Source organism: Manis javanica, chromosome 3, assembly GCF_040802235.1.
Source record: "Manis javanica isolate MJ-LG chromosome 3, MJ_LKY, whole genome shotgun sequence".
NCBI classification, from domain to species: domain Eukaryota; kingdom Metazoa; phylum Chordata; class Mammalia; order Pholidota; family Manidae; genus Manis; species Manis javanica.
Genome location: NC_133158.1, coordinates 70,997,833 through 71,069,921, shown reverse-complemented (window position 1 = coordinate 71,069,921; position 72,089 = coordinate 70,997,833). Strand labels below are relative to the sequence as shown.

The 72,089-nt window shown below is 36.4% G+C and overlaps 1 protein-coding gene across 1 annotated transcript; it reads left to right on the top strand.

The window, feature by feature from the left end:
- Window positions 1–30,635: 30,635 nt before the first annotated feature.
- TRAT1 (T cell receptor associated transmembrane adaptor 1) lies at window positions 30,636–63,808 on the top strand. The gene is made up of 6 exons (XM_017640793.3): window positions 30,636–31,004; window positions 41,928–42,038; window positions 48,455–48,491; window positions 54,781–54,842; window positions 57,366–57,454; window positions 61,894–63,808. The coding sequence occupies exons 1-6, from the start codon at window positions 30,998–31,000 to the stop codon at window positions 62,173–62,175; spliced, it is 588 nt and encodes a 195-aa protein (XP_017496282.3). The 5' UTR covers window positions 30,636–30,997; the 3' UTR covers window positions 62,176–63,808.
- Window positions 63,809–72,089: the final 8,281 nt, after the last annotated feature.

Below are 72,089 nucleotides of genomic sequence, written 5' to 3'. Positions count from 1 at the left end.
TTCAAGTCTTAGAAGATAAAATGATAAACTGTTTATATTGAATGAGTATTGTCCTCTAAATTTCAATGAGGGCAGGACTTGTGTGATGATACAGGTACTGACAAGGGGATGGGAGTTGAGAAGCCCAGTTCTGCAACCAATATTCTCAGAAACTGAAAAGAATTCCGTCTTTATTTCAAATGATCACATCCTTTCACCTGTGGGAGAGTCTTTTCTGACTACTTAAAAGGAATCAACATTATCAAAACATCTGAATCTCAAGTTCAATGTCTGCCTCCTCTCCTAGAAGAATATTTTTGTATCTCTTTCTCTGAGACATCACCATTTTAGGCCAGCCCTGTCTGATTTAAAGTTATTCACAAGTAGAGATTTTAGAAGGCCAGCTAGAGCTCTCTGAGCAGTCAGTCATATTTATCACTGTGTTTGTACTACAATTCAACTTGTTCTAGATCTTAGTTGGGTCACATCACCCTTTACAAACCTAAAAAAACCTAATAATCACCCTAAAGGTGATTCACTGTTACTGATGGCAACCAGATAGGATCTGCATATTGTGCCACTGTGTTAAAGTAAGTCACATCAAGATGGGTGTGACTCAAAAGAGAATTGTCACATATTTAAACAAACAGAACATGCAATTCTTGCACTGTTCCAAACTATGATGCTTACTGTTTAATGTTGCATCTAGTGTAGCACTGTCCAATAGAACTTTCTGTGATGATGGAAATGTTCTATAACATTTGTGATGTCCAAATTCAGAGAGAAGTAAGCCAGCCTTCAGTGTCTCATTCATTCTTTCATTCATTCATTTATTCAGTATTTGCTGAGAGTCTAGTTTGTCCCAGGTAATGTGGTTAGGCACTGGTTATAAGATGGCAAACAAGACACAGCTCCCACCCTCAAGGAACATGTTCGCTAATAACTCAACAGCCAAATGGAACACTTGACAACAAGTTGGCTACTGGGTGCTCATGAAGGGCATAGAGAGACACCTGACCCCATGGGGTCAGAAGGGATAGGGATGCACAACTTGGAGCATGCTATGTATATCAATTAATTTTTCAGAGTAGATGAGGCCTCATCTGAATTTAAAAATGAGGAAACAGTCTCAAAGGGCTCTTTGATTTACACAAAGTCCCCACAAAATCTACCCAACCAAATAGTTTAGTTGTTAAATTCATATGCTCTCTGTGGCTGCTCAAAATTGATGAACATTTCTCCAAAGAAGTTTTCCAGATCTGTTTGTTGCTATAAAAATAAAGATGAGATCTTCAGGTAAGGTAAGAACAGTCAGGCCATTACTACAGTATTCTGTATTAAATTAAACACTCCAAATAATTAGTTAATGGAATACTCAGAGGCATATTATTTATAGTTGGCTAGATTTTATGTTTGTGGTTAGTCTATCAAAAAATAGTGAGAATTATGAATTTGGTTAGGAAGTAGTACTTCAACTTGAATAACTTGTACTTTCAGAACACTTCCTGGAAAGTTGGAGATACCAACTTTCTATATATGTCCTCATGAGAGCACTTACTTCAGTGCCAAGTTTTTCTATACTTCCTCATGAGACCATTTACTCTGCTATTACATCTTAGTCCCTGTTGACTAAGTCTCTAAATCAATTTTTCAAAATACTTTTCCATTGTCTAAACCCCATCCTACATTTAGGTAAACTATATACAAACTGTCCATCATGTAACTCACTAAATGAGACTGAACACTTTGTCAAGGTGCTTTTTTAATAAGTGAGGGAAATGTTCAATTTATCAATATATTTCAGTTTTAAAGTATCATTTCCCATCAAATTGAGCATGTGTAGTATTCATTATATAATGTCATCAAAAACTGTGTGAATGGACTGAATCCTTGTCAAACATCCATGATTAATTGATTGTGGGTTGAACAGAAGCCTAATGTGGAATAGAAAATAGCTTTTATAAATATTTACCAAATGAGAACTTTTAATCTCCATCCCACTTTTCTGCTTTTTTTTTTTCTGGTAAAAGTTATGCTGATATCCAATCCATATTGCTTATATATATAAAAGAATTTGAATCTTTTCTCTATTGTAGTGCTTGTGTAAGTTCTTGATATTCAGGACACAAAATGTAAAGACAAATTCACTTGGATTCCATCCACTGTTCTCCCTTCATATTGTATTACTGAGAAGTAAGTGAGTTTGGGGGCTCAATTCTTGAATTTTGCAAAGCCGTATGATGAAAAAATTAATAAAAAAGACATCTTTCCTCAGTGAGTTCTTACAAACAGGGAAACTAAGCAAGAATCTACAGGTAAACAGAAACCGCAGATAGTGAAAACAATCTTTGAGTGGCAGAAATCAAGTTTCTATGAAAGGAAGGTGAGAGGAAAAGGGATGGAAAAAGAACAAACTTATTTCTGGCAGATTAAGTTTGTGACAGTTTCATCATCTGTGGGGTCACAAACTCTGTATTATGTCTATGGCCTAAGAATACCAGCTACTTTTATTACTATTTCTCATGGTTCACTATGCTGTGTGGGTTCAACTAGATGGCTCTCATTTGCGGTTGTTGAGCAGCTGCAGCCAGATATTGGCATCTGAAGGCTCAACTGGGTTGAATGCTCAAGAGAGCTCAGTTGCATTGCTGGCCATTGGCTAGCATCTTAGATGAGGCTGCTAATTGCAACACTACATATCCTTCATAAGCCTGGGCTTCCCTTAGCATGGTGGCTGTATTTGCAAAAGGGGTTTCACAAGAGCAAGTTTCTAAGAGACTCAGAAGGAAACTGCAGGACTTTGATTAGCCTTAAAAATGCTTTGTATCACTTCCACCACCTTCTATTAGTCAAGTAAGTCATTAAGGTCAAACCAGATTCAAGAGTGGGAAACTGACAGAGAGCGACAAGGACACATTGCAAAACAGTATGCTGGCTGTATAGAGCAAGCAAGAGGGGGCTAGTAAGAGGGCAGATCTATTACATCCATCTTTCGAAAATTCAATTCATCACAGTCTCCTATCTGGACACAAGAGTTCACACCCCTCTCGCATGCAAAATGCAAACACTCTTAGTCTTATCAGCTCCAAATCCAGATCTTACCACTGACATCAAGTCCAGGGGAGGGTAAGGCTGCTCAGCTCTTGGTGCAGTTCTTCAGGTAGAATTTAACAACAGTTCTTTTCCAGCCTCTGTATCTTCCGCTGTCCTGCCGCATTCCTCCAGCTGCTGTTCACCTAAGCCTGCTACAGTGAGAGTGCAGGCAGGGAGAAAGAAAAAGGGGGCAGAATGTTTATGTCTAGTACTGTCCTAAGCTCGTTTTGTCCTCTGGGGCTGGTGGATGTTTAATGCTGCCCCTTCCTCTGGGTGCACTGTGTGGAGTGCTCGTCTCCTACGCTGGGCCCCTTACGGCACCTCTTGTATCTTGGCTGCCCACCGTCCCAGATGTACTCTGTGGGAATCTTACTGCCCTCCTAGCCAGCTATCTCAGGCAGGAGTAAAAATGAGTGTCTTCTGGCCTACTTAAATCAACTAACACTTCTTCTTAGCCTACAAGATTCAACCAAAACGATAAAGAAGCTTATTTATTTATGAACAAAGATAAAGTACACCCAGCTCGCTTTCCTCTCGTTTTCCCATCTGTGGTTCCATGATAGGATGGTTTCATTGAAGGAACATTCTTTACCTTGGGAGAACACGTAGCTTACTGGACATCCAGGAAGTGTTAATAGTTTATCCTGGACAGCAGTTCAACACTCCAGGAGCAAGATTAGCTTTCCAAGGAGCATATAAAAGAAATGAATGTGCATTAATTGTATTGGCTCTGGTGTGTGTCCAAGACAGAAATTTTACAGATCTTTCCCTCTTCTATTTCCTGGTTCCTACACACCAAAACTGTGTCTTCACTGATCACTACTCTCCAGGCTGAAATATCAGAGACTGGGCTCATCTCTCATTGTCTTATTCCTTCTGAAGGCTCAGGCAAAAGAATGGGGTCCAATTATTGTTGAAAGTAATTTAATAAATTAGACAAAGTGGAATTTTAAGCCAAAAATGCTCAAAGATGACTAATTTCATTTATATTCATAAAAATGTAATCCATCAAGAAAGATAAAATAGTGATGAAAGCTTACTGAATAACATAGCATAAAAATACATAAAATTTAAAAATTAATAGAAAGAGAAGGAAAAATGGGAAAAGAACACCATACTTCAAGGAGACACTTCTTTGTCAGAGGTTGATATTTCAAATGATGAAATAATAATAATAATGATAATAAGGATATAAAAGATTTGAAAAACAGTTAACCCAATTGTTTAAGCAGCCATATATAGAGAATTTAGATGCCTTGCTCTTAATGCCTCTTGGCTTTAACTTACACTCTTCAATTAGTTCAGAAAGTCTTTTCCTGCCTTCTCCATCTACTCATTTTTAAGTCCTTTCTCAAATGCTAATTTCTCAGTGATGTCTCCTGGTCACCAGGTTTAAGCATTGCATCTTATCTATGTCTTTGTCCTGGTTAAATAAGTTTATTTCATAGTATAACTTATTTTCCTGTCTGATTGCTGATAGATTATGAAGGCAGTAGTAATCTTCTCATATTTGTATCCTCAGTGTTTCACATAATACACAGTGGCTATGGGTACTCAGAGAATAAATGTTGAAAGAAAGGGTAGCATGACAATGAAGTTACAGCCTGTTTTATCAGTGGAAAGTGGGTGCAGCATTAAAAACTTTCTCTCTCACCCGTTATGGCTCATTAACAGAGGCAAGGAATATCCAGGGAGAAGTCACAGTCTGCTCACTGGCTTGCTCTTTGCTTCTCTAGTGGGCCTGTTATACCGAGATATTTAATTCCTTCTCCAAATAGCACATATACCTCAAGTGTTCTATCATTCCCATCTGTGAAGGAAATAGCATCAGAGATCAAAGTTAAGAGCAACTGAGTGGAGAATGTAGTGAGGTCAAGATATTTCAAGATTGAGGGTGACAAGGTGCTAGGAAAGGGTATATACAGGCTCAACCACAGAGCCCAGTGTTATGCCTCTCCTGACTAAAGCGCAGTATCCAGACAAACCGCTCGGGCTCTTGAGCACACACAGCCTCTCCCCCACACACCACTATGGTCTGAGGTGCTTCTGCCCACACCCACTTCTGAAGAGCTGCTCCACGCAGCTGAGAGCCAGCTGGCCCAACACCACTGCTGCCCTTTAGGAAACGGAGCAGAGGGTGTCCTGTCTATGCACGCACGTGGCTTGAATCCTGCCCTTCCAGCACAGCACAGTGAAGCTGTGGGGCTGGAGAAATGTCCCCTGAAGCCTTGCTGGCTGCAGTTAGCACCCTAATTTTGGAAGGGCTTCTGAGATGCAACTTGTCACTGTGAAAGGAAGAGAGCCACTTCTCTGCTTACGCTGCTCCATGTTTAATTCATCTCCCAGGTATGGGCACCATAATTACCTCCTGATCTCCCTATTTTATCAAGGTGGTAACAGACAGGAATTTTTATGAAGAATCTTACTAAGAAACTGATATAAAACAGAAGGAAAATGAATAGGGTAAACATGATAACAAAAGGCAGATGCATATAAATTTAAATTAATTGATCCATTGAAGAGGGAGGGCCTACTTGTCATGAACTCTTCCTGAGTTTCTCTGGGAAGGTTTTTTCAGGAAAAGCTTCATGGAACCGTCTAATGGAATAGTAAGGAGTGCGGTGGTTTGGTACAGCCAAAGGGAAACAAGCTGGTGAAGAATCAGGCCACAGCCAAATCATATCCGTGGGAAGAGTTTGTTTTTCATCATTTTCTATTCTTCTTTGTTGTGATTCTTGTGTGGATATAAGCAATAAATGCCTCAAGAAATCCCTTCTGAGGTGACATTTAAAAATCAATCTGGTATAAATCAATCCAAACCCAGAGCCCATGTTGTCTGGTTTTGACAGCTAAAAGGTAATTTAAAAGATTTAATAATTTAATCAGTCTCTCCGTGGACCATGTAAGAGGAAATTCTATTTTAAAGCAAAGCAAGCATCTTTACAAATCTTTCACCATCACTCTCTCCTTTGGATCTTCTACTCAAAAAGTATCTGCTCCCTTTACTGTTCTCTTTCTCATGCTCAACTCTCCCAGTTCCTCCCTCCCCAACTCCCATAGCTTCCTCCAAATGCACAAAACCTAGTTTCACTTTAGTTCCCTATAAGACATGCTAATGGTCAGTTCTTGGGCTTCCTCAGTATTCTCTCCCCATCACCAATTTCTTTAGAACCAAGGAGTGCACAAGAAGTACAAAAATCTTTGGACTCCTTGAGAATGGGTAGAAATTGTGAATGCACATGAATTAACTATTTGTTCATTAATAATATGGATAGCTGTAGAAGATGGACCTCACACAAGAGAAGAAATTTTGATAAGCACTAAGTTGTAGATAAGGCTGGACTTGAAGCAGTAGCTGAAAGACAAAGGTTAACCTGACCTCTTTACTATGCCACTGGTTGAAAATATAGATATTAATGATTTGTCACTTTGTCATTTTTGTTCACTATATATTTACAAGAGTAACATCTGAAGTCAGGTTAATTTCTAATGTTCTTGTTAGGAAATCATGGATAAAATTTTCAGCAAGAGTTGCATTGAGCATATTATCGAATGGAACATATATATGGTTGTAGGGAAAGTTAGCCCCAAATCTGCAAGGAACAAAATTCCCAAAGTGGATGTTCACATGGCAACTAAGACTCCTGAACATAGCAGCAAGATAATTTACTTCGAAGTATGCCTTTGTTATGTTCAACAGAGGGGGAAAATATCAATTTTAAAAACTTATATATAACTTTAAAAAAAGTATTTTGGCCAAAGATATACATTTTTTTTTACCTGGGAAAGTTGTTGGTCTGAGTTTTTAAACTGAGGATAAATAGTAATTTTTTTTCATTAATAAAAGGAAAAGCCACTAAGGCAAAGAGTAAAACTGGGAAAAGTACATGAATTTATTTCTCATTTTAAGGATAAATAGTCATTCATAAATTTAGCCTACTTAGCAGGTAATTTCTCAAGGCTGAACCTTCAATATGTAACTTGAGGAGTGCACTGTAAATATGTAGTGGTACAAGACAAAAATACAAACAGGAAAACATTTAAGGGTTGGTGAGAGTTTTGATAGTAGAGAAAATGGATTATTCAGTACTCTTATTTCATTTACAGGGTTGAATTAAAAAAATGGATACTACCATTAGTCATCTTTCTTAGTTGAAAAAAAATCTGTTGAAAAATACTTCTTTGAAAAATTAAAATAGAGTGATCAATGGATCAAAAATGAGCATCTCTGTTAACACATCATATGACAAAGGCAAACTGACTTCTTGGTACAAATGTACAACCCAAATTTCTGTTACCAATTGCCTCAGATCTTTGTTCTTTAGAATCCTGGACATCACACCATCATGATTTTCCTGACCTTGTTTATAAGCACTGGACAATGCTGTTGTGTATTGTATTAGTCTGCGGGGACTGTCATAAAGTGTCACAGATTGGTGGCTTAAGCAACAGGAATTTATTTCCTCACATTTTAGAGAGTAGAAGTGAAGGTGTTGGCACTTGGTTTCTTCTGAGGCCTTGCTCCTCAGTTTATAGGTGGCTCTCCTTGTGTCTTCAGATGGTCCTCCATCTGCACAGGTCTGTGTCCTAATCTCTTCTTATAAGGACACTGGTCACACTGGATTAGGACCCACTCAAGACCTCATTTTGCCTTTATTACCTCTTTAAATGATATAATTAGTTGAATTCATAAAATTCGACTAATAAAAAAAAGACATCATGATCAAGTATGATTTTTCCTCAGAATATAAGGATCATTCAATATTAGGACATTTGTTAATTTAATTCATCATATTAATAGATCAAAGGGAGTGTAATTCACCATGTTAATAGGTTTAAAATCATTTGGATGTCTCTATACATATTGAAAGATTTTGGGGAAAAGAAAAAGGACAACTATTTCTTATAAAAGCACTCAATAAAACAGTAATTGAGATGCTTCCTTAAGATGATAAAAAGCATATACCCTAGTATTTAATCACTTTATTTAATGGAGAAACTCTAGAGGTTTTCCAGTAAGGTTAGGGACAAGGCAAGGATGCCTACCTTTTCTGTTATTTTTTGGTATTATATTGGAAGTTTCTAGCTGGCAACACTATGTTACTTAATGTGGGTGGCTACAGGGGTAATGATTTTATAATCATTCTCTAAATTGTAGATATGTATTTTGTACACTCTTTTGAATGTGCATTTCACAATAGAGAGGTAAAAAATGTAACATAAGGGAACCACACTGACATACATTTAAAAAGGCTGTTTGATGTAATTTATGTTCATTTGTAGATTTGAGATTTGTGGCTGAAGGCTATAAATATAAAGCCAGGCATTCTCAGCAAAATGAAAGGAAGCACTGTACACGCAAAACATGCAGCATAAGATATAAAATGGTTCGGTGGCCTTTTCATTGCTGGTGATAAAATCTAAATCAATGGTAGTTGATGTAATGTCAAGAAGAAAAGCACAAACATTTTAAAGATTTAAGTATGAAACTTTCATCTGCAAAAGGCAGCCAATGAAAGTGAAATGCAGGTTTCAGCTCCAACATTTATAGGGCTTAGAAGTCATCATTCCAAGCTTACAAGAAAAAGTTGTACAAATTAAAAATCAACACCTGTTCTTGGACCCATCAGAGAACTGAGTTGTAGTACAAAACATTACCCTAAAATCTGGTGAGACAGCAAAATCCAATGTCCCAGGGAGATCTGCTTACCTAGAACAGAGGCCACTGAAGGCATAAACTAATAGCAATACTTCTACGGTAGTTTTGATGAATTGCTAAAGGTTGCCTATGGACTGGTGTGAGAATGAGTAACTCCTGGGAGTCTATGTTTTAGGAGGCACCTCACTTTTATGGACTTTTACCTTCAGGTAACCCAAGTTCTCATTGTGAAAGACCTGAGAAACATAGCCCTTTGGGCTCTGGTAGGAGAAGGGAAAGACCAATTATTGTGAAAGACACCTACCTAGAGCCCTCTTCTTAACAAAGGCCTACTTTTCACCTAGAAAAACTTTATCAGAGTCTCATTTCAAGCTATGGAAGAAAGGCATTCCCCTCACTCCAGCCCCATCTCGCTCTTCTGCCTCACTAACCAAGGGAGTGGTTGGGAGGAAGCTCCAGAAGAAGAACCACTTGTGAATGTCTCACTCCAAAGACACAGGCCCCATAAAAGGCTAAGATTTAATTGGAGGATTACATGAGCACTCCCCCACACACATCATACCAGCACACAACACAGTTCCAGTATAAAAGAAGTGGATTAGATACCCTGAAAACTACAAGACACTCTTAAGAGAAATTAAAGATGTCACTAACAAATGGAAATTCATCCCATGCTCCTGGCTACGAAGAATTAATATCATCAAAATGGCCATCCTGCCCAAAGCAATATACAGATTCCATATAATCCCTATCAAATTACCAACAGCATTCTTCAATGAACTGGAACAAATAGTTCAAAAATTCATACGGAAACACCAAAGACCCCGAATAGTTAAAGCAATCCTGAGAAGGAACAATAAAGTGGGAGGGGATCTCACTCCCCAACTTCAAGCTCTACTACAAAGCCACAGTAATCAAGACAATATGGTACTGGCACAAGAACAGAGCCACAGACCAATGGAACAGAATAGAGACTCCTGACATTAACCCAAACATATATGGTCAACTAATATTCGATAAAGGGGCCATGGACATACAATGGGGAAAAGACAGTCTCTTCAACAGATGGTGCTGGCAAAACTGGACAGCTACATGCAAGAGAATGAAACTGGATCACTGTCTAACCCCATACACAAAAGTAAATTCAAAATGGATCAAAGACTTGAATGTAAGTCATGAAACCATAAAACTCTTAGAAAAAAACATAGGCAAAAATCTCTTAGACATAAACATGAGTGACCTCTTCTTGAACATATCTCCCCGGGCAAGGGAAACAGAAGCAAAAATGAACAAATGGGACTATATCAAGCTGAAAAGCTTCTGTACAGCAAAGGACACATCAATAGAACAAAAAGGTATCCTACAGTATGGGAGAATATATTCATAAATGACAGATCTGATAAAGGGTTGACATCCAAAATATATAAAGAGCTCACACACCTCAACAAACAAAAAGCAAATAATCCAATTAAAAAATGGGCAGAGGAGCTGAACAGACAGTTTTCTAAAGAAGAAATTCAGAAGGCCAACAGACACATGAAAAGATGCTCCACATCGCTTGTCATCAGAGAAATGCAAATTAAAACTACAATGAGGTATCACCTCACACCAGTAAGGATAGCTACCATCCAAAAGACAAACAACAACAAATGTTGGCGAGGTTGTGGAGAAAGGGGAACCCTCCTACACTGCTGGTGGGAATGTAAATTAGTTCAACCATTGTGGACAGCAGTATGGAGGTTCCCCAGAATGCTAAAAACAGAAATACCATTTGACCCAGGAATTCCACTTCTAGGAATTTACCCTAAGAATGTAGCACTCCAGTTTGAAAAAGACAGATGCACCCCTATGTTTATTGCTGCACTGTTCACAATAGCCAAGATATGGAAGCAACCTAAGTGTTCATCAGTAGATGAATGGATAAAGAAGATGTGGTACATATACACAATGGAATATTACTCAGCCATAAGAAAAAAAACAGATTCTACCATTTGCAACAACATGGATGGAGCTAGAGGGTATTATGCTCAGTGAAATAAGCCAGGTGGAGAAGTACAAGTACCAAGTGATTTCACTCATATGTGGAGTATAAGAACAAAGGAAAACTGAAGGAACAAAACAGCAGCAGAATCACAGAACCCAAGAATGGACTAATAGTTACCAAAGGGAAAGGGACTGCGGACGATGGGTGGGAAGGGAGGGATAAAGGTGGGGAAAAAGAAACAGGGCATTACGATTTGTATAGTACGGGGGGGGGCACGGGGAGGGCTGTGCAACACAGAGAAGACAAGTAGTGATTTTACAGCATCTTACTACGCAAATGGACAGTGACTGTGAAGGGGTATGTGGGGGGTACTTGGTGAAGGGGGGAACCTAGTAAACATAATGTTCTTTCTGTAATTGTAGATTAATGATACCAAAAAAAAAAGTAGTGGATTAGAGCTGAAAGACCCACAAGATACAGATTCTGTCTGAAGAGGAGGACTCAGGAAACCCAGCATCAAGATGAGAGGCAAAAAATGTGGACATTAGAGAATTTGAAGCCTCTGCCACCTATAGTTACAGAAAACACTAAACAAAGTCCAACTCCCAGCCAGATTAATATAAATCCGCACATGGGGGACCTATTCAGCTGAGTTCCTATTTCCCAATAAACACATCTGACTTTCAGCAAGGCAGGACAAAAGGCAGGAAAAAACAATAGGAAAAAACATTTGTCTAGAAAGACAAATCATCAGAACCAGACTCTAATATGACACAGATGTTGGAATTATCAGACAGAAAATCATAAAGTAACTATGGTGAATATGTTAAGGCATCTAATGGAAAATGTGAACAACATGCAAGAATAGATGGAACATAAAGCAGAGAGATGGAAATTCTAAGAATCAGCAGAAAATACTAGAATGGCCTGACATGGCTGAAGAAAGAATCAGTGTGCCTGAAGACAGGTTAAGAGAAAAATCCCCAAACGTAAGTGCAAAAAGAATATAGAATGAAGAAAATGGAATAGAACACTAAAGAACTGTAAGACAGATTCAGAGGATATAACATATATGTAATTGGAACCCCAGAGGGAAAAGAGAGAAAGGAATAGAATAAATAGCTGAAATAGCATCACTGAAAACTTTCTAAAATTAATGGCAGATACCAAGCCATAAATCCAGGAAGCCCAGAGGCACAAAATATAAGAAATACCAAAAAATACACCTGGCTAAATCATAGTATTAAAGCTGCAAACCAAAGACAATAAGAAAAATCTTGATAGAAGCCAGCAGGAAGAAAACAAAAACATCTTACCTGGAGAAGAACAAGGATGTGTATAACAGCACATTTGTCAGAAAAGAGGCAAGCCTGAAGAAAGTGTGATGAAATATTCAAAGTGTTGAAGGAAAAAAAATCCACCAACCTAGAATTCTATATGTGGTGAAATTATCCTTCAAAAGTGAAGGAGAAATGAAAACTTCTTCAGACAAATAAAAATGGAGTGAATTCATCACCACCTAATGTGCAAGAAATGTTCAAAGACTTTTTCCAGGCAGAAGGAAAATGATGTAGGTCAGAAATTTGGATTTACATATAGAAAGTAAAAGTTTTAGAGAAGGAATAAATATAGGTAAATTAAAATATTTTCTTATTCTTGACTGATCTAAAAATAGCTATTTAGATCATTAACAGTAATAATGTATTAGGTGATTATAACATTATAGATAAATGAATGAATGACAGCAATGTCACATGGGAAGAACTGGGAATACTCTAAGGCTAGATGGATGCAAGAATAGATGGAACATAAAGCAGAGAGATGGAAATTCTAAGAATCAGCAGAAAATGCTAGAATGGCCTGACATGGCTGAAGAAAGAATCAGTGTGCCTGAAGACAGGTTAAGAGAAAAACTACACATGAAATGGAATAGTTTTTTGAAGGTGGATTTACTTAAAGTAGAGATACTGCAAACTCTAGGACAAAGAGTAAATTTTGTTTATACAAAATATTATTGACATACTAATAAAGGAGAGAAAAATGCAATCTTTTAAAATGCTCAGTTTGAAGCAGAGAAGGCAGAAACAGAAGCCTCTGATAATTAGTTGAAAACAGTTCCAAAATTGGTTGATATTAATCCAAATGTATCAATAATTGCTTTAAGTATGAATGGTTTAAATGCACTAATTAAAAAACAGAGATTGTCTGGGTAGATTAAAAAATAATACCAAACAACATGTGGTCTACAAGAAAACATTTTAAATGTAAAGATATTGAAAGGTTAAAAGGAATATAGAAATATATATGAAACTAGTGATTATTGTGATAAATGTACCAATGTAACATAGGACATTCGTGTAGGGGAAACTGGGTGTGGGGCATATGGGAACTCTCTGTGATACATTCCTCATAATCCTGTAAGTCTAAAAGTGTCCTAAAATTAAAAGTTTAAACAAATAGGTGGTTAATAAATAACTGAATTAAAAAGAAAAGTTGCCTTGAAATGTGCATCTCAAAGATCACAGCATCTCTCTAGCATGGCATGCTGCTCTAATGATGAATGGTGACCGTATATTAGGCTGATAGAATAAATATTTCAAAAACCAGTCTCCTATGAAAATCTGTTTTTTGTTCACTAAGAACTGATAGGAATTTATCCATTTATGTACATTTGAATTTCAGGAGAAATAAAGACTTTAAATATGTGACAAAATAAACTCCTTTACCATATTTAAATAGAGAATAAGGATAAGTTGCTGTATAATTTAGGACTGTCTAGTTTACCAGTTTGCTTTAGCACTAAACCCATTTTGTTAGCAAATAAACATTGGGCATCTCCCATGTTTGTGGAACTATTATAGGCATTGTGGAGAATCACAAAAATGCATAAGAAATAGTCTCTGCCCTCAAAAATCTCAATCATAATATAAGTTGTTCACAGGGATGGAAGCAGCATGGAAAATATAGCCAACGGCTCTGTAAAATCTTCCTATGTTGACAGTATTTGCACTAGTGGAATTATCAGACAGAAATTTGATAATATGGGTAACTGTTGAACCATTGTATACTAGAAACCAATACGATACTGTATATCAACTATACTTCAATAAAAAAAACACACATTTTAAAAAAAGTCTCTGCCTTAAGATCAGATTACATAAAACACTTTAAAGGCCTTTAAACACTTATGTACAACTTCTATAACATTTACCCTTTCCTACAAACCCAGATTTTTTATATATACCAATAGAGTCAGTCAGTAAGTTGGACCTTTGCCTCACAAGGTTTTGCTGGACAGTGAGTTTGTGTTTTACCTGTTATGGAGAAACAGTATTGATTTCTTCCCAACCTCACCATAGTTCAGTGGGCATTGAGCTAACAAGACTATTTTTTAATTTTTAAAAAGTTTTCTACATTTTCTCACCTGACTAAAACTATTTTCTTATTTTTCTTTGGGACATTATTAATTCAGTGTTAAATATATGGAACTTCCCGAAAGAACAGTGAAACTCCAATATTTCTCCTTATCCATGATTCTCAAAATGATTTATTAGACTTTTGTTTTATCTGGATGGTCTTAAGTGCTTCAATCTGGCAGCTTTTTGGTATCAAATAACAGGTCAATACTGAGCTTTTTTGGATAATCACAGATCGCTAGCTATTTGTTTTGATATTTCTAGTACAAAACCTTCACTAACATAAGACGGAAAGTGTGAAGAGGAGCAATATGTATGAATATTTACTAGGATAATTTAGCAAAAGGAGCTCTCAAGTATGAAAAAGAAAACCGGCCATAGAGCCTTTTTAGAAATACAATGCTCTCCATAGTGAGAACAGGTTAAGTTGAACGGGTTTATGCAATGTATGCAAAGCACTTTAGTAAGACTAAATATACAGAAACTGTTACCTAACACTTATAGGCTCATGCCTTCATCTCCCTTTTTTGTCTAGAAAAGTAGAAGCTTAAAAATAATCACTTATTTATTATTATTATTATTATTATTATTATTATTATTATTTGCTAAGTCTGCAGAACTTCCTTGAAAATGATGCCAGTTAAGACTCAGTGGTGGAAAGAGGAGGGTTTAAAGAAGACTGGTGGTTTCCCACAGGAAATTCATCTTGCATCTTGTGGTAACACTGGCTTCAAGGGCAGGTTAATGAGACTACAGCTTACTTACTAATCACTCTGAAAGCCACCATTTGCCATTTCCAAACAGGATGGCAAGTATCAGGCAGCTTTGCCTTGTAACCCCAAAAGCCCTTAGGTCTATTTTTACTATTGCAAATTTATCCATACAGTTTACAAAGAGTTTCAGAAACTGATTGTACTAGACAGCTGTGAAACACCTGTCTTATTCTAGTAAAAATCATGCAAGTGCTTTTGGTGCTCTTATTATGGATGAATCATAGCGAAAACCTTTCTTTCAAAGTAAACTTGCTATTCAATTTAGCAAATATTTAAGAGATGGCTATGTGAAAGTCTCTGAGTTAAGCACTTTGAGAGCTATAAAGATACAGGTAAGTAAGGCCAGACCCTGCAGGTAGGCATGACCAAAGAGAAGTGATTAAATGATTTGTAGTGGTAGATGGAGCATTTGTTACATATGCAAGGTAGTAAAATTATTCTTTTCACTCGTTTCTCCACCGCATCCTTAGCTGTCAGATGACATTTTGTCTACCTCCATAAATACACAGGAACAGCATTGTCGAAAGCCCTCTGCTGCAGAGCCATATCCACGCCCAATATTACTGAGCCCCAAAACAGTCCTCCATCCCAAACTGCTACTCCCTTTCCATGACCAACCAGACTCACAATCGCTAGAAGAAACACCAGTTACTTTATCCCTGCTTATAGAATGCTTCATCCACATCTATCTACCCATGCTGAGTTCTACAGAGCAGTTTCCACTGGGACTTGGAAGACCAATATTGGCTCTTCTCATCCTGGGGTTAACAGCGGAATTTTTGCTGAGTCTTTGGGCAGTGGTTCTGGATGAGTAGGGTGGTGGGTTAGGAAAATCTCAGAGGAGTGTCCCTTTAACTTTCAAAATCTTTTAGTCACATTAAGACAATGATAGCCACACTTCTGCCCAATGGACAAGCCTATTAAAACATGTCTTGGTCTACACTCTCACAGATGGTGATCAATAAATATTTGAATGAAAAATCCAAAGAGCATCTCTACTACCACTGGATGCTGCATCACAAAGTTGTTATCCTCTCATGCATTCTGTTTGGAAGGGAGAGGAAAAGCACTGTTTCCTATGGGAAATTTGCATTGGGTGTGAAACAAGTGATTCAATGCCATTCAGGAAAGTTGACTATAGCAATTACTTTAAAAAACAACAAATATTTGCAGACCACTTACTACATGAAGTCATTTTCTAGATATTGAGAAAGCAGTACTGAAGAAAACAGACAAGGGGCCTGACTGCCTGGAGCTTAGTTTCTTGTGGAGCAAAGTAGACCATAACCAAAAGCATAAGCAAAATAATTCTATTTTAATGTAGTACAGGAGACAGGATATGAGAGTGTGGCATGTATGATAGAGATGGGTGCCTTTCTTCAGTTAGTGCTAGATGTGAAGGCTGTTCTGAATATTTAAGTTGGGGCTAAATCATTGAGGAGAAGATGGAGGAAGCTTTGTAAAGCAACATTTTACCCCCTCCAAGCAGAAGAAGGGAAAATGCAAAGGTTGGAAGTAATAGTTTATATTGATCGAGGGGTGAAAGGAGGCTAGTGAAGCTCTAGAGGAGGAGGTGGTACATTCTTCTTCTAAAGGGTCTGACAGTAAATTTTTTGTCTTTTGGGGCCATATATTCCCTGTCAAAATTACTCAACTCTGCTTTGCTGCACAAAAGCAGCCATAGGTATAAGTAAACAAATGAGTGTGGCTGTGTCGGTCCCCTCCCTGCCTCTGTCCCGCAGATAAGGGAGGAGACACAATGAGACATCGAAGACCTGAAAGGGCCAGTCAGGGGACTCAAGGCATAACAGCACAAGAGTAATGCCGAAAAGGCACTCCTCATATTTATTGAGCAAATGAACCCAAACATCCAAAGAATTTTGAGTAGGGGGTTCAACACATGATCAACACACAATCATTATCTGACTTTGAGTCCAGCCTTAGGGTGTGATCCTCCTCAAGGACACCGAAACCATGTGAGGACAACCACGAGTTGTAGGAACTGTGTTGCCTTTACTCATTTTGTTATTGATCATGCATCAGGAGTTGTAGGAGAAACAATCAGGTCATAAGCATTTGTGTATTTTATTTCTATATTACTTGATTTATGTATTAATTCCATTAATCCCACAGGCTGAGTTCCAATAAGACTTTATTTGAGAAAACAGGTGATGGGTGGATTTGGCCAATGGGCTGTAGTTTGCCCTGCTCTAGACTATAAAGCAAAAGGAAAAGTGTTAACATGGTGAAATTGGAAAACTGTGAAGGGTCCAGACCATATGGGGTCTGAGGGCACAGCAAGGGATTGAATTTTAGTCTCGGTGCAGTGTAAAGCATTTTATGGTTCCCACCACGCAAGAGAGTAACTTGGTCTAATTTAGTTTTAAAAATACTATTCTGGATGCTTTGTAGGAAATAGATCATAAAAGCCATCAGTACAGAGAAGCAGGGAGGCTCTGTGCAATAGTTTAAACAAGCGGTCATGATGCTTGGCATACAGGGGGCAGCAGAGAGATGTGAATCAATCTTTTTGTCAGGACATGAAAACGGACGGGATGTGAGGGTCAGAAACACAGAAAGACAGGAAGGGTAATGAGTTCCAGGTTTCTGGTTGGAACTGGGTTTCTAATTAGAATAGTGCCATTATCAAAATGTGGAAGATGGAGAAGGAATCAGAAATTCAGTGTCAGAAAGTTTTAGTCTGACATGTTTGTGAGATATTCTGAGTCATCTTTCAGAAAAAGAATGCCTGAAAAAGTTGCAAGGAAAACTGAACCATTTTTGAAACAGGTCAGAGAAAGAAGCAAGGCCAGTACCTAGTCATTCACACTAGAATGCCTTTGGAAGGTGTGCACCATCACTGCTGGCATAGATGCCAGGATCTGAGGCTACCTGACCACATGCAATTTAGGACTTTAGTTAAAGGGGCCACAACCATTATTTCCTGTGTCAAAATAGAGGACGATCTCCTTCTTCAGCATAGGAAGCCATGTGTGTCTGTTTCTACACTGTCAATAAGCAAGGCCTCCCAGCAGTGAAAGGGAGCAGATTGCAGGCAGATAAAAATAACTGGTGTAGAGAGGCACAGGATGTTAATTGTGACCGGCAAACGAAGTTTGCAGGTTAGTTATGACCTGCAAATGTGCTGTTACACACATTTCTCTGTTAGGCTTTGACCACATCCTTAAACACAATTCAATATGTCAACATTTCAGAGCCAGTTTGCTTGCTTGAATAATCTCACATAGGCATAGGGAAAAAAAAAGTAACTATGTTTTACTGCTTTTGCTTAATTCAACTTAAGGTGGATGCTCCTAGAAATACTGCTGCAGAAAATAATCATAGCTATAGGGAGGGAATAAGCTAATGGACCATGGCTTAGAACACACGCTAAATGTCTTCCAGTTCATTCCATATTAGTAGATGAAGTTTTAATAGGTATTTTTCATCCGATATGCCTAAGAAATATAAACTTCACAGAAATAGGTTTATTTATGGCAGAACATATTAATGTTCATAATTAATATCATTCATGCTAATATGCAGTATGAAACCCTAGAAGGAAGATAACCAGTGTTTTTTTATTTGGTGTTTTCAAACTTACTGAAAATACACCATAATTTGGAACACACACACATACATAACATTACATGTATCAGTTATACATATTCAACAGAGTCATCATCCAACTTAAAAGTTTCATCTCAGTTTGGATTGAGACCTTGCTGCCAGTGACAGTGTGGGGATAATAGAAGTATGGCCAGGATCCTCACCTGACCCTGAACTACTTGATGATATGATTGGCCTACTGCTAGGCTACTGCTTCTATACCCTTAGACAATAAGCTATTATTGACTGAGTCACTATATAAAAAGCTCTGCCCAGTGCTCTGGACGGAGTCAGAGATGGAGGTGGATTACAGGCCTGCAGACTGCTGGATGCAGACATGATTCTATCTCTGGGAGAACAAGATGGGTATAAACCCTTTTACACCAAGAATGTTCCATTGTAATTTCTCTGTCTCACTGAATCCATAGTGAACCTGCCTGGGGCTGAAACCCTCAGCAAGGTGACAGAATATCCAATTTTAGCTACTTAAACCATTAGGGTTATTGTCCTTAAAGAGCCAGAAACTCAGAGGAAGGTTTGTGGCTTTATTCAGTGGTTCACGAATATCAGAACCAACTCATAAAAATTCTTTTGACCTTTTCCTCTCAAATGCAAGATACCTTTTGCAGCTACAAGTACCACAGCTGTGTACAAGAAAAGGAAGAGGGGACTAGAGGTGAGGGGATTTCAGCTTCATTTGTTCCTTTTACAAAGGGCAACAAAATATTTTTCAGGATTCCTGTAGCAGACATTTCCTTGGGTCCATTTATCATATCATCATCAGGCTACATGACCACAGCTAACTCCTGCCAAGGATGGGAAGCAGGGGGAGACTTTAGGAAAGCAAAGAAGAGGGTTCTCATAACTGGTTTAGACACTGTCTTCCAATGGGTTTCAGGCCTAGGCAAGTTCACTATGGATTCAGTGGGACCGAGGAATGACAATGGAACCTTCCTGGAGTAAAAGGGTTTATTATCCAGCTTGTTCTCCTGGAGAGAGGTCGAGCACTAGAATTACGTCTGCATCCAGCAGTCCGCATTTCTAGAATCCTCCTTCGTCTCTGCCTCGGCTCAGAGCACTGGGCAGAGCTCTGTACATAGTGACTCAGTTAATAATAGCTTATGGCCTACAGATGTGGCAGCATTAGCCCAGCAGGAGGCCAGTTACATCATCAAGTAGTTTAGGTTCAAGTGAGGATCCTGGGCATAGGAACTTCAATTTACCCCCAACACCCAAGGTGTTTATCCACCCTAGCACATCACTGCTTCAAACAAATTAGACCATAAGGAGAAATCGGATCTTGGCTAGACTACTAATAGTTTCTGCTATACAAACTATATTACAAGACAATAGTGTAATTCATTCAATATTTTCGAGTTGTGATGAACACTCTAATGAACTGTCTCAGCTACCCTTCAGGAATAAAGGACTTCTGGGAGGGTTGGTCCCTTCAGCTATCCCAGAACTGGAGAGCCTTGTGACTAAGGACACACCCATCCCATTCTCCAAAATGGCTTCACAAACAAGGGCAGGCAAAGCCCAATATCCTCCTGTGCTCCATCACTCCCTTCCCCACTTCTTTTGTTATGCTCCGTCTTTCCCCAACACCCAGAACAGCTCTGAAAAGTCTTATCTTCGAAGCTGAGGGTTGGCTGACACTTCTTAAGATTGCATTGCAGCCTAACTTTTCCCTCTGCTCAATTCTGCTTTCTTCCTTGTCTTCCACAAATGTATTTGATCCCAGGTGCACTCTTAGTAAACCTCCTGCAAGCTAATGTCCATCTCACAGCCTCCTTCCTAGAGAATTCAACCTGCTACAAAAATAGAACTGGAAATTGTACTCAAAACATGCTCTTTTTTCCTACTGCAGTTTTAAAGTCAATTTGGAATTGTTAAAAGTAATTTTTAAAAAACTAGAGTTATTAAAGTTAAAATGTAATTTTTAAGACTGCCACATGCCAGTGAAATTGTTTGTCATTTCAACATTGGCAACTGTGAAAATATTTGTCATCTACACCAACTGTTCATTTCCTCAATTGAGCAAACACTTGATTTTGTTTATCATACTATAGTTTCTCAAAATTGTTTTATTTTTCTGAATATAAGATTAATTACTGCTCATTGTAAAATTACAAAAACAATGAGCATTTAAATAAGAAAGAAAAAAATCATCTGTAGTCTTAACATATATCTGTTATTAATCTTTGAGTGATATTTGGCCAGACTATCAAAAGAAGTTAACAGCTGTCTGACTTTCCCTTTAGTCTCAAGGAAGTCTGAGGATCTGGCCTATGTTCAATCCTCCTTTAATATTAACTAAAAGAATTTTTAGGAATTCAATTAGAGCAGATCCATATTAAAGGAGAATCTGGCCATGGACTAGACACAAAACCAAATCATATTTCATTATTGAGATGGAGTAATAAATAATTGGTATTTGTGAGATACAGCTGCTCCAGGGAATGGGGCTATTCATATACATCTGAGAGACGGGTGTGACTAACTAGGAATATGAGCTTAAGGGACCACGGAGCTGATGGTTCCCTGAGCCACAGTATCTACACATTTTCAGCTTCATTCTTCATGACCATGCATGCTCTCCAAGCAGCATGGCAGGAACATTGCAAGCCGTGTGTGGGTGGCACATGACCACAGGTATGTTGTTGAGTGTACCAGGTTATTTCCTGTTTGCTTCCTCAAAACTAAATAAACTCGGTGCTGAGTGAAGCCTACTGTCATATGAGTTTAATTGTTAGGCTGAACTCTTAAAAACTACAGCTGGCAGAAACAGACATTTTTTGTATTATCACACAAGTAATTCAGGACTACATTTTCACTGTAAAAGATTCCAATACCATAGGATTTTATAAAGTAACTTCTGATTCCCTGCAATCTCCCTTTCCTTTAGTTTTAATTACTAATTTAATTTCATTATTTTGCAGAGGTCTTTTCAGGTTTCCTATTACTTATCAGATCAGTTTTGGTAATTTGTGTCTGTCTAGGATTTTCTATTTCATGTAAGCATTAAATTTGTAGACCTATAAAGTTGTTCATATTCCCTCATAATTTTTTAAATTCCTATAGGGTCTGTATTTAGGCTCATCAATTTTGTGAATTTTGGGAAAGAACCAGCTTTGAGTCCCATTTGATATTTTCTTATGTTTTTATGATTCTACTCCATTGATTTCTGGTATGATCTTTATTATTTCCTTTATTCTACCTGAAGTTTGCTGTCTTTTTCTTGCTTGTTAAGGTAGAAGATAAGATTATTTACACTTTTCTTCTTTAATTATGTAAGCATTTTATGACCTATATTTCCTGCTAAGCATTGCGTTAGCCAAATCCCATACATTCTGATATGTTGTGTTTTTAATTTTCATTCAGTTTGAAGTATTTTGCAATTTCCCTTTGTTCTTTTCTAACCATCAGTTATTTAGAAGTCTGTCTTTTATTTTCAAAATATTGGGGATTTCCAAATTTTACTATTTTTGATTTCTAATTTCATTGTTATGATGAAAAATACTTTGTATTATTTAAATCCTTTTAATTTTTTTTGAGCCTTGCTTTATGGGATAGCAAGATAGTCTATCCTGAAGATTGTTCCATATGTGCTTGAAAAGTATTTTGCTGTTGTGATGTGATACTCTTTAAATATCAATTGGATCCTTTTGGTTAATGGTACTGTTGAAGGTTCCTACATCCTTACTCATTTTTCTCTCTACTTATATCAATTACTGAGATAGGAGTAGCTAAATTTCCCAACCATGGCTGATGGATGTTCTATTGCTACTTAAAATCTGTCAGTTTTTACCTCATTTGTTTTGGATATCTGTTTTTATGAGCACATATTTATAATTATTTTATCTTTCTGATATATTGACCCTTTATCATTATGAAATTACCAAGAAAATCATCTCTAGTAATGCTGTCTTGAGGTCTATTTCATCTCATATAAATATAGCCTATCTAAGTCTGTTATGGTTACTGTATGCATGCATTTTTCCTATCCTTTTACCCTCACCTATTTGTATCTTTAAATTTTAAGCCTTATATCTGCCATTTCTTGTTTGTTTTCTATATATCTCATTTCTTTTTTTTGTTCTTCTATCCCTCCACTGTCTTTTGTGTTAAACAAAACCTTTTTGATACCATTTTAATTCCATTATATTTTAGCTGTATTCTTTGTTTTTTTTTGTTAGTTTACTTGCTCTAGGGATTCCAATATTCATCTTCCACAATTCACTTAAAGTTAGCACAGACTTAATTTCAGTAAAATATAGTATACTAGTAAAGCTCCATTTTTTCTCTCCCTGTTCCTTTGGGTTATTGTCATGTATATAAAACCTTCATATATATTATAAATTTGTAATACTGTGTTAGAATTATGGCTTTAAACAATCTTCTGGTGTTAAGAAATTAAAGAAGTAAAAGGAAAAAATTACATATACAGACACATAGTCTTTTCCTTTACTCATATATTTCTGGTCACCTCCCTTCCTTCCTATGGACCTGAGTTACTGCCTGATGTCAATTCCTTCAGTCTGAAGGACTTCTCTTGTTTTTCCCTATATGTCAGGTCAGCTAGCATGAATTCTGTTAGTTTTTCTTTATGTAGGAATGTCTTTATTTTGCATTTTTTAAAAGGATAATTTCACTAGGCTATAGAATTCTTGGTTGACTTATTTTTCCTTTCAGCATTTTGAATATCTCATTCCTCTCTTGTGGCCTCCTTAGTTTCTTATGAGAAGTTAACCATTAATCACATTGTTGTTCTCATCTATATAATGGTTTTTCTCTTACTGCTTTCAAGATTTTCTCTTTTCTTTGGCTTTCAGGAATTTTAATATGTGTCTAATTGAGTTTTCTTTTGCATGTATGTATCTATTTGGTGTTCATTGAGTTTTCTGGGTCTGGAAATACATGGGAGGTTTTCAACAAAACAGGAGGTTTTCAGCCATTATACCTTAAAATAATTTTCTGTCCCTTTTTCTCCCCTCCTGTCATGACTCCCAATAAATATTTGCTGGAATTCTGAAAATTGTCCTACAGACCTTTGAGAATCTATTTCCTTTTTTTCGGTCTCCTTTATTTTTGTCTTTTGAATTAGATAATTACTGTAGATCTATATTCTAAGTCACACAAGCTTCTGCTATTTTGAATCTGCCATTGAATTTTTTATTTCAGTTATTGTACTTTTCAATTCTAGAATTTCCATTTGGTTCTTACATCTGGGTTCTGAAGAATCAATTTCTATTGACTTCTTTTCTTTCCCTTCCTTGAGTATAGGTTACACTCTTCTATTTCTTAGCATGTCTTGTGATAGTTCCATGAAAATAAAAATTTGGGGTAGTATGTTATAGCACCTATGTATTCTATTTTTCTAAAGTTTATTGTTTTGTGAGTTACTGTTGTTCGTTTCTTTGTTTTAGTGACTTGTCTAAATTTAATCCACAGAATCTTTCTTCTGAAGCTGACAATGTGTGTGTGTGTTTTAATTTCTTAGTATTCTTTAGTATTCCTCAGCGATCCCCTCTGTCTGCATAGTTCAGTAGTCAGTCAGTGATTAGGGCAGACAGCCTAATTCTCCAACACTTCCCCAGACATTGCCGAGTGAGTTGTGTGTCAAATTTGCAGCCATTTCTCAAATGTATCTTGGCATTCATTTTTCCCAGGCACCCTGGGGTCTCCCTGACACCATGCATGGTTTAGCAGTCAGGCAAGGAGGAATGGAAAGCTTATCTCAGTGCTATTATGGTTCTCACCATTAAACTTGCATCTGGCAGATCATTTGTCCTAAATCAGGCCTGCAGCCTTGGACTAACAAAGTTGTGGTCTTTCCGTCTTCATTCTGAAATGAGGCTGCCACTTTTGGCCAGCAGCATATGAAGTTTTCACACCCATTCTTACCTCTTGTTGTCCTTATTCCCCGACCACCACCAGTCAGGTCTGCCACCTCTGGCTTTAAAGCTGTTAGTTTTTTTGTTGTCATTTCTAAGCTACCAAGAAACAGAATGTGAAGAAACATGAGAGCAGCCAAGTCCAGAAGATCATGAACTCACCTGAAATGACAGCAATTTTCCAAAAATAAGCATTTATTTATTTTCAGATGGTGGCTTTAGACATTTTTTTCTTACATTTCTAGTTGCTTTATACTTGTTTCTTTGCACAGTTCAAACTCCATAAGTTTTTCTTGTCACTGTTACCAGAAGGTCTCCCTCCATTTGACTTTTAAAACAATGCACATGTAGGATTTTGATAAAAAGAGAATCAGAGTATTCAATGACTAGTTCCTTAACATAATAATATACCTATGTTTTTTACATATTTATTTTGCTTGTATTATTAAATCTGTATCTAAATATATTCCTATACCTCTATCTCAAACCAAATCAGCATACTGTTCAGTGTTGAAACATTCCCAACAGTAAAGGGAAACTAGATACATTCCCAATAGTAAAGGGTTATCACATTTTTATGGTAGATACTATTTTTTCAATTCCTTGAGAATTTACCTGTTGAAATGTCTCTTCGGGGATCAGTTTTGGAAATTTATGTTTCTCTAGAAAATCATCTTTCAACTAGGTCTTCAAATATTTTTGCCTGAAGTTAAAGTACTCCTTGTAATTCTGTCAATTTCCTCTATATTTATGTTATTTTCCCATTCTTATTTCTTATTTTGTATATTCATACTTTCTCCATTATAACTAGATTTGGGTAGGCAATAATTTGCCTATTTCAATATTGAAATTTCAAAGAACTAGCCTTTAGATCTATTTTTTATGCTATTTTTTGGTTTCCTAAAGTATTATTTATTGCTTTTATCTTAACTAATTTCTATATTAATTTTCTTGGATTTATATTTTATAGTTATGTAACAACTTTTTGATTTGAGTTTTTAGTCATTTATTTTTTTTTTTGTTTATTAATGGCTTAAGGTTATCCATTTTCTTTTGGGTGCTAGTTAAACTGTAGCCCATCAGTGGACAGCACAAGGAAATCTCACACGCCCTTTATCCAAATACACCAATTGTTATTATTTTCCTCCTTTTGCTTTACGTTTATCACTTGATTGCTCTTTCTCTCTCTGCACATGGTTTTGTAAATTGATTGTAAACTGCAGATATTATGCCCTTTATTTCTAAATACCTTAGTGTTATTTCCTAAGATCAAGGCCTTTCTATTTCATAACCACAGTGCTATCGTCAAAATCAGTAAAGTTAACATTGGTACAGTACCGTTACCTAATTGACCGTACCTATGAAAATTTAAACAATTATCCTCAGATGTCCTTCATATTTATTTTTTTCCAAAACCTGGGATCAAATGTGAGGTCGTGTGTTGCCATTACTTGTCATGTCTCCTTAGTCTGCTGTAATCTGGAACAGTTCATTAGCATTTCTTTGTCTTTCTTGACCTTGATGTTTTTGAGGTCTATGGGCCAGTTGTTTTGTAGTATGCCTCTCAGTTTGGGCTTGTCTGATATTTCTTCATGATTGACTAAAGCTTTGTATTTATTACAATAGCAGAAAAATACTTCTCAGTGTACTGAGAAAGGATATCTTGATATCTATATATATATATATGTGTGTGTGTGTGTGTGTGTGTGTATACCTCTCACGGGATTCCAGTAGCTGATACTCCTCTAATACCTTCAAGCCCAGGAGCTGTCATGGGCCTCCTCTGTTGTTAACCTGGAAGTGCTGCTTCATCCCTTGTTTTTCCCCTTAGCCTTGCCTGCACCTCTGTAAATGGTCCCTTCATTAAATTCACTTAATGACCCCTTTTGATGTTGCATCTCTTTCCAGCCAGGACACTGACTTGTACATCACTTCTCCGTGTTCCAGCTTCCACTCTTTGGGTAGTCCACATGGTCCTCTGACTAGGTCTTACCTTCTAGAAATGGCCTAGCCCCAAATCTCTTTATTTTGATTAAAATTTGATCTACCATATGTCTTATTTTTTGGGGGATTATACTAGTTTTCCTGTGTAAACTATTCTGAGGATGCTAATGTGTTACCTGTGCTGGGGCATTTGAATTTTAGGGGTTCATTCCTTTATAATCTCAGGCAAAACATTTCTAGACATGGACATCCATGTATAGGTAGTAAAGTTGATATCTGTGATGTCCCTTAAGTAAGCCAGGCCCCAAATAGGGAAGGAGGTGAGAAGGTAAAAGCCAATTCAACAGGAAGAAAGGTTGTTTGACCCTAGGTTCCCCAAAATAACATTTTTCAGAACAACAGTTCTTCAAAATGCTCTGAAAAAAACTAAGGGGATGGTCCTCTGGTGCAATAATTTTTGGAAATACTGCATAACATAACCTGCTATTGAGGATAGATATTGTTTATTAGCTCACTAAAGCTATGGGAAATCCTGTAGTAAATAAACTGGTTTTACTTTGTTTGAGCCAGTTGTATTTCAAATAAGAATAAAATTTCTCAGAACACTTTAACTTTGCTAGCAGCACTCCCTCTAAGGCATCACATAGAATTCTTTGTAAGGGGGTAAATTGTTTTCTTCTAGAAAATTTGAATGCATAAGCCTTTCACATGTAAGAAGACAAACTGTATCAACCATTAGCCATTTCCGTCTTGCTTATAATTTTTGTTTTCTACCTTTTTCAGTTTAGTGTTTGATTTTTCAAATATTCTTGAAATATAGGGCTTTGATGTAGGACTAAATGTAGGGCTATAATAAGTGTTATAAAAAAGTATGATAAAAAGATATAAGAAGCTTATGCCAAATCCATGCATTGTTGTATTGCTTTTAACTTGTTTTTCTTTTCCATCTGAATAATCATGTTTTCTGAAGGATCTTACCATGTAAAGGCAATGAAAATATGAATCATCAATATAGTCTAATCAAATGTAATCATAACACCATAATTAATTCTGAATGATTTCATTTTAAAACAGCAAAATTAGAAGCACCGGGGCCCCACCCCTCCTGTCTTTTATAACGTTGTTTGCTTGCTTTGTACTAACCTCAGTCTTGCTGAATAATGATTCACCAGAATAAAGAAAAGTCACACAGAAAGATAAGTTCTGTTTCTATAAAACAAAGACATTCCAAAGAGCCCATAAAATAATGAAGCATCTTTTATTCTAACTGTAAAAGTAGGACATGCTACTGTAAATTATTTAAACAATAGATCAATATATAAAATATAAAGCAAAATTCCCAAGTAATCCTCCTGTTTGGAACTCTTCAGACTCAAAAAATATATATGGGTATGTCTGTGTATAATATATATTTTTGTATGTATTTATATACAGATAACTATAATGATAGAGATTAATTATAAAAATAATAGATATTCATTAAAAAAAGAGATGAGGAAACTGGGCTTCTTTCTATACTCTGTGACCCATTTTTCTGAGTGTGGAACTAACTCTGAATAGCAGTTGCCATTTTGGCATGCTTTTCATTTTCTTTTGGCAACAATACCTCAAATCTAAGCTAACGAAGCCTTAGAATTCTCATTTCTTGACAGGTGCCCATCAAAACCACATATCTTCCCCCCTAGATTTCCTACAGCATTCTAACTGCTCCAAGCTTGCTGAGACCATTCTGCTTAGTCTAGCCATCTTCTAAGCTTCATTTGATCACCCATCCCATGCTAAGGTACTCCTGAAACCTCATGTTTATTTATTATTTGAACGATGGCTCCTGAAGCCATCATTCAAATCTCTGAGTGCACCCTCTATTTCATAACAAACATGTATCTACAGGCTTTTTTATATTCTGATAATGTCTCCATGTGCTCAGCCATCTATATTTAATGAAAAACTATCATTTTCCCCCCAGGCAAATTTCAAACATCTGTGGAGCTATCTAATGCACAGACACGGACTTTCTGTGTGACCTTGGATAATCTTGCTCTACCTTCTGATTATATAAATCTATAGAATGGGGAACACTGTAATGCATATAATTTTTCAGAAATATTATAATAATTAGAAATTGTGAAGTGGTTCGGATTTATCAGCCTAAGTTTTACTGTTTTGGAGATGCCAATCATGCACCATGTTCATTAACTCTTTCAAGCCATTAGGTAATCACTCGGCATGCACCGCAGGCTGCCTTACTGACCTGACCAGGGGGAGTGTACCGTCCTCAGTCTCTGCCTGTCTCCTCTGCTCTTGCCTTTCCTGGATCTCTGCAGACTTGTATGTGCCAGGTCACAGACTTGAGACAGGGAAGCCCTGATTGTGCTTCAGGTGCTGCCCCAGCTAGAAGGTTTGGCTTGAGCCTCTCTCCCCCTAGGGCTGTCCTGAGAGGTACACCTCCTGGGCTAACCACAGAATTCCTGCATTTTACCTGAATCATTCTCTCTGACTCTTTATTGTTTCTGGATTTGTGCTTTACGGATCAGCCAGGATGGGGGCATCCTCATTTCTTCCTTTTCCATCTCTGAACTGTTCCTAATTGTCTGCACTTACATTTTCTGTCCTAATACCCCTTCTCCCTCCCGTGTCCTCTGTACACTCCAGTTGATATGAATGGGCATCTCCTTTGTCCATGTTTCAAGGTCCTACTTAGGTGATCTCTTCAGTTCCATTTTGCATCTGGGATTTCAATCCTCTTTGCCAGTTATCCTCTTTTAGGAACAAAGCTTAGCCCTTCAAAGCGACCCCATAGCTGGGCCCCCTCCTCTTGAACTGATGTCCAAACCTACCTGGAAGTGGGGGATTTTGTTCTTCAGCAGTTTCCCTTCTTGTGTTCCACCTCATCGTTGGATGGATCCTGCTGATTCTTCACTGCCCTCTGGTTCCTACATGGACCTGAGACTTCTGTCCCCCTGTGCTCTTGGCCTGTGGACAACCAGCCTGCTTCATACAATCTGTCACCCTGCTAATGGAAGGCAGCTGAATAAAAAGTTCTCTGGCCAAATAGGTTCACAAAAGCTCTGTTAAGATGGTTATTCATGTTTCCTTTTTGTAAGACTTACCCAAGATATTAACACATATCCATAAAGGTACAAATAATAGTTTTTCAAAATATTTTTGTTGAGGGAGCATTGAAGGCCTAGTGGTCTACAGAATATTAGACTAGGGAGTCTCCATGGTCTTTCAGTTTTACAGATTCTGATTCAATGATTCACATGAAATATTTTTTGGAAAATGATTGAAGTGAAAAAATCTGTTAGTGTTTAGTAAACTGTCCGAAGAATAAAGATGCACTGTATTTTGGTTTCTAGGGAGTTGTTTTCTATAATGGAATGAGGAGAAAGCAGAAGCCTGAGATTCTTTTATTATTCAATCGTTGTAAGAATTTTATTGAGACCTACAATATGCCAGACATTATTCTTGATCCTGGAGTTCTAATGATGGGCAAGATAAGTATTTTCCCTGCTTTCAAGAATCTTAGAGAAATCATGTCAAGGAAAATATCCTGCAAGCCATTTAATATCTTTGCTTTGAGTCTTTGCATAAGAATCTCATTTTTGTTTCCTTTAAGTTCAAATTCTTAATGTTTAAGAACATCTTTTGTAGGAAACTGGATTCAGGGTTGTTCTTCTATAATTAAGTAAAACTGGCAGAGTATAGAAGCAAATATGCATAGGTCCACAATATCAGCAAATACACACACACAAGAACACATACACCATATACACAGATAGTACTGAGACAATCTTTATCTGACTAGTAAAACACTATGATTGACAAATATATGAGTTTCTCAGAAAATTTTCCAGAATACCTATAAAACATTAAAATAACCAAGGGGTGTTTGTGAAAAGTGAAGATTCCTGACCTCCACTCCAAACGGTCTGACTCACTAGGGCTGAGGAACATTCATGTTAAACTAGTGCCAGGCCACATGCGCCTACCATTTAAGAATTCCTGACTGTTGAGACTCTGGGCTGGGGGAGTTGGGAGTGGGAGCTCATTGCCAAGCAGCCCTGGGTTGGACAGAGGGACTCGTATTGGCTGGAGGGTTGGTGGGGAAGAGACCAGGCCTCTGATCTCTTGGTGGGATCAGCTGAGCACACCTGGAGGCTTCTTGCTGTTTCCTCCCCACTTTAGTGTATTTTATTTTGTTTTCATGTTAACTGACATGTGAGGAGATCCCTGGATTCTCTCCAGAGAGATGGGAAATCCCTCCTAGTTGAATTCGTATCTTGATTTCATTATTTATTTTAAATTAGATTCAGGTATTGATAAAAATGCAAATACTAGAGTACAGAGGCTTGTGGGATTTTTCTTCTCATGTTACACAGAAATTTAAGAGCCTACTGGTTTCAGATCAAAACTCTCGAAGCCTCCATCACCACATTTCCTGTTTGTAACTGAACAAAGCACACACAAAAGATTGAAGAGACAGAAGAGAGAAAAAACTGAGTTGCAGATAAAGATAAGTCTTACTACCACACTGCTTCTGACATAACAGAGCAACATTACTTAGAAAAAAGGTTGTGGGAGTATTTTTAATCCACACATTTGCCTTATGGCTGCGTAAGGATTTCTCTGAGAAAAGAAGCATGTCAGGTAAGTGGTATTTTTAATTCTTTTGTTTCAATCCTATGCCTAGAAATTCACTTAATACTTTCCAAGTCTCCAAAACAAAGACACTTAATATTTGGAAAGCAAATTGGGTTACACATTATTTTTAAAATATGATATAACCTTTAATATAATGAGTATCTATTTTAAAATATGTTAATGAGTAAACATTATGAATATAACTATTTTCTCTTAAAAGAAAAAAATTGGGAAGTGTTTTATACTGTAAAGCTAATCATAGATGTTCAGTAAGTGTTCGTTGATAATTATGTCATTTAAAGTGTTTTTCAATAAACCTTCATTGACCATGCATAGTCTTCCTTAGTTTAGTTTAGTTATAAAGCAGATTAAGAGTAGCCACATTCTAATTTTTTAGAGTTTGGGAAGTATATTATTTTCCCAGAAATAAGTCCAATTGTCAACATTTCTAGAGATGATAATTGTGCAAAGGCCAGTAAAAATTCAATTGCTTGGAGAATGGGTTGTGAGGGCTGAATCCACATTGATTAGTAAAGTGTCTGCTCCACTTTTATGGTTCATTCCTCTTTTATTCTTTTGTGTACTTTTTATTTCTTTAATACACATCTTTTTGTTGTAAGAGAAAACATGCATATTATGTAAAGGAGGAAAACTGAAATATACATGAAAAAGGAACAATTGTACATAGTTCACATTGCCTTAAAAATACTAGATATTTTATTTCCCTCCAACTTGTACATCTATGCATTCTACATGGCTAGCTTTCATAAGTGAAATAATAACATACCTAAAATCATAAATCCAGCTTTTTTCACCAACACTGTAACATCATTCCCTTTTTATGATAACTTTTGCCTAAATCATTTTAAAGGAATGCACAAAATTATATCTATTGGGTTAATTATAGTTTACTCAGTTACTTGTTTATTATTGGACATTTATGCTGTATCTAATTTTTTGTATTCTAAATGGCAGAAAGATGAACATCTTATTGCTTTTTCTATATTAAGGTTATTTTTCTTAGGGAAGATTTCTAGAATTGGAATTACTGAATTAGAGGTTATGTACCATTTTATTTCTCATTATTACTGAATTGCTTTTCTGAGAGTGATGCCAATTCACTTTCATCCTAGTAGTGTTTCTCCTTAACAGGCTGGCCTTATTTTAAAAAAAAAATTTACTAATAAAAAGCACAACATGCTAACCCATTGTTTAATATACATTGCTTTGATTATAATGAAGTTGAACATTTTTGCACTTTTTTTTAACTGTTTGTAATTCTATAATTTGTGAATTGTCTGGTTACATCTTTTGCTTAATTTTATGTTTATAGGACTTTTAATGTCAAGTTATATGAGCCATTTACAAAGATGTCATATAATTTCTGTGAATTTTCTTCTCAGCATTTTGTTTGCTGGATTTTAAAACCAATATATTGGATTAATAACACAAGGAGCATAATCTGACATATGATTTTCACATAGCTTCTTATCTTTTCCAGGTTGACAGTTTAGCAAAAAACAAAAGCAATCATTCCAATATTGCAAGTGCCCTGTAAGAAATGAACATAGCTGCACTGTGAACAGCTGCCATGGGCTGAGGATGATGGGGAATTCAGGAAGGGTGGGAAGGCCAAAGACAGTGAATATGACATTCAACTATTTCCAGAAATAACTCACTCTAGTTTTATGAGGGATAAGACAAAATTTCCCCCATACCACTTTATAGTTTAGATTCTCCCTTCAGATGTAATATAGGGGGCTCCTCTACTGTCAGTTATAACCTCTTACAAGTCCACAGGAGAGAGAAAAATATAAAGCATTTGCCATTAAAGCCTCATCGATCTTTAAAGAAAAAACAAAACAAAAACAAAACCCAAAAAAACCTTAATGTGAAGAGAATCAGTCATTAGTATGTTTTATATTTAGACAAGTGAAGTAAAAAAGATGATAAATATGAACAAAACAAAAAAGTGAAATTATTCTTCAATAAGTAAAACAATATATGAAAAGAAAACCCCAAATCTTCTCTTTTCTCCTGCCTCTCTGCCTTGTAGCCCCTGTCCCCTTCTGTCCCCCTGCTTATGTCTACCTATCTACCTACTCTAACAGTACTGCATCAATAAAGGGGCCAGTATCAGAATTCCTACTGCATTTCTGCATTTACGTAGGATCAGTATTAGCTGAATCAAATGGTGAAAACAACTCCTCTGGGCTACCATTAGTTTATTTTAAACAATGATTTGTCATTTAGTTACGCATTTTTTTAAAAAAAGGATTTTCATTGTATTATTGTGTTAAATTTTCTTTTCCCTGGATCCTTGATCACGTTTTTAGCACAAGGAAGGCCTTTCTCTTAGAGATTAGGTATGACAAATTTAGGAATCATCTTTTAAACTCAGATGCTCTTTAAATTGAAGATGTCAAAAACAATATGTTTCATCATTTAATTTAGGTAATGTTTGGCAGCAATATTAAGGAGAGTCGATCTAGGAAAGGTTGTTACTTAAAGGTTACAGCTCTCAGAAATCAATGTCCACAAATTTCTAGTTAAAAATAAATATCATTATTGGTCATTTTCTCAGGCATTTTTAAAAATTTCATTTAATCTACTCAGCATTCTTGAATTTAAAAGGAGAGAAAAATTAACAGGACTTCTTAAAACATTAAAGAAACATAGATGTTAAAGTGTTTTGTTGGGTGAAAGTATCCCCACACCCACGCCGTCTTCAGAGGGTCACACCAAGGTGCTTCTCCGGCAGGAAGCAATAAACACCTGTGTAAGTGGGGCGGCTGAATGCTGGTAAAGACAGACTCACCCACCGCAGGGGTTCGGGCAGCACTTCGATCCCGGTAGGATTTCCCAGCCAACGTTTAATTATACAACTGACAAGGAGTCTACTGCTGAGGGAACCATGACACACTGTTCTTAAGACTTTAAGTCTACTTTCCGCCTCACTCCCGTATGTTTCCTCAGTTAGATTCGGTAAGTATTGGTGAAGAGCAATCATGATATACTAGAAAGAGAGACACTGATGTCACACAGAAGGGGAGCTGAATTCTAGTTTTAGGACTGGCTTGGTGAAGTTCAGTGATGGACAGAAAGCCCCACAGGGAATGAGTGACTACGCTTGGTCTCCGTCTCCTCACTGTGAATGGACATGCCCATGCCCCACACTGCTGCTGCCTCACTGCACCGCACCTCTCTGACACACAGTCTTTACTTCTTGAACAACTCTCCATTTATAATAGACACTCATTTAAGGCTGACAGGTTTCAAGTTTTGCATTAAAAACAATATATTTTTTACTCGAGACCCTGGGACTGCATTTGAAAATCCCTTCCAGTGCTCCCACCTACAACTTGAATGCCTTTTATTGATGGGGTGATGGATGGTAGGGGGAGGGGTGGATAGTGACAATGTCACATTCTAAGAGTCATGAAGTATGTGCCTAATTTGTCATCAAATCATCACCACAGTAAAAAAAAACTCATTTTATAAATAGAATCCATGGGATTGTTATAGAAGAACTTTTTATTTGACCTTCCTGGGGAGCCTAAAGCAAACATCCACGTTCATGGAATGCAAAGAGGAGATGGTCACTGCTCTGACAGTGTTCACCAGCCAAGGAAGAGAAGAATCAAGAGAAGTCATATCCTATATACTATAAGCTCGTACACCTGTCTCAATTACAGACTCCCTGAAAGAGAAACAAGACACTGTATTTATTGCTTTTCTATTGTTTATTGTGTAACTATAGGCTTCTGTATGAATCAAATCTTCCAGCAGGAAGACATTACATATGCTTAACTGTGTTTCCTTCTAAAACATATGTAATTGTGAATTCCAAATACAATGCCTGCCAAATACCATGGGTGTTATGAAAGTCAGAGGTTATATAATCAAACCTACTACAATTAGCCCCTGGCAGTTGAAAGCTAGTCAGAAGTTTAAATTATTGTTTCCTAGCTGTCATGGCCTCACTAATAACTTCTTGAGGCCTTTGGCTTTTTAACAGTGTAAATAGCTAAATTCAAATTGTGTGGGACTTCTTTTCAAGTTGATGAAAGCTGTATAAATGAAAGTAATTACAATTAATGAATAATGATACTAGTGATTGCATTTGTTGGGCAAGAATTTTTAAGTACTTTGTGCAACCATTATTTATAAGAGACACTACACTTTATAGATAGCTGCAGAGGTCTGGAGAGATTCATACTGCATATGGAAAATAACTGGGTCAGGGGAGGTATGAAGTGTGTTTGTGTGTGTAAACATTTATACAGATCTGCCATTGTAGTCGAAAATCTCCACCATTTGGATACCCAATATCTTCTCATCTTATCTCTGTGTGTTTTGTTTTTCAAAATGGGAGCATTTACTGTTGGCAATCAAAAAATTATCAAGGATATCAAGAATGTCCTAAATGCAGTTTATAAGTGAAAACCTTCCTGTTTAAAGCTCAGATCACATTACAAAGAGAAAAAAATATTAGAAGACAGAGGAGTTAGATAGGAATTATAGACTCCTGAAATTAGAGGAAACTAGACACCATGCTAATGTGACCCCACACATTAGAATTGAGCCTGTGCCTTAAAGGCCCCTGATTGGTTATGTGAAATAAGTTTCCTGTTACTGTAAATAACAAAATCCAGCCCTAAAGGAATCTACACTGTGGTCCAGGTTCTTCCCTTAGTATTACTGACATACTTTCATGAAAGTTATTAGGATTTCCCTTAAAGCTTTTATATAAAATGTAGGCTCGTGATTTGATTTGGTTGTTTCCTTGTAGCTGAGAGTGAAATATCTTCTTGCAGCAATTAATGGACTAATGCAACATTTTCAGTGCTTCCTTTAATTAAAAAAGAGAAAAAGAAACTTCAGAGTAAAATTTAATTTTGTGCCATTAATAGGATAATTTAAAGCTAGAATCAGTGTAATTTTCAACATAAGATTAGGGCTTTCTGCTTAATGCCTTGAAGTATGCCTTTTTATACTATGCTATGTTTTATATACTCAAACCACAACTATTTATTGAGTATATAGCAATTACTAAATGTTGTGAGAAATTTGAAAGAGAAAAAGCACTAACTGGGAAGGAGATTAATTTTATTAATTCTCTCAATGATAAATTCTAGAGATTTACTATTATTTTCTATGTATTTACTTGCTGTCTTACACCTTCCCCAGAAAGAGGCATTAGAAATATATAGTACAGTATAAAGGACAGCCATTTAAGACAAAAAGAAAATAAGAAGCAAGGATACAATTAGTTCACAAAAAATGAGTATCATATAATCCTAGAGATTTGCTTAAGATTATGTATCAAATGATACACAAATACAGGCCAATGATCAGTGACAATATTTTTATAGACTGTAAGAGTAAAAATATGCAAATTCTGGAGGAAATTCCCAGATTTTTATACCAGAGGAACAAATAATGTACTAGTATTAACTAGAATGTCTAGTTAATGGAAAATTTCACACACTTGGTTCTTTTCCTTAAAACACAATTTATTTTGCCCTGATAATATAGAAAATAGAAGAGGAAAAGAACAACACACAGTTTTGATATTTACTTTTTGACTACACCCTGAAGTTCAGTTCCCTGTTGCCATTTTAGGGCTGATTGTCAGCTGAGATGGGAGTTGTTTGAATATTCTCTTGAGAAAATTTGGAAACATTAACTGGGATGTGTCCCAGAATACAAAGTCATCAAAGCTTCTTCTACCTCCATTGAGAGGTAGATGCAGGGAGAATCTATAGCCATAGTCAAAATTTCCTTCCCAAATCAGTTTCACATTCTTCTAACATGTGTGTAAGTGAATGAGCAGCGTCCCAAAGTACATGGCCTAGGGATTCAATGCAATTATTCTAGACTGGACTGTTTTTAAAGCAAAGTCACAAGTTACCCAATTTGGTCAAAGATAAATTATCAATCCTTCTATTAAATAATTAATTTTAAGCAATGCAGCTTTCTGGTCAACTCTGTAATAAATTAGCTGTGAACAGTGTGTTCTTAGGTAAACTATACTATATCACAGCATATAATTACTAGGCTGAAAAAACATAATGACAGACCTTTGTCAAAAACAGTTTGAATTTTAAGTACTCTTCAACTGCTCTTTCTGTAACAGTAACTAGACAGAACAACTGTTTCATAAGGCCACTCTTGTTTTATGAAGGTAGAACCATGTTATCAGCATCTAGGAAAACATCCATTTCTCTCTTTGCATAGTGGGAGGGTGTGCATTTAATACGCAAAAATAAACATATTAGGTTTTGAAGATAAAAGTTGAAGAGAATGAACTCACATCCCCACTTTATGCTTCTCAAATTATTTCGTGGTCTGTGAGGAGATTGTTCCTGTTCACCTTGACTCTTATGATATTAACCTGCCAGTTTTATGCAAGCATATATTTCCTAGTGTTGAGTTCTGGTTCATACAGTTTACATTGACTAGAACTATTTTCTAAATTCCTTTTCCCAGAGATTTTACCAACACTAATCAAATTCCCCAAAGACTGATTTTTAAACAATAAAATAAAATTTTACATTTATTATAGTGGACACCCCCATTAGTCTAGTCAGATAGCTAGCTGTTAGCAACCTTCCTTGTATTAAGTTTCCTGGGAAACAAATTAATAATCTGTAGGGTTTTAGATAAATATAGATTCAGGGCAGAGAGAATTAGGATATTGTGATGGGTATTTTTACCAAAGCTACAGCAGCCTAATGAGTTACTCTTCTCACAAGGTCTGTTCCTTAGCTGTTGGGTGGCAGCTTCTTTCTTAATAGGTTTAGAGACAAGCATGTCTTAACTCAGTCCTCATAACAATAGGTACAGTGAGGAAACTGAGGCATGAAGATGAAGATGCATATGACAGCTCTGTCCTTTGAGAAGTTCACAGTCTAGTGAGGGAGAGATTTTTATACATAAATGATTACCTCAGTACTTGTTGAAATTTAGACAGATATATGAGATGTCACTTGGTGGGAGACAGGCAGCATTGAGTGAATGCTTTAAAGAGAAGGTAGTCTTGAATGAAGTTTAGGAATTTGTCAAATGGTTAAGGAAGAAAGATATTTCAGGCAAAGGAGCAAATATACAGAGATATAACATGAAATGATAAGTATAAGTAAATGAAAATAGCAAATGCTTCAGAATGATTGGATCATGATCATGGTATATTATTGGGGTGGCAGGCAAGTATAGCAGAAAAGTCTTAAAAGACAGGCAGAAACTTAAAGTAATATTTTGTGGAAATAGTGCATGGTAAGGAGAGAAAAGTGTGATGCCTCTGTGTTTAGGGTCCTCTTCTGAATGACTCACAGCACAAGCTCCAGAGGAAAGACAAAGTAACAACTTTCTCCAGGAAACTACAGAGGAAGGAAAATAGGGGGCAGTGTGTGGAAAGATAGTAGCTAAATCAGGAATGGTGGTTAATGCAGAGTGGATTAACTGAGCGAGCCGTAACATAAAGTAAGGGTCAACTGAACAAACAGGAATAGAACCCTGAGAATGGTCTGCTTAGTATTGTGTTTTAAAACCTGAGCCATTAGGATATCAGAATTCTTCAAGATGCATATACCCTTTGATTCAGAAATTCATCTTCAAGAATTTTTACCTAAAGAAAAAAAAACTAAGGCTGGATGAATAGTTGTAGCTAACAATATTCATAACAACATTGCTTTTATATCTAAAATGTATAAGCAACTTAAATGTCTAATAAAAAGGATGCTTAAATAATTATGGAAAATCCATACAATAGAATACAGGGTAGCTAAAAAAATGGAAGCATGTCTTGTTTATAGGGAAAAAAGTACACTATAAAATCTCTGGGGGAAAGTACATAACAGTATAATCAGTATAATTGAACCCTACATCTCTGTTCCTAACAATTTCCACACAGAGGAAAATAAGTTTGGAAGTGTTAACCAAGGCATTCACACTGATTGTCCTTTGATAATAGGATTGTAGTTGATTTTTATCTTTTTGTTTTTGCTTATCTGAGTTTACTAATTGTTTATAACGTTGAACATGGATGATGCGTATAGTAAGTCTGACCTCTGTGTAAAAATTCAAGTTCATTTAGTTGTCGGCAAGCACAGCGACTGTACAGGGTGAGCGATCAGAGGCCACACCTGGCAGACTGAGTCACCTGAGATGATGTCTGTGGAGTGTCTCCATAGAAGATACGGGCTGTGCCCTCATGCATTAAAATGTACAAGAACTTAGAGCTGCACCTAGACTGTGGCTCCTTAAGTGACATACAAGAGGAAGAAGAAAGGAAAAGTCTTTAATAATAAAATCATTAATTAATCATTAATTTGATAACAGAAATGAGAAATTAATACCTCTGTATCATGACAGCAAAGAGGGAAACTGGGAGGCATCAGGCAAGTGAGGCAGCTTACTGCCCTGTTCTCCACACTGTGGTTAAATCAACCACCTGAAAAGATTATTCTCAAAGGGAACTGGAGAACCACCTCCAAGCTTTTGGAAAGCTTGCCTTAAAAATTCCCTTTGACCCAGCAAGTTTACTCCGAGGAACCTCTTCTACACATAAGCCTACATATGGACAAAATGTCTGTCCAGTGGAGTTTTTTGCATCATTGTTTGAAAGAGAAAAACTTTTGAAAAAATCAGAATGTCCATTTAGAGAAATGGGTAGATGAATTATTTTATGGCAACACAGTGGAATTCTATGCAGCCACTCAAAATAGCATATTAACATGGTAAAAATCTTCCAAACACACTGGTAAGTTAATACTAAAAGTAATCAATATACTAGTTGCCATTTATGTTTTAATAGAGGACCTTACATGTTATTCTATATTTTAGTGTTGTGGGAATTTTAAAAATTTACACTCAGCAGGCACTTGTGTTTTTTTCATAAACAATTAAACATAAAAATCAAGTAAATCTAGAAATATATGCAATATCATGCAATACATAGAATTTCTAATATATTTAAAATAGTTAACAATTATCATGGGGTGAATTCTCATAAATATTTGTGAGATAATATTAATGATAAATAAATTAGAACCCTCCAAATCTAAGTGTTTTTAATTAAATTAATTGACAGGCTTACTGCAAAGGATAAAAGACTATTCAAGTATTCTTATTTTCTTATATTTTATGAAACAAAAAAATTCCTTAAAGAAAATAAATCCATATATTTCATTATGATTACCAGTTAACTTCTCCCATTAATTAATTCTTGAAATATTTTTATAAGTCATGTACAATGTGTCTGGCACTGCACAGGAGAAAACAGAAATGGTTTTATTCTCTATGGAGCTTACATCTTCATAATTACAAAATAAAGAGTATTTTGAACATCTCTATAAAATGATAAAAAATTAAAGAGGAGGTAGCAGACGTTAATAGACAGCTTTGCTGGTGTTAAAAGAACTACAGACTAGTTCAAACAAAAGCAATGTATATGTGAATAAATGATATGCAATATGTATATGTACAGTTGTATTATAAATACATATATATATATTATATATTTAATAATCTATATGCCTAACACTAAACGATGCCAAGGAAAGAAGGAAGGAAACCAGTTCAAATCCACAGGACCATGATGGTAGTTCAATAACCACTGCAATGTCAACAATATTCAAAGAAAACAATGAACAATTCAAGTGTCAAATTTCAGATACAGAAAATAAGTAAAAGACAACAGCACAAAGAACATTTTGGTTCAGGGATTCTTCATTTGATGCTTTAAAGACAGGTTAGGGAAGCAAGACTAATTTCTCTCCCCTTAAGGGTCTGCCTGTTCTGTTAATTGTGTTTAACACTGTGGTATTTGGATTTTTTTTAAGTCTGATTTGGGGCAAGTCCCATAGAGAGAGAGCTGGGACTATAAAAGAACACAATCCCTGTTGTCGCTGTTTTTACACTGCATCTCTAATAAGTGCTTACACATCTGCATCCCCAACTAAACAGTTCCTTGAGGACAAAGATTCTGTTTTCTTTCGATTCCCTAATATAGGGCATAATTCCTAGCACAGAAGAGATGTCTGATTAATACTGATTATACTTGCATGGGATCACAAGTTACTTGTCTGGAGTCGGCATTCACATGGTATATGAGTGCTAAGAAATCAGCCTGATTATATAAATTTATAATAAATATATTTTATATATAAGTATATGCATTATATATACAAATAAAATAAATATGTTAAATATTTATATAACCAGGCTAATTATCTTAGTAGTCACTCATATATGTATAATGATTATCATAAATAATCAAGGGCAACTGACAGTCAATATCCCACAAAAACCCCTTATGACTCAGAAATGAAAAAAGAGGCTTTCACAGATGTGAAAAAAAAAAGCATAATTAACTCTCCATTATCCATTTATGGGGCTCTAAATTGTATGAGAAAAGTTCATTATGGCCAGTCTTGACAAAACTGGGTTACTGTGATTCCAGAATTTTTGTTTTATTATAACATACAGTGTTCTACACTACTGGAATTAACAGAAGGGATAACTCATTTTCTGTAAGTGTGTCATAATCTGAGGATTAAATAAAGGGGGAAAGTATAGCAAATTATGATTCTGCATAATTTGGATGTTTTTAATTTTGATAATCAAAGTTTTTATAATCAGTCATCAGTTGTCAAATTTTAGTAACTAGATTGAAAATGTCTTTCATTTCATCAACACTAAGAATGCGTGAAACTTGTCCATTTTGCTTGCTTTGAATGCAGGGAGTTGTCACCAATACCCATTCTGAAATTTGTAAGAACACTGGCTGTCAGTGATAATGAATTTCCTACCAAAGGATCTGTTCTTTATTATGGATAAATACAATGATTTTAATTGTCAGAATACCCGAGTCAAACGAATTGGCAAGCAGCTACTATATTATGGATGTGTCTGCTTTTTTTCCAGGAACCCCTGAATGCCAGTTTTATGTCTGGGCAATTCTTGCCTTTTTGGGTTTAGCTCTGGTTATATCGCTCATCTTCAATGTTTTCCACTATGTAGAAAAACATCGACAAGGTAAGGCATTTTGGGAAATAGTCATATGGTACCTGCTTGAATGGAGACTGAGTCATTGGAAAACCTACAGAAGACAATTTTATGAAATGTCATCCAATAGGATATTTTTATATCTATAGAAAATCTATTTGATACTTTTTTTCACTCTGAGGGCTCTCTTAATTTAAGAATGTAATCATATTAGAAATGTAAACAGACTCCCAATCTTACTGTATCTCTGCCTTAGAGTACAGAGTAGGAAGTAATTATCCTGGCAAAATACTGCCACTGTCAGCTTTTCTTTTCCAAACTGGGCAGCAGTTTTCATCACTTGGTTTCATCCTCATGTGCATGATTGAAATAGTATCATGTCTAGCAACTGGCACAATCTTTGCGCACTGTAGGCATTCAATATATGTATGTTAAATACATGGGTGAATGGATGTAAGAATCAAAATTCAAGAATTCCTGGGTGGGGTCTTAATATTCTAGAACTAAAAATCTACTGGGGACAGGGCATTTCAGGGGTAATAAATGAATAGAAAAGAAAAAAAACAAATACATTTTCTTTTAACAGATAAAAAGAAAGAAAGTGAAGCTAACAAAACTAAGTTAGACACCAGTGATTAAGAAAAACCACATGAAGCTAATTTAGAACAATGGTCAGATTCTGAGGACAGTCCTTGATCCTCTTTGGAGTGTTTTCTTGAGTATTGATAATGTTAATATAAAATAGGAAGAGGAAAACATTATCATTATCCGGGTTTGAAAAAAAGAATATGAGAAGCATTAGAAAATGAAGTGGCATAGTGGAATATTCACACATCTATTCAGTAGCAAAATCAAAGATAATGCCTCTAATTCTTTGTCCAAAATGATTTTCACCAGCACACGCTGCTTTTACATTGTTGACCAAATGCCCTCAGCCAGAAACCCAACACTCTTTAAGATCTCTATATTATTTCTAGATGCAATGCTTTTTCATTAGCAATGACTTCAATAATTATTTTTTAAATCAAATATTTTACAAACGTTATTAGTCAGATGCATGCCTGACATCTTCTAAAAGTTTTTCCTTTATAGAAAAAGAATGAGCTTAGAGTAGCACTTTTTTCTATACAACAGCTTAAAATGACTATATTTTAATTTCTTCACTAAAATATTTTATGAATGCAGATAATATTGCCACCTAAATTAGAAAAGGTGAATTGAGAGTTATGGAGGTGAAATAATTTAAGATGGAAAATAATCCTCTGAACTAGTACTTTACTTTTTCATTGATTCCAGTGGCAATCCTCTGGAGATTTATGTGGGGCCAAGGAACAAGTGGGATTTCCAATTCCCACTTTTGGTAGTTTGTGTATTAGAATTAAATGACTCCTATTGCCTAAAAGCAGTATGGTGGAAAATAACATTTTTAAAAAAAACAGGAAATAATAAATTACATTAATAGATGTACTTAAAAAACCAATTTCAGTTCCCCTGATTGTTTCTAACATCTTGGCTTTTGAACTCAGTCTGATGTGAATTAAAACTCTGCTTTCAATCTTTAGCTGGGACGTCTTATACAAGTAATGCAACTTCTCTGGGTTTCAGTTTCCTTATCTACAAAATGTGGAAAATTCTAGACCATAGGATTCTTGTGAGGATTCTCTAGACACCTTAGCACAGTGCTGGGGTCTGAGTAGGTCAGGCCTGGACAGATACAGACCACATCACCATTCTTGGTGCCCCTGGTGTTTCCTTCCCTGATTCTACAAATATTTGTTAAGGGCTTACCATGGCTGCATGTCACCCCATTTTATTTTAGTGTCTGTAATTTCAGTGAACATTAGCTGCTCTGGTTTCTCCACTGCTGCCCCGTTCCTAGACTCTCTATGCCCTCTACAGCTGCCATGTCAATTCCTGCCCCCATCTCTATATTACCTAACATGTTTGTACAATAACCTGAGTTTCAGCAATAACTGTTGTGTTTATTTAAGTTACATACAGATTTATTTTACAGTTTACTGTAGGCCTTCAAAAATTGGTTCCAAATATTAATCTATCACAGATGATTTTATTTAAGCAGTAACGTGCCCTCATTTGGTGAAGCACACAACCTTGCACTTTATTAGCAGGCAAGCCTACAATTAACCTTGGAACAGTGTTCCCTGATGCCAAAAGAATACCTTTCGTTCTCATTCTACCACCCTTGTTTCTCTCTGTAGCCCCTTCCCAGCCACCCAAATGTTTCCTGACATCTTTTCTCACGTATTAATAGTAACAGCCATTTTTTCTATTCCAAGGAAGCAAATAGCACTGGTTTTCTTCCTCACCCAGAAATTCCAGAAACTAGGGATTTGCTCTCTAGACTGAGTCCTTTCCAGACCTACTGGAAAGTCCTCCTTGCTTTGTTTCTCCCAGACAGACAGATTAGAAGGAATTCCATCAAATTAGCCAGCTTTTCTGCCACCTGCTCGGCCATCACAATGCCCCTATATCTGATCGCATGGAACCTTTAATTTTTTTGCATCTTTGTGCTATTCTTTGCGGCTAAGAACTTGAAAGATATGACTCCACCTTGGGAAACAGTCAGTAAATAAGTTTTGCTGGTGTATTAAACAGCTTACAAAAGACAATGTTTATCCCAGCAACAATGCAATATCTACACCTTCAATCAGATAGGCAAGATAAGCCTCCTTTTGATGTTTTCTGTAGCAGCGCTAGGTCAAAACATTGAAATAGAGTTCTCCCTCCAAAATAAATCTTTCATTTTAATGTGATTCTTTGTCCAAATCTGCTCTTTAGAAGGATTATATTTTTTCTTTTCATGATAGGAATGCATTAGCTTTGTCCTCCTCCTTTGAACCCCCCCAAAAAATTCTTTATCCAACCTTTCTTCTCTATTTTGAGAAGGATAAACATGTATATGGTCTGCTCATACATCAAAGTCCTTTCAGTATATCTCCTATTCACTAAAAATTATGACACATTTTTCACATTAAAAATGTACCAAATAATTTTATTATGGACTTTAAGCCAAATTGTGTGTGGAAGGCTGAACATCATAAAGGGAAAATATAAAAGCAAATGTGTGCTCACATCCTCTCAACCATGAACCTGACCGCAACTGTTTGTGTCTGAATCACAGGAGAGGATTATGAAAATTCACCCAGCAATTCTCACAGTCTTGCAGATGTAATTCTTTGATAGCAAAATAAAAACTGCTTTTCATTTTAATAAACACCATTGAGATGATTAAGTAGCTTTTAAATCATGCTATTTATTTTTAAACGAACTAATAAACCCTTATAATAAAGCAAACTTTTTTCAGGAGCCTGAGCTTGCTGACCTTTCTTAGCTATAACTTCTAGACTTTTGATTATGACTCCCTTATTTAAAGAGATCACCTTCTATCACACTTCTCATAATAAGGATTATAAAATTAAAACCACACACGTATTGATCATCCAGCTCCAGATTACAAATTTAAATTCTAAGAGCGGTGTGGAATGCAGTGTCCTTGAGCTTACTTTCTTCTTCACATTGTTTTAGTTCCCTTTCCTTACACCCAGGTATCACATTATTATACTCTATTCTTTATATAGTTGCTTCTACTTCCTTTTCCACAAAGCTTTTTGGTCTAAAACTTTTTTTTTTTTTTACTTTTATCTGCTGACAACACATCCATCTGTATTTTCTTTCTTATAGAACTTCCCTTTCACACATTACATTAGTACACTTTCCAAGCATCAACCTTCATACGCCAAGCACCTCCAACTGGAAAACCCACATTATCTTTTAAAAATTTTAGTCTGTTTAGGGAAGCATTTTGATGCCATCCCTATATTTTTCTTTTTCTAGTCAGCTAACACCACTATTTTTGTTTTTAAGTTCTTTGTTTTCAATCTTTTCTTTAACAATCAGTTGGTGACAGTCCTGTTACCAAACATGAGATTTGGTTATTTCATCCTAAATCAAGCCCCACTTACAAATCTTTACTAGCATCTTAATCATATCAGCTTGTTTTCAGCTAATCCACTTAATGAGGAAACTGCCCAATTCAAATCAGCACAGTTAAATTGTGGCTTTGTATAGGGTATGGATTTAGAATTTATAACTTTGAAAATCAACTTTGTCATTTTCTAAAATGTTTTTACAAGAATGATTTCATTTATCTTCCACATTAACTCACATGATAAAGGCATTATTCCTCCTACTTTATGGATAAACAGATAATCAGAGTTTTAAAGTGACTTGCACATTGTCACATGGCAAATTCATTGAAGAGTTGCTATCCAAATCCAGTGTCTTCTGGTTTCTCACCCTGAAGTTTTTCGATGATACATCAGGCAACATTTTGACTAAATTCTTGCTTCATCCATTTTAATGCTTGGCTAATCTGAATAATAATGAGTATAAATTTATGTCATAATAAAAATAAATCAACGTATATTTATTTTCCAGTTTATAATTTTCTGATCTATATTAACTAATTTTTATTCTTACATTTTAGGATATTATTTATATTTCTTAAGCTATCTGATTTTGTTGTGCTTCCCTTAACTTGTGGCTACATGCAACAATAGACTTCTCTAGGCTTATTCCAACATCCATGTGAATTTTTATTCACAAGGTTAATCTGAAGGTAGTGGAAAATATCTGCATCTTTTATTTGCAGTTCATGGTAGGGTATTTCCTGTGGACTAGAAGAAGGGTATTTTGGATATCCCAATGGATTACATTAACCATTTTTGATTCCATAGCTGCTTGGTGATTATGCTCTGCAAAAACTTCCCACGTTTAGTCCTTCACAGAATGTTTCCAAGCATATTGACATGTGGCATGTCCAATTCATCCTCCAGTGTGATTATTTTAATAATTTGCTCCAGTGATGTTTTTCTAACAGTTAATGACCTCTCTGGAGAATAACTCAACTTTATTGCACATAAATCTAACTAAAAATAACCTCTGTAGTTATTTGGTGACTTTCTCAATTATTTGGAAATGTTTTTGCTAGTTCTTTACTAATACACAGTGGTTTTTACATGTTAAAACTGAAAGATCACCATTTGGTTACTATTGTCTCTGAGTCATTGTCAGACTTACATAATATTGGTCCTCATGTATGGGAATAGCTTTTGCATGATTTTGGCTTTTACTTAATGCCAAGTTAAACAATATACAACAAAAACATAATAAATATACTATATAGATCCATCTGGTTCATAGTAAAAAAAGACCTTATTGAACAGATATTAAAACCTACTTAATAATATTGACCCTAATCATTAAAACTGCACTGACTTTCCCTTATTCTCCCTCAATAATTATTTATGAATCTATTGTTTCACTAAAAAAAATCTTGAAACTATTTTTTCCAATTTTGAATACACATATGTAATTTGAAGTAAAAATACTTCCTTTTATTTGACTTTGAACAAAGGTTCAACAGTGGGTCACTTTCTACCATGTGGCACATAATTTTTTCGTGGTTTTACAGTCCTGCATCAAATTTCCAGTCTTGTTACTGCAGACCAACATACTATTTCTTTTAAAAGCCATTCAACTCTCTTGATTAATTTTAGAGCCTGTGTTTCAAACTCTTCCCAGATCTCTTCTCCCTAGAACCCTCATCTCTCCTTGCTTCTATTTGCACCATGTAGACAGAATGGAATCACAACTAGAGCAACTTCCTGAACACCATTTTTATGATGTTGTTCATAGGCCAAGAAGTTAACAGACACTTCAAAATTAGATAGATGATAGATAAATAGACTTAGATAGGTAGATACATAGAAAGATAGATGATAGATAGATAGATAGATGATAGATGATAGACACATAGATAGATATGGATGATAGATAGATGATAGATAGATAGGTAATGATAGATGATAGATGATAGATAGATAGATAGATAGATAGATAGATAGATAGATAGATAGATAGATAGACAGATAGATGGATAGAGAGGGAGAGAGAGAGAGAGAGAGAGAGAGAGAGAGAGAGAGAGATAAATGAGTCTTCCAGGTTTGTTTTGTTTTATAAGGAAGAAATACCTATTCAAACCAGCAAGAGCAGAGACGGAAATTTATCAGAAGGAGGCAGATGTGTTTCATGAAACACAAAGACAGAAAGTATAGCCATGCCCCATGTGGACTAGAATCAGATGGGAAGGCAGGGAGAGAAGGGCCAGTGTTCTCGGGTTGGTGTTTCCCTGCATAAAATGATAATACATCCAGGCTCTCCAGCACTTACAAGCTCTGCTGTTTCCATTGCAAATTACCAGGAGAGACTATGATTGGCCCAAATCAGAGATCTTTATATCTGGTGGTGGTGGCTGAGTGGATGGATTAAAGATGTTAACGGACACTGAGTTAACACACTCTTTAAAAGATTTAGCAAATGTAAATCAAAATTTCATTTAATTTGTCTATTTTGATATCTTTCAGATAACATATACAGGTACTCTGATGATTACATTCCCAGGTATGTAGAAAATGAGTTATATGTATTATGGTTGCCAAGTAATAAGAGAAAGTAACAAGTGTTATATTGCCTATAGGTTTGACTCAGGGATGTTGCATTTGGGTAAAAAAAAAAAAAAGAAAAGTGAGTTTTAGTTGCCTTTACTCCTATCTGAAGATTAAAACTGTAATATTATTATCTGCCCTAGTTACTTACTCATCCAGAGTTAGTGAGAGAGCTGGGTAAAGGTTGAAATGGGTCTTTAACCTGGTATCTACAGAATTCTCATCAATTTCAGAAGGAGATTTACTAGATTATGACTCAGATTAGATTATAAGAATGCAGTCTAATTATATATGGAATCATGTCACCTTAAGAAACCAGGGTGGAAAGAAATCTGGCAATACCTCATAAAACTGAAGATATGTATACATACCTGCATAGACAAGGATGCTCCCTGGTGTGCTGTTTTTAAGGGTAATGTCAATAAAGGGGGAAATGTGATAAATTAAAATAATATGTGGCTGGAGATATAACTGATTCCCTTTAATTCTTATTGAGCTAGTTGCAGAGAAATTTGTATAGTAGGATACATTTTTTTAAAAGAAGGTTTATGGCATAAATCACAGTAAAGAAATTTCATTTTCTTGGGCAGTATATTCTGACCCAAATGTGTCATTAGATAGGAGATTTCTCTTTTAGGATAAAAAAAAATCTAAATATAGCGAATTTCCTAGAGGTCTCTTCAAGACCTTTCTGAAATGGTAGATTGAAAGGCTGAAAGGTCTTTCAAAAACACAGAGCTTTCTCACTGGGTAGGATGAGATTAGAGGCTTTTTGTTGGCCTCTCAAAGGTCTTATTTTTATTCTTTTCCATGTGGAAATATCTCTGGCAGATTCAGGATCTAGGCTGCAGGCAGACCCACACAAAAAAGAAAATCTTTATTTTTATGACTACTCTTAGTATTAGATTCTCTAACATGAAATACTTTTCAAGTCATTAGCTCATATCAAGAGAGTTTTGCTGATTTGGTTACAACAAACAATATGACAAAGAAAATCCTATATAACCATGTAGAAGTTAATCTCTTTGATGACTGGATAGTTGTCATTTGAAAGACAATATGCAATGTGAAGGTCTTATGAATTGATCATGCTGCTAAATAAAGATGGAGTTGGTAGATTTTGGATTAGGATAGTTAGAGTCAGAGGGAAAGTTGGTTAAAATATCCATCTCAAAGTAGGCAGGCTCTTAGCAGTGGGGCAAACATGGAAGAGACTGGTTCACTTACAACGTTCATTCATTCAATAAATATTCATTCAACAGATACTGTTTTAGACAACAGAGATACAAAGATAGAAACATGAAGAGACTTCTCTCAAGGATTTAATAATATGTTATCTACTGTAATAAATCTCAATTTAGGCAAAATTTGAATATACAGTATAGATTTTTATGTATTAAAAAGTGTTTGGCATGTTAATTCACAAGCTTATGTATGTACTTTGCACCTTGTCTATTTCTGATTAGTTTGGGAGCCAAAATCACCTTTGTAAGAGGGGCATGGAGGCTCCAGAAGAAAAAGCAGTTGTAAGGGGGGAAATCTTAGTGAGAATATTTGATATCTTAATCTAGGCAATGATTACATACATCTAGGTGAGTGTACACACATGCCAAAATTCATCAAGCTGGACACTAAGATTTGTGCATTTTATTGTATGTACCTCAATAGAAAATGTTTTTATAAAACAGTACAAAATTATCTCCAGCCATTAAAATGCAAACATTAAAACAGCAAGTGGAAATGAAGACTATCTTCATTAAAGATAGAATCAGATAAAATTACTGATGCCTCCTCAGTTCTTAATAGTTTGAGGCTAGCATCCTCCATTCACCCTCTCCCTGCTTGTACCAACACTGGTCTAGGCAGGAAGCTATGCTAGAAGGGAAATAAATTTGCTTCTCTCATCTTATCAAATACCTGCCCTTCCTGCACTGGTAGGTCAGAAATATAATCACTTTAAAGACAGCATAACATCTATATCTAACAGAAAGTCAAATACACATTTCCTGGAATTTACCCTTGGGCTACTTTATTTTTCCTCTAGAACATTATTCTCCACAGTTCTTGTCTTTTTATCTGTGTTAGGAGATAATTCAGTGAAAATATCATAGATTTGAGATCTTGGCAATTCTGGATTTTAATCAAACTTCTGTAATTACTATGTTTGTAGTCTTAGGAAAACAAGCATTGGTGAACTTCAGTTGTATCTTTTGAGAAATATAGGTTGTAATATAATACTTTCCCTTCAAAGGCTAGTTGATAAAAAAAATGCTACTTTATTGGGTGAAAATTAAGGTCTAAGAAAATTCTCCCCATTTGCAGTACATTTACTAATTTAGGAAAGCAGTTAGGTTTATAATTACTTTAATCTTATAATGACTCCCCAGTTTCAGAGTTTCTCTCAAAACCTTTGAACAAATTTCCAGCAGCTTTTGCATGCTCTGCTCCCGGGCGGCACTGAAAAGCGCTTTTATCACAAAACACATCTCATCTCAGCTTTTCTTCTGCCTTAAGATAGTATCTTGGGTTTCTGGTGGGGGATCCCCCTTCGCTTTCTCTTTTTGCTAACTATACTAACCTAGTATCCCCTGGAGCAGATCTCTAGTATTAGCTGTACTCTTTACCAGGCCTCCGAGATGACAGACTCCTGGGTAGCCTTCCTGACATCTCAGACTTCCAAGTGGATATGCAGAAAAGGTCCTCACTATGGTAACTGCCAGTCCCTTCCTAAGCGCATCTGGGAATCCCTGACAAGTGCATAAAAGTTCCAAAAATCTTATTCTTGCTTGCCCTTCTGTCATGGCCAGCTGTATCTCTGCTCTTGGATGCCTTTCCCATCTCTTACGATGCTTCATGCTGGCAAATCTTTCCAGTCCACTTTCCCTCAAACTTTGGCAAAAGATCCTTCTTTTTAAGTGCTCCCAAGCTCTGGCAATATAAGCTCCTAGTGTGTAGAGGACTTTACAAAGAAGTGGGCATATTAGAAGTGAATTTGAACACTGATTAAGAGAACAAAAACTTAGCTTTAGACATATAGCTTTCTCCACTCACCCTCACCCTCATAGGGAATACTACTGGATTTGCTCCCTAGTCTCTAGCCACACAAAATCTTGCTGAGGTTAACACTCTTCCCCTGGACCAGGGGTCTATCTTTGGTGTCTTCTTACCCCTGCAGAACACCCACATCCATTGCACAGTCCCTGCTGACAAAAGTAGTAAGCATGTACTCAGGAACACGTTGCTCCACCAACTTTCCCTTTTTGCTCCTATATCATTGTTTTTCCTTTCAGTATATAAACAGACAGTATTTTCCATATCTTATTTTTTAAAAAGGAAAAGAATAGCTTTTTTGATGCTACATTGCTGATAGCTCTCTTTCCATTGCTCTGCAATTTTTAAAGCAAAACTTAAAAGTTCCATCTATACTCTGTATTTACTGACTTTTCTTCCTCTTCTCCTCTTCTTTCTTGAACCTACTAAATTCAACCTTCTGTCCTCAATAATCCACCAGTACAGCTCTTGGCAAGGTCACCAGCGAAATCCACATGGCTTAATCTTCACCCCATGGTATGCAGTCCATCTGTAATGTCTGACACATTGCCATTCTCTACTTCTTGAGACACTTGCTTCTCTAGGCTCTGGGCCACCCTGTTTCTGGATTTTCTCATCACTGGTTCCTAGACTGTAGACATCAGAGTGTCAAGTCTTTCCAGTGAACTTCTTCTCTATTCTATAAGTGACTTCATCCTCTCTCCTACTTTAACATGTATACACTGATGGAGCCCAAATTTATATATCTGTCCATTCAAAGAAAGCAAATCAAGTTGACACAACAAAGCCAACTTCTGAGAGACCACTAAACTTGCTCTTTCTTTAATCTGAAAACTTTCAGCCCATTAAAGTAGGTTTATTTTGTTTTGCAGAAATGTCTTTCATTTTTTATTTGGATATTAGAACCCTATATTTATATCATAGAATTTGGGAGCTGAAAAGAATAATAGTGATTAAATAGTTTAATATCCTAGTTTTCTAAATAAGGAAATTGAAACTTAGAGAATTTATGCCCAAAGTCTTCCAGGTAGAAGAATGATTTTTTAAAATTAAATTCACTTATTTAATCTGCTTAGCGAATGAATTATTTGAGGCATTTTTCTAAAAAGGACTTCATAATAAGATAATGATCAAATAAAACTTTAAAAATAGAGACTAGGGAAAATATATCAGAAAGTAGAAAATTTGGACCCTAGTATAAGACACAATTCATATTATTTAAAATTTTGGAGCATCAGTAAATATGCTTACTGGTTAGAGGTCTATTTCAGTTATGTTCACAGCAATGGAAAATCTGATCTGGTCCCAAACCAGATATGCACTAGCTTCTGGGATATGGGCTTATTTATTAATGTATCCTTAAAAAAATTAATCTTTCACATAAAACACTGTCAAAAAGTTGTGATTGAAGTTTATTAGATACTTGGAATAGGCTGGAGCTATTTGGCATTACTAAGTAAAAATATATTTTTTAATTTGTTGGTTAGGCAACTGCCCCTTTAGAATAGTTTATTTGAGATGATTAATCATTTGAGAACTGTAGATACAGGCCTGTAGATACAGGGCCCTGCATCATAAATCATATCTTATTTTCATTCATAGGGAATAAATGATATTCATTTTTTGGACATGATTTATCATTTGCAGGTTGTATCTGCCATCTGTGTGGGCTAGGAAAATGGATGGATTGTCTTATTAAAAATTCTTCATCAATTGCTATTATAGTCTCTGCATAGTCAGAGAAAAACCATGAGCCAGGACTACTTTGTATCCCAATATTGAGCTGTATTGAATTACCAATGCAAAGAAAGGTTACGGATGAGTTCCTTTGTTATCAGATAAGCAAAATATATGCCAGCATCTGGACTTTTCAAACCATTTCATACAGATATCATTTGATCTGCTAGTATTTTTAAGGACATCTATGTGCTATTTACATATACCATGTCCTCTTTCAGAAGCACAGGGACTAATATAGGTGTATGTCTTGGGATAAAAGTTCTTTTTTCTTTGATGCAATTCTCTCCAGTTCTCAGTGATATGTAATCTCAAAGTTAAAGCAGTTGCTACTGTTTTATGAAATGCCACTCTCACTGCTGCTATGTTCCTCTATTCCCAGACTGCCATTGTGAAAGACAGTCACCAGAGCCAGCATCACTGTCTGGTGACAATGGTAGGATGTCTTCTGTAATCCTAATAGGATTACTAAAATAAGGTTGTAAGGAAATTTAATCAAACATCATGAGCAAACAGTATTTAGGGCTTTAGAACCAGCTTTGCATTACAATTTGAGAACTGCCAGTTATTGTCTGTATATTTTGGACAACCTACCTCTCTGAGTTGCAAATTCTTTATACGCACAGTGGGGATTAAAAAAATGCATCTCATAGGGTTGTTCTGAGGGTTGAATGAGCAGTGCCATAAAGAAAAGTTTTCATCATTGATAGTTATTTATGATATTATATATAAGACTAAGGAAAACACGTTAATCTCTCTGAATCTCAGACTTTTCATCTATAAACTGGGGGAATAATATTTTTGCAGAATTTCCCTGGGTCTTTGATATAATATATATAAAACAGCACAGCATCTAGAGGTAATGTGATCAGTCATTTTACTGCATCTGCCACACTGGGTCTATAATATTTCTATGGCCTTTTAATTTTTAAACACCATGATAATATTTACTTAGTGAACATAGTTTTAGAGGATTGTTCAAGGTGATATTCTGGGCAAGTAAGCACTTAAGAGCACAGATAAACTAGGTTCTAATTCTGCCTCAACTACTTACAAGTCTTGTGAACTGCAGCAAATTATACCTCTCTGTGCCACAGATTCTTTATCTGTAAAATGGGCTTCGATAGTGCCTATCTGGTCTGATTGTTATGAGATTTAAATGAATGAATATATAAAATGTAGCATCTGACAAACAGTAAGTGCTAAGTATTTGCTCTTGTTATTCCTTGAAAGAAGATCCAAAAAACAACTTTTCGAATTTATACACACACATGGATGCAGGCATGCATGAACACTGGCATTCACCCACTCACTGACACATAAATATATCTACCTTGGTTGCCTGAGGCTGAACAAGAACATACCATAGTTTACCTGATTTTGAATAGCTGAGAAATTAATTTAAAACAATGTATAAAGTGGATTCTAATAAGGTAAATTTTTTTTTCTTATTATAGGGAGGAAGAGTATTATATCGAAGATACACCAATTTATGGTAACTTAGATAACATGATCCCAGGTAAGTTTTATTTTTCTGGAAATTAAATTTATCTATAAATTAATACTCTCCACTTAATTCCACAAAGAATTCAAGATAGTTTATTTTTGGTCACAATCACATTTAAATATCCCAATGGTAACCATAAATTCAAATATATTTAGCATATTTTTTAGTATATAGTTCCAAAGCTCCGTATTGTAAATTGTATTGCAACATTCAGTGTAAATCAACATCCTGTTTCTCTATGTTCTCTTCATTTCCCTCTGGCAGTAATGAGAATACAGGAAGACTTTATTACCGTGAATTTTGACACATGCAGAATTCTATGAAGTAAAGCTATTTCCAGAACAGAAAATGGTCCAGGGAAACAGTGCTTTGTGCTCTGTATACAAAAGCAAATCTACAGTGACTAACCTGGAACAATAAACATGTTCTTTGGTTTCCCTCATTTTAACTAGTTCTTTCATAAGCAGAAAACCTAGGGCTACCTTAATGACAAATGGGGAGAGAAGAGCTAAATCATCATAGAGCAGGTTATACTGTTTTGTTTTTATGTAACTTCAATTCCCAACATCCCTTAATACAGGCATAGCTTGTTTTATTGGACTTTGCTTTATTGCACTTTGAGGATACTGTTTTTTTAAAAAAAAAAAATTGAAGGTTTGTGGCAATCCTGGATTGAGCAAGTCTATCACTGCCATTTTTCTGATGACATTTGTTCACATCATGTCTCTGTATCCCATTCTGGTAGTGCTCTGCAATATTTAAAACTTTTTCATTTGTTTTTATATTTGTTATGGTGATCTGAGATCAGTGATTATGACTCTGAAAGCTCAGATGATGGTTAGCATTTTTAGCACTATTTTTAATAATGTTTCTTAGACATAATTCCATTGCGCACTTAACAGACTACAATACTATGTAAACATAATTTTTATGTGCACTGGGAAACAAAAAAATTCATTTGACTTGCTTTAATGCAATATTCACCTTAGTGTAGTGGTCTGGATGGGAACCTGCAATATCTCCGAGCTATGCCTGTACTTGAAATATTCCAACTACCCAAACCAAAATGCCACTAAATCTTTAAAACAGACCGCTGTGGTCTGATCCCAGGGCTCGTATGGGAGGAGCTGTGAAAGTGAAGCTAGCATTTAACCTCATCCTTGCCCTGCAAACACTTTACTTGACTCATGCAGTAGAGTTGGAAGTTAACTCCTACTCATTTCTGAATCTTGAACACACAGAATTCCAGTAACCAACTAAGTTTATCCAAACCTCCCTATGTCAAAACAGTATGGAATTCTTCTAAAGTTTAGAATGTGAGAATTTTAAAGGATTCAAGAATTTATTTAGTTTTGTCCTTCCATTGTAAAGTGTCCTCTAATTTCTGCACTCTGAGGAATTAGAAACAATTCTTCAGGAATATATTCTTAAAAACAATTTGCCTTCCTGTTTTACCTTGCAGAATTGTGGTGCCCCTTTGTAATATTTGAAGATTTAAATTCTTGTGTTTCTGGTGGCTCAAAACCCACCATATCTGTAATTTACATGTTCAGGTGAGCACAGGTGTCACCCCCACAGGTGTGAGTTACCAGGTCCAGGATAGGGTTTAGGAATCTGCTACTTAACAAAACCACCTGGTGATTCACCTGCATGTTTTCCATGGACCATACTTTGCAAAACAACACCTTACAGACCTTTCTGTGTTGCTTTTCAGAGAGGGTTGAATGATTATGAGGTACCCAGTATTATAGTAAATATATCTTTTTTCTCTGTGGGGCCAATTTGGTACAACCCACATTTCTGCCAGGTTACTAGTCATCCTACAAGTCACTATCATTCTTTCCTCTCCCTTTAAAATGGGTATATCTGGGTGAAGAAAGGTACAGATGATTCAAGAAGCCTATCTCCAAGGGTGTAATGAGGGTACATCTGCTGGCTGTGGGACATACACACAAACTCCAAGTAATTAGGATTCAGGCCCTCAGAACAGCCTGGCTGAACTATCCTGTCACTGATTTTTAACAAAAACCATAATCTAAACCCTCTTTTTCAAAAATAGAATGTAAGGCTTAAAATACCCTTGAGGAAAACTTACTTTTTGGAAAAATAACCAAATTGTAATCATCAATGTATATGTACTGTGCTTTACACCAGTACATACCATGTGCGATCATACCTACACAGGAGCGAACACAAGCAATCCTTTAACTCATGGATCTCTGCAACATCTAAATGGTAGTTTAAGTTGGGACTGTCATGTCTTGTGATGACATAAAAAAAATATATATATGATTTAGTATTTATCCCAAATGACCTTTTGCCTTTTAGCTAGTACTGTAAGTCAAAAGACTTTTCTATTCTGGTCTATAGAACAGTTTGTGCTTCCTTACCTCTTTGCATCTCCATGAAAAAACTAGTCAGATTATTCCTGGGGGTTTCTCATGTACAGCTAAATGTTGTTTGGGTCATGTATTTTCATTTGTGCCAGCATTTTTCACTTTTCCAATGTAAATCATGATATTTTCAACTCCCAAGAACCAATGGATGAAAACTGCTATGAACAAATGAAAGCCCGACCAAACAGATCTGTGAATGAACCTCAAGAAGCCACTCCACGTGCACAGGTAAGTTATGTTTTCTGAATCAAGGGTAAAGTTCAGCCTTGACACAACCCAGCTCCATGTTTCAAGAGCATTAAAGTAGTGAATTCTGATGCACATCTGAAGCAGCCTGTTAGAAATTTTGCAGTCTGAATCAGTTTAAAGTTCTGGGACCTGAGTTCTAAATGGAAACTCAAAGGCAAGTCAACGGTTCTCAGAATCTCACTTGAAGCGTCAAAATTGTACACAATTACAGAGGCAGTAGATTTGAAAGGAAAAGTGGATTATCTTCCTAAATAATCAAATAAGCTTTTGCTTTCAGCTTGAAAAAATTATGTGCATCACAGAGATAAATATAAAAGTTGACACATGTATAATGTTCACAGAACCTAGATTCCAGGATTTATGAGGGGACAGGGTGAGAAAGAGAGAGAGAATGAGACCTTAGGTTAAAAGATTAACTAGCTGGATATAAAATACCGCACTTCTATTTTATGACGCAAATAAATATAAATTTAAATACAAGTACTATGGCTGTGGTCTTATGACAGGTGTGGGAATAGTCAGGACACAAGCCTAAGCAGAAACATCAAACACAAATGGATAGTTTCTCCTTTCCTCCCACAATCAGTTCAGCCTCCTCAGATATTGCCCTTGACTTCATCAAAAGCCATTCACAATCATTAGCCTACATGCTGCTAAAGTGCTATAAATTTCAGTTAAAATAGTTCTTGCTTCTCCTCCCAGATCTTGTCCCTTCACTTATGTGCTCTCTTACTACTCCCTGGAAAGAGTCAGAGGGCCAGCATTGCCTACGCGTTACTATGGGCCAGACCTTGTATTACGTGCTTTGTATGTGTTATTTTAGATTTCTATGAGGGAGGCAGCATTATTATTCCCCTCTGAAACTTGCAAAGGGTGAAAAACTTGCCCTAGAGCACTCAGGTACTAAGTGGGAAGGCAGAAGCTAAACTTAGTCCTGTCCAGCAGAAAATAGTCTCCTCCCTAAGAGGGGTCCCATCTAAAAAGTTTTCCATTTAAGGTAGAATTTTTCTCTCTTTGTTTATATGAATCCCAAGATATAAAAATTGCTGAAATTTTTATTAAGAAACCAAGATGTGGTGAGGACTTAAGCAAAATGTAAAGTCAACCTCTGATGGACAAATTTGTCAGCTGATGTTCAATTAATTGTAAAATCATATTTCTAGATAAAAGATATGAAAACTTCATGTTATAATGTGATCTGATAAATCCACAATAGTAAAAAGAAAACCTCTCAAAGAAGGTTGAAAGATAACTATACCATCTGAAATGTAGACATTCACAGCACCTTAATTGCAAAACAATGAGAATTCTGAATAGAAGTTGCTATTTAATACAGATTAGTTGAATGAGCCAACTTTATTTAGGCTGCGTCTGGTTTTTACTGAAGTGGAAATTGTGCAAAATTTTACCATGTCTTTAAAAATCTGCTATTGTATAAATTATATATTTAAAGACACTTCTAAGGTGATTAGTCCTTATTGTATTACACCTTACTCACAAATTTAGTTTCACAAATTAGAAATATAATCTCTTTATATCTGCTCAATTCCATTTTATTAGAATGATCGTTATCATCAGAAACACCACCGAGTTTACCGCTACAATATGAACACTGTTACTCTGGTCAATTATGAAAACATAAGGAGACTGTAATATTGGGCATGAGTCTTGATGGATAAAGTGTTTGTTTGTTGGAAAAAGAAATAAACTACTTTGCCCTTTGAAAATGATGTGTCAGTGCAAAAGTTGTGATTTTGGTAACTAAGTCTACTATTAGGAGAGTTCATCAGGAAACCTAATAATAAAATGAGTACACAAGAGAGCCCAAATACTAAAAAAAATTGAGGGATATAAGTGTGAGCTTGCTCCTTTTTTCTTTCTTCATGTCAAAAATCTCTCACCAATCTCCTATCCCTCCTATGCCAGAAGCATCCTCTGTCCTTTCCAAAGCCAATACTCCCACTTACACTCCTGATTTTTCCTATTGCTTCTAAGGTCTTAAACCTTCAATTGCTTTCTTTAAATGAAGCATTACTATTTACCTACCAATATGCACAAATCATCCCAATATATTTAAAAATAAAAACAAACAAAATAATACAACTGCTTCATCCTGTTTTTCTAATTCTTAAACTGACTCTTATTTTCCTCTATTGTTTCCATTTCTTTTCAAAGATACACATTCTTTTACTCCAGCTTTATCTTCTCCACTCATCCACTCAACTGAAACAATACTCTGGAAGTCACAAGTGACTACTGCATACAGTTTAGGGCCTTTTCTCAGGACTCACCTTCTTTGAACTCCACAGCACTTGGTAAAGTTGACCAACTATTGACCAGAGGTACATTACTTGGAATGTGTTTTGGTTAAGTGCAGAAACCAACTCACACCACTTTAGTAGAAATGGGAAATTACTGGCTCATGTAACTGGGAGATGCAAGGATGTATTTTGTTTTTGAGATGACTAAATATAAGGGCTCTCTCTATTTATCCTTCTTGCTACTTTTTACTGACTTCATTCTCTTTTATTACTAATAGACTCTCCCACTGAGGCTGGACAAGCCACTGACAGAGCTAGATTTTCATCCTCCCAGCCCCAGGAAAAACAATTTTTCTATTCTTGCCTCTACGTATCTATCTCAAATATGCCATACAGTTGGCTCTGCTGAAGTCACATGTACATTTTTGGGCCAACTTCTGTTGCCAAGGAGATGGGTGTTATGACTGGTTCCAGTGTAGGTAACGTGCTTGTTCCTGTGTTGGGTTCTGTAATTGGTAGCCTCTCTGGGATCAGATAAAGCATAGAAAATTTCCTAATGGAAAATGGGGACTTCATCAAAGAAAAAGGATAGAAAACAGTGTTGACAAGCAAAAAAGGTATCTGGCCCTTTGAATTACTGAGTGTCTTCTAGTTATTTCTGGACATCACTGCCACCTCCTCCTCTGTCTGCCTGGTCAAAAACAAAGCAGGTAGAAGCAGAAGGTGTGTGCAGGAAGCAGGGGACTGCCCATCTGGCCTGGAATATGGAGCTCATTTAGGGTAGTGGGAACTGAAACCGAACAGGTGGCATACAAACATGCAAAACCTTGAAAGTCAGGGTATTAAATTCAGGCTTTAGTCTATAGGCTAAAAATTTTGGACACATCATGGTAACAATATGAAAACAGTGCCTTAGGAAGATAATCTGAAAACAGCATACAGGCTAACTGGCAGAGGAAAGAGACTAGAGCCAGGATACCAGTGAGGCAGCTATTGCAATGCAGTTTTCCTGAAATGATTATTTTAGGAATAAAAAGTCAGAAAAAGATGCTAGAGAGGTTGTAAATAGGACCATTTCTTTTGTCTGGTAGCAGATATAAGACATTTAACTTAATATGAAAATAAGTGCAACAGGGAGATTTTAAGGGTTTTGTTCATCTAAATGTTGCTTCCCTACCCTCTACCCCCACAAATTGATACAATTAAGGCAAACCCTTCATACAGAAATTTTTGATTTATTCAATAGTTGTCCTGAAGTTTTAGCCTACAACTTCTAATAATTATAATCTCACACCCTACTTTTGGTTATAGTTATAGCTTCTACGTGTATGGTCTGTATTTACTCAGAACTCTGTAAGAAGGGTACTCTTGTTTTATAAGCAAGAAAATTGAGGCTCAAAACAGTTTTTAAAAATTTCCCAAGGTCCCATCATTGTATTACAGATCTGGGATTCAATTCTGGGCTTTGCAGCACCATATTCAACATCTTGCCAATTTTCCCTAGTGTCCTGTCCTACTTATTCTAGTATGGACACAGGTCTAGACCAGAGAGGACGACAAGCCCCTCTTGGATGAGAATGAATATCTCCAAGACTAACCTAAACTCAGAGGATCGTGGGGCAGGCAGGCAAGGGAAAGATGGGAAATATAATTATTGTCAATGCCAGTCATATCAATGAACAGTTATCCTTATACTCTGAACCTCAAGAGTATAGAAAAATTGGAGACTTTGATGGTCATCAAATGACCAATTATTAAACATACATAAAGTGAACTTCATGATTTATTAAATTCCTTTCAATCATGCTTGTGCCCAGTTTCACAAATTGGAGTATTATTACTTGGGAGGAACAATATAGGGGAAGAGCTACCTAAAGGGAAGGCAGAAGGAGAAGAAAGTTAAGAGTCCATCTAAAATGTTCATGTGTATTTTGAGTGTAAGAAAGAAAAATACACACCAAAAATTCATCTAAGAGTTTTTTTCCACTCAAAAGCCTTGAGTTGACTGTTTTTTGTTGTCATCAATTCAAATTTGGCAAACAAGGTATTGGAAACCCTGAAAACAAGCTGCTGTTTTTCATAGACCTTAGAAGGTCCAGAAGTCACCAGAGTCAAAGAATGGGCTAACAGTGAGAAATCAACATCCTTTCTTTTCAGGCCATGAATGAAACACAGATGTTTTACGCTTCACTAAATCACAGCTATGAGGAGAAGTGCAGAAAGCCCAGGAATCAGATTGCTTATTTGCCAGTCAAGAATGAAGGTGAGCAATTATGTACAATGGATGCCAGTGCATCTAAGACCACTTTGGTAGACAGTGTCCCACTGGAGAGCCAGGCAATAGAGGAAAATATTCACGATGATCCCATCAGACTGTTTGGATTGATTCGTGCAAAGAAGGAATCTACAGACCTGCTGGAGTATGATCTGGCTCAGTGAGTCAGCTCGTACTGGAGACAGTTGTTGAAGAAAACAAAATCTCCATATGACACTGAATGGTTTGACAGGGTGACAATCTGATGGTTATTTGTTGGTGGTATGGCAGCTTATCTCTTATCCAGAGCTTACATGCATGCACACCAAATGTGATGATGTGAAAATTACTTATTTGAATTAGTTATTAGAATTCACTTAAAAAAATGCCAAAGTAGTAAAATGTAAAATAAAATCAAGTTTGCAAGTTGAGCCTGATAACAAAGTCACAAGTTCACCAACAATACTTGGTACTCAGTGAAATAAAACTAAACAAAAAAATGTTTTAGACATAAGTGTGCTCTGGAGCATGTTGAAAGAAAAATAAATGTCAGTGTGGGGTTTTTTTACACATTTTTATTTTCTTGCCAATGTAAAACACCCCATCATTGGAAGAAATTTCTGACTGAAAGGCATAGCAGACATTAAAATATATTCCTAAGAGAAATGGGATAATCTTAAATATTTCTCACAAATGGTAATATATTTATTAGCTTTAAAATTATTATAAAACCAATGCATGTACCTTGTAACAGTACAGAAGTATCAAAAAAATTAGATATTCCACTAGCCAGAGCTAATCACTATGAGCAACTTTCTATATATCTTTTTAGATATTTTTCTGGGCATGTCCATGTACATACATCAGTTGTTTGTTTTGTTTGTTTTTCTTACAAGAAAAAAGAGGAGTGATTATTTTATACATATTATTTAAACTTTTTTCACTTAACAATATATTGTGGTTTTATTTTTATTGTTATTTTGAACTATAACTATACTTACATAATTTTAATGCATAGCATCTCATTGATGGCTACAAAAGAATTTATTCAAATAATTTTGAAGTACATTCAGCTCATTTCCAAATTCAGATTTTTGCTTTTACAAATAATTTTGTAATGAGAATGCATCCCCACACGTGTTTGGGTACTTGTCTGACTTCTTTAGGTTAAATGTCTAAAAAAGGAATTGCTGCTTTAAAAAGTGTGCATCTATAGAATATATTTCTGAAAGGTCAAGAATTTGGTCAAAGTGTATTCAATTTAAATTCTGATAAATACTCCTAAACTTCTCTCCAAAAAGTTATTTTAAAAAAACTTTCTGTTATCTTTCTCCATTTGGAATAGGAGCTTAATTGGTTCTCAAATCATCACTGACCAAGAAAATTATTAATGTCAGCTGTCTCTCCTGTCCTCTGACCAGAGCTCAGCAGATTTTATTCATTCTCTCTTCAATTTTTTGTTGAGCTCCAACGGTAGTTTAGCCATTTATACACCAGTGTTCAACAATGAGGAAGGACAATAAAGAGACCCTTCTCCCTTGGAACTTACACTAGTAGAAAAGATGAGTATCAGGTTAACAAAGAAAAATGTAGCTACTAGTAAAAAAGGCAATTAAGAAAACATAAAAATGAGAGAGCAGAGTCTCTGAAGAGGAAATTTAAATTCTGGGAACTGAACAAAAAGGACCCATCTATGTAAAGAGAAAAGAAGAAAGTGTGTTGTGTAACAATTTTATCCATGTTTGGAAGTACCTACATCTGTCAATATCTATTTTTTATTATGAATCTGTATAAAATAAAATACTAATGCCAAAGTTATCTTTATTGTTCCCTTTATTGTTGCATGAATTTGATAGTTCATGTCTTTCTAGGAATTTGTCCCTCTCATCTATGTTTTTAAATTTGTTGGCAAAAAGTTGTTCAAAATATTCTGTTTTATCTTTTCAGTATCTGTAGAACCTACAATGATTTCCCTTCTCTTTGATATTGGTAATTTGTTTTTTTTCCTGATCTGTCTGGTTAGAGATTTTTCAATTTTTTTGATTCCCTCAAAGAACCAGTTACTGTTTAAATAACTCTTCTATTGTTTTTATATTTTCTATTTCATTGGTTGACTCTCTGATCTATATTATATACTCTCTTCTGTTAAGTATGTTTCATTTGTTCCTCTTTTTTTAGCTACTTAAGGTGGAAGCTAAGATCAATATAAAGCCTTTCTTCTTGCCTTAAATAACATATTTTTATAGATATCCCCTAAATTTTGATATATTGTTTTCACTTTTATTCATTTTAAGTATTTCCAATTTCCCTTTGATTTCTTCTTTGACCCATAGGTTATTTAGAAGTGTGTTATTTAGTTTCCAAATATTTGAGGAGTTTCCAGATCTCTTTATTGATTTCTAATTGAAATCCACTGTTGTCAGAGGATTTATAATTTGTCATTCCTTTATTGCCCAGAATATAGTCTTTGTGGGTGACGGTACACACATGAGAAGAATGCATAGTCTATTGTTGTTTGGTAGAGTGTTCTAAAAGTGCTAACTAGGTTAATTTGCTTATAAAGGTTTTCAGTGATTCTATATCCTTAATGAATTTGCCTACTTGTTCTACCAGTTATTGAGAGGGGAATGTTGAAATCTTTGAGTATGGTACATTTGTCTATTTCTCCATGCAATTCTATGTTTTGGTTTCATGTATTTTGAAGCTCTATTATTAAGTACATAAATGTTTAGAAGTGTTATGTTTTCTTGAAGAATTGATTCCTTTATCATTATGAAATGGCTGTTTTATCCTTAACTATTACTGTCTCTGAAATCTACTTTGCCTGATATTAATATTGTCACTACAGCTCTTTTGATCAATGTTGGCATATCTTTTAATATTCTTTTAAACCTGTTTACATATTTTTATATCATCTTTTAACTTATTTACATCTTTATATTTAAAATCCATTTTTTGTAGGTAGCATATAGTTTGTTTTGCTCTTTTTAAATCCAGTCTGAAAATCTCTACCATTTAATTGGGGTATTTAAATCATTTTCATTTAATGCAATTATTGATATGGTTGAGTTCAGAAAATGCTCTTCATATCTGTTTTCTATTTGTCCCATCTGTTCTTCATCCATTTTTACACCTTTTTATGACTTTCTGGATTATACCAATTTTTTCTTATGATTCTATTTTATCCTCATTGTTAGATTGTTAGCTATAAATCTACATTGTGTCACTTCAGTGATTGTTTAGGGTTTATAATAACATCTTTAACTTATCCCAGTCTACATTTAAATGATATAATACTACTTTGGTATAGTATAAGAACCTTAAAACAGTGTACTTTTATTTCTCCTCTTCTCACCTTTATGCTCTGGTGTTTATATATTTTATACATTGTTATTATTTTTTCTTTAAAAAGCCGATTATCTTTTTTAAAGATTTAAATAATAATTTTAAAAGAGGTTTTCATATCTATCCCTGTGGCTAATATCTACAGAATTCCTCAATCCTTTCTGTAGCTCCAGGCTTCCTCACTAGATGAAAGCCTTTAACGTTTATTTGAGGTCAGGTCTGCTGGTGGTGAATCTCCTCAGCTTTTATTTTTCTCAAAAAGTCTTTATTTGCTTTAATTTTTGAAATATATTTTCACTGGGTAAAAATATTTCAACTATATGTTTCTTTCAGTAATTTAAAGAAACTGCTTCACTCTCTCTCAGTTGTATTGTTTCCTGAAGGAAAATCTGGTGTCATACTTGTCTTTGTCCCTCTGTATATTATCTTTTTTTTTTTGGATTTGAAGATTTTTTTTTTAATCACTGACTATAAACAAATATGCCTCACTGTAGTTTGTAAGCGTGTTTATCTTATGTATGGAGATTATTGAGCTTCCTGAATCTGTCTTTGTAGTTTTCATCTAATTCTGGGGGAAAAAATATTTCTTTACATATTTTTTCTGTACTCCCATCCCAATTTTAAGGTTTTCAATTACTTGTAAATTATTCCATATTTCAGTGATCAAGTTATTTCAGTCTTTTTTTCTGTGTTTCATTTTGGATAGTTTCTCTTGCTATGTCTTAAAGGTCACTAATCTTTTCTCCTAAAATATTTATCTGACAGTAATCCCAGTTGGCATTTTTTAATCTGACAATTTAGTTTTTAGCTCCATAAATTCAGCTAGGTTTAATATACTTTAAATCTCTCTCTGAGGTTTTTTGCCTTCATTTGATTAACAGAACATTTATATTTAGACAGTACAAACAGGAAACACCAAAATTTAGAAGGGAACAAGAAAGAATACAAATTCAAGAGAGATGCTCTCCTAATGCTGCTTACCATTCCTTTAACCTGCTCTAAGGGAAAACACCTTACCCACTCAGCTCCTACCACGTAAGAAGTCATGGTTAACTGGATCAAAAGTGAATTAAAGTTGAATCAGGACAGTCCATTTATCTCCTAAATCAATCTATGCGCAGGAGATTGGACAGCTACCACTGGGGGCAGAGTTGTAAGGATATCGTAAAATAGAATAGGGGCGCGGAGATGCAAGGCACAATTACAGGGGGCAGAAACTAAGTGAGCACAAGAAGACAGCTGGTAGAGAATGAAGTTCCAGATTCCAGAACTAATCCTACTAATCAGATAACCATCATAACAAAAACAACTCATGTTTATTAAAGCTTGCTAAGCTCAAGACACTGGGCTAAGCGCTTACCTGCATACCTGATTTAATCACATAAAACCCTGAAAGATGGGTGCTATTATAATTCTAATCTTATAACTGAAAAAAAATTGACTGACAAAGATTAATTTGCACAAATAAACTGTAGATTCAGGTTTTGACGACACAGTCTGGGTCCAGAGCAGGCTCTGTAGAAGAACTGATCAAATAGCTGGTTGCAAACACCTTTGGACCTATTTTTGGATTGTCCTACTCCTGCCTATTTAGCCATAAAAAGCTCTCCTTTAAGTAGACTGACTGGGTTTCTATTATTTAAAACTAAAAGACTGTGACTGACTTTCTGTTATTTAAAATGCACAGAGGCTAACTAAAACAAATTTAAAATTTCTTTAAAGTGTTGAAAAACAATGACAATTTACAGTAGCTTTCACACTAAAAAGCTTCTGTGGTTTAGGACAAATCCACTTAAATGGTAGTCTCTTGCTTTCAATAAACACTAATATATATATCACATGTTCATATTAGTGTTTTGTAGACAAGTATTTTATCAGTGCTGCTTGCTTAAAATACCTTAGGTTTTCTTTATCAGACCTCCATCCAATTGATAATCCAATGATAATCCAAATTACCATTTCATGATTTCAGATGCTAAAGCCATGTTTACTACTCTGAAGAAATTCAAAACTAACTTACAAAAACATTCCAATGTTACAGCTAAACATCACTTTGTGTTCAATTTTGTCTGTGGGAGATGAAAGTTACCCAATTAGAATTAGAGAAACCTTTGGTATTTAAACCAAAACGGAAGGAGAATGGAGTAAAGTTTCCATCATAATGTCCTTACCCACCTTGGATGGAATGGACAACTCTCTTAACATGCCAGTATCCATCATAAAACTTGAGAGTTGGTAGAGTTTTGTTTTGTTTTTATTTAATTGATTTAGACAGCAGTAGGTAGATTAATTTAAATAATTGGTCCAAGAGTTAAATAATAAAAAATACCATAAATATTTAAACGTAAAATGTATAAATATTTGTTCACTAACTTTTGAACTTAGAGCCAAGACCTTTTCTTGAGTAGATCATGATGGGAATTCCATGACATCTTTCTTACATAAATCTCATTGTCCATAAAATACTGCCTATAGCCCTACTCTTACTTTCTTTAAAGTGAAATAAGTCTTAAAAACACTTGTGATTGAAATCTTAGTACAGAATAGTGCTAGATTTTGGGCTTTCCTTCCAAGATGTTTATAAGCATTTTACCCCCATCTAAATTGGCAGCAATTTTAAAGCAATTTCAGCATGTTTATTGATTCTTTGCAAAACACTGAACTTAATTATCATAGAAAGAACTCTATACCCATATTTCATTAAGACACATACAAATTAATTATCTTATGTAATTACAAAAACAAGTATAACTAGTAAAATCAACTTAAGAGACAAACACCACTGGCCCTTGGGAAGCCTATAACCATCAGACCTGCTGCAGGTAATAGGGGAGTGATCCATTGGCTTGAGCATTTTCATGCGGTCAAAAGTTGCCATGTTTACAGAAGGAAGGGAGAGTGGCTCACACATGTGGAGTTCATTTAACAAATCTACTTTACAAATCCAAGTTAACTTCATAGAATGAAATTTTAGAAAATTGGGAATGTTTCTCATAATCACAAAATCTTTACTGTATAAGCAATAGAACCTTATGGTCTGCCAATAAGATTCTACTCAATAACTACTGAATTAAACATTTTGTCTTGTAGTCTTTCTTCAAAGAACTGAGAGAAAACTAATAAACCAACCTGGGCAAATTACCAGTTGCCATCTGTCTTGCCAATGGGTTTCAGCCCCAGGCAAGTTTGCTACGGATTCAGTGTGACCAAAGAAATTGACAGCAAAATGTTCTTGGGGTGAAAGGGTTACACCCAAGTTTATTTCCAGGTGGCAGGTCAGTCACTAGAATCCCATTTACTCAGAGCGAGTCTGCAGGCAGCAAGCCAGTCTCTGCCTCTGGGCCCCTCTGTCTGCACAGCCATCCTCTGGGCCTCTGTCCTTGGTGCTGCCACCACTCCAGCCTTTGCTCTGCTCTCCTGCAGCCTTGCAGCCCTGCCACTGTGTCCTGCCCAGAGCATTGGGCGGAGCTCTTTTTATAGAGTCAAATTGCCCACAGGTGTGCAGTGGGCTAGTCAACCAGGGCCAGGTGAGAATCTTTGCCACAGTAACTCTCATTTTATCCACACTCCACCCCTCCAGGATTCTCTCCTTTCAATCTATGTGCCCTTAGTCCTCTGCAATGGTCCCCTGTGCAAGGAAGCTCGAACATTTTTCTCCAGCCTCCCCAGAAAAAAGTCTTGCAGACACATGGGCCAGACTCGTGGCTCTGTCTCTGACCTCTGCCTATTTGGTCTTAATGGCTGGAACTGCTGCTCTGGTTTCAGTTGTTGCCATAGCTCCAGTAAGATTCTATTTGGCTTCCTGTCTAATTTCCTTCCATCTGCTCCTGCCCGTATCAAATCAACCCACATCTGGGTCCTCATAACCCTCACAAGGTCCTGTAAATTCCTCTTGTGAGTAACAGGTCCCATTTCTTTCTGGATTCTCGTTGCTTCTGCCTCTCTGAAGTCTGCTATTGTATATATCACCTCACTTATGGGATGACCTAAGTGAGGGGAAAGAATGGCCACTAGAGACCCAAAGAGGGATGTAGGAGCCATTTGAAGTACAGTATTTCTCATCCCAGTAGTGAAAAATCTCTTCATCTGGGTTATAATTCTCTGGACTATAGATGGTATTTCTTATGCCTAGCTCTCGTAGCACCTGTTGGAGCTCAGCATACATCTGCCATCTAACAGGAGAGGATGGCAGATCACCCGGATTGGGCCACACAGTGCGAAGTGCAGTCATAAGCCAATCGAGGAGGAAGTGACTCCCTGGGGTCTGATGTGCATTTTCTAATCACTTACTCAAGGCAGGCTGCACTGTCAGGGAAGACAGCTTTCCCATCTCTGATCCCGACAGAACAATTCCATCCACCCCTAAGTCCCATAGTCACCAGCTCAGCCTGGGTATAGGGACAGACCATAGAGTGCTCCACAACCTGGGGAGGAGGCTGCTCCTCTCCTTGGGGGACTTTGAGCTGCTGGGTCTTTATTTTCTTTACAACCACTGGGTGTGCTTTCAATACAGGAGGGGCCAGTGCCTCCGGCACCACCCCTTCATCCTTCCCCAGCTCTTCCATTTCTGGGGCTGATGGCACCTTTCTCTCCTCTCCCCTGAGTGCCTCCTCTACTACAACCTTTACCTTTTCTACTGTGCCTTGCAGCGATGCTAGCTCAGTCTTCAGAAGCTCTCTTACCTTCAGCTCAATGCTGTGCAGCTGATGTTCTTGTGCCACCTCCGCCTGTGCTTCCCTCAGGAGCTTGTCTTTTTCCTTAATGGCCTCTTCCTCCTTCAGAACACCTGGCGGTGCTGCCGTCTTATCTCCAATGGCACCTTGCTGCCAGTGCTCTTGTGCTGCATCCTCCAGGCATGAAGGCCATTTCCTTCCTTGGGGAATCCACAGAGGTTTGCAACTCGCGTTCCTCTGCCACATCCTCCCGCATCAATGCCATTTCCGTCCTCAGGGCATCCACAGAACTCTGCAGCTCACATTCTCGTGCCGCCTCCTCCTGCATCAATGCCACTTCCCTTCTCAGGGAATCTACTGAAGTTTGCAGCTCGCGTTCTTGCGCTGCCATTTCCTGGGTCTCTTCTGCAGACGTTTTTAAGACTGTGAGAAGCAGCCAACCCACAGTCCCCGCTGCCTCATGGACACTCTGCTTCTCAAAGGATCTGCTTACTATACCAAGGGCCACCCCTAAAGCCTCAGGTGTCACCTCCACTTGCCTCCAGTCCTGGGGTGGGGCCCAGTCCCCTAGGAGGCAAGCCACCTCAGACCACATACCCATTGGGGGACAATCCATTGTTTCCCCATTCGCAGGGGCAGCCCGCTGAAGCACCCCTCCCATAAGGGCAGCCTGTCTTTTCCCTTGGTCAATACTGAACCCTGCCAACTATGCCAATTGTCTTGCCAATGGGTTTCAGCCCCAGGCAAGTTCACTATGGATTCAGTGTGACCAAAGAAATCGACAGCAAAACATTCTTGGGGTGAAAGGGTTACACCCAGGTTTATTTCCAGGTGGCAGGTCAGTCACTAGAATCCCATTCACTCAGAGCGAGTCTGCAGGCAGCAAGCCAGTCTCTGCCTCTGGGCCCCTTTGTCCACACAGCCATCCTCTGGGCCTCTGTCCTCAGTGCTGCCACCACTCCAGCCTCTGCTCTGCTCTCCTGCAGCCTTGCAGCCCTGCCACCATGTCATGCCCAGAGCACTGGGCGGGGCTCTTTTTATAGAGTCAAATTGTCCACAGATGTTCAGTGGGCTAGTCAACCAGGGCCAGGTGAGAATCCTGGCCACAGGACCTCTCATTTTTTCCACACCAGCCAATGTCCATTTTCTTATTCTTTTGTAGTACAGAATCTTGATTTTTAACTAATAACCAAGGGGACCTTAACATTCTCCTCAGCCTGACAAACTTTAGACAGATTTCTTCCTGACTATAGGCCCCTGACCTCTCTTTTCCTAGAGTATTTACTTGAAAACACTTGTCATTGCTAATTATTTCTCAGCTGCCTTTTGAAATGTATATAAATTCCTTAAAAGCCTCTTGGTAGTTTGATGACTCAGGGAATGTGTTTCTCAAGGACCTGGGAACCATCTTTTTGAAATCTAATTATCAAAGGAGACAGTGCTACTATTTCCTAGTTTCTCCTTGGGAGGGTAAAGCTTAACTCTGTTGGGTACCTAGCTCCAAGCTGTAAGACTACCTCCTGTCATGGAGATGGAGGACATTTACTTTTCCTTGGGTAAGGTGAATAAGCAAGCTCAGGTGGTCAATTACCCCACCCAGTTCTTAAAAAGCTCTTTGGTTCTTTGTTTCAGGGGAGTTGAGTTCAGTCTCCTTCCTCTATTGCAATAGTATTGAATAAAGTCTTCTTTGCCTATTTAATTTTGTCCAGTGTAATTGACATTGAATACATAGCTTCTGAAACAATGTTCCCCCTGAAGCTTAGTGTAGCCTTCTTTGGCCCTCATTCCCTCCAGCTAGAATAAAGATGAGGACTGAATTTGAGCAGCCATATGAGATCACAGGATGGAAGCCATGGGCTGAGGATGGCAGAGGAACAATGTGAGAGCCTGAGCCCCTAGCACATGGAGCACTCCAGGCTGTGGACCGACTGTCTCTAGCTTCTTTACTATGAGGGAGAATTATCTGTTTTACTTAAGCCATTGTTATTTGAGGTTTTTATCACTTGCAGGTGGACCTAACATAATACATCCACAAATACCTTGGTTTCATATTTTAGTTAGCTTTTCTCCAAGAGGTAATA

What these genes read in the sequence shown, in the direction of transcription:
- TRAT1 (XM_017640793.3), top strand. An exon ending in TGTAGAAAAACATCGACAAG is followed by an intron (nt 42,039 to 48,454) that starts GTAAGGCATTTT and finishes GATATCTTTCAG; the next exon opens with ATAACATATACAGGTACTCT. An exon ending in TCTGATGATTACATTCCCAG is followed by an intron (nt 48,492 to 54,780) that starts GTATGTAGAAAA and finishes TTCTTATTATAG; the next exon opens with GGAGGAAGAGTATTATATCG.